Here is a 71,188-nt window from a genome sequence, read left to right on the forward strand (position 1 = left end):
CGACAACCCTCCTACAATCAACCTAGGCAACACGGCGGCGGAGATAGACAAAAGGAGCACGCCAGAGACGGCGGTCCGGGCAAGTCGTCCAGACCGTTTTCCCGGGTCGGAAAGTTCACCAATTATACCCCCCTCTCCGTCCCCATCATAGAGGTTTATCAACAGATAGCCGAGAAGAGAATTTTGTCGAAGCCCCGACCTCTAAAGGACCAAACCGAAGGAAACAAGAGCCTCTAAAGGACCGAATTCTCCCATCTCATCAGGGAGTCGAGAAGATGAGATCGCGACCGCGAGGGAGAGGACAAGACCCGTGCGGTAAAGCGACGTCATGACCAGGACGACAACGAACAAGGCCTTACCATAGTGAACGTGGTAACAGTAAGAGATGCGCCCCCAAGGTCGAAGTCGGCACACAAGAAAGACGCCAAAGTCCTGGCGGTTTCCTCATCTTCCGCGCAAAGCCCCAAGAGGTCGAAGATGCCACCCATCTCATTCGGTCCGGACGACCAGTGGTTTGACGAGGTCGCGGAAAGCCCCCCATAGTCATCACGGCCAGAGTGGGAACCAGCCTCGTCAAGCGCATCCTCGTAGACACCGGGGCTGACTCGAATATCATGTTCCGCAATGTGTTCGATGCCTTGGGTCTGCGGGATGCCGATTTAAAGACCCACCAGCACGGTGTTGTAGGATTAGGTGACCACTTCATCAAGCCAGATGGGATAATCTCCCTTCCGATATCAGTAGGACTGGGACGGGGGCGAAGATCGGTAATGGCTGAGTTCGTGGTTCTGCGAGACTCCACAGCCTACAACGTCATCCTAGGAAGGAAGACCATCAATGATCTCGGGGCAGTAATCAGTACAAAGATGTTGGTAATGAAGTTCGTCGCTGATGACGGATCCGTGGGATCCATAAAACGAGATTTGGAAATGGCAGTCGCTTGCGATAATGCCAGTCTCTCCTTAAGGAAGAAGTCCAAGGAAGCATCGGGAGTATTCTTTGCCGACCTAGACGCTAGAATCGAAGACAAACCCAGACCCGAGCCAGAAGGGAACCTAGAGAAATTCAAAGTCGGTGACACAGAGGAGAAGTTCACCTTCGTGAATAGAAACCTCCCACACGACCTGAAGGAACCTCTAATGGAAATGATCAGGGCTAACGGTAACCTGTTTGCTTGGACGCCAGCCGACAAGCCAGGGATAGACCCCCAACTCATGTCACACCACTTGGCCGTCAAGGCGGAAGCCAAACCGGTGGCTCAGAGAAGAAGGAAAATGTCACAAGAAAGAGCAGAGGAGGTGGCCAGGTAGACGGCCAGCCTCCTCGAAGCGGGATTTATTCGAGAACTCGACTACTCGACATGGCTGTCGAATGTAGTTCTAGTGAAAAAGCACAATGAAAAATGGAGGATGTGTGTAGATTACTCCGATCTCAACAAAGCATACCCCAAGGACTGCCACCCCCTACCCAACATTGATGCACTCGTCGACGCAGCGGCAGGATATCGGTACCTCAGCTTTATGGATGCTTATTCTGGCTATAATCAGATACCGATGCACCGGCCTGACGAAGAGAAAACAGCGTTCATAACGCCGGGAGGGACATATTGCTACAAGGTAATGCCGTTCGGCCTAAAGAACGCTGGGGCCACGTACCAAAGGTTAATGAACAAGATATTTAGTGACCTCATAGGCAAAACGGTGGAGGTGTATGTGGATGATATCCTTGCAAAGACCACCCGGCCTGAGGACCTCATAAGCGACCTGGAAAATGTGTTCGCTTCCCTCCGACAACACGGCATGAGGCTCAACCCACTCAAGTGTGCCTTTGCCATGGAAGCAGGAAAGTTCCTAGGGTTTATGATAACCCAAAGAGGGGTGGAGGCCAACCCTAAAAAGTGTCAAGCAATACTCCAAATGAAGAGCCCGGGCTGTGTCAAGGATGTTCAGAGGTTATCAGGAAGGCTCACCGCCCTATCCCGTTTCCTCGAAGCGTCGGCTGTTAGGGCTCTACCATTTTTCAACCTTATGAAAAAGGGGATAACGTTTGAATGGACCCCGGCGTGTGAGGAAGCATTCAAGCATTTCAAAGAGATCCTCGCAACACCATCCGTTCTCGGGAAGCCCAAGGTCGGAGAACCGCTCTACCTCTACTTAGCCATAACGGATGAAGCGATGGCAGCGGTTTTGGTGCGAGAGGAAGGAAAGGTTCAGCAACCAATTTACTTCATGAGCAAAGCACTGCAAGGAGCAGAATTGAGATACATCAAACTAGAAAAGTTGGCACTTGCACTCCTAACCTCTTCCTGTAGATTACGACAATACTTCCAAGGTCACCAGGTAGTCGTGAGGACAGACCAAAGAATCCGCCAGATACTCCAAAAACCCGACCTATCGGGAAGAATGATGACTTGGACCATTGAGCTGTCCCAGTATGACTTGCAATATGAGCCCAGGCATGTGATTAAGGCACAGGCCATGGCCGACTTCTTGGTAGAAGTAACAGAGGACCCCGCCGAGACAACGAGCATACGGTGGAGGCTCCATGTAGATGGGGCCTCCAACCAGACGTTCGGAGGTGCCTGGATCATCTTGGAGGGTCCCGCTGGAGTCATATATGAACAGTCGATCAAGTTCGAGTTCCCGGTATCAAACAATCAAGCAGAGTATGAGGCCCTTCTGGGCGGCTTAATTTTAGCGCGGGAAGTTGGCGTTACCAGGCTAGAAGTATGCAGCGATTCACAGGTCGTCACTTCACAAGTCAACGGGACCTACCAGGCTAGAGACTCCTTGTTACAGAAGTATCTGGAGAAGGTCAAAGAGTTGAGCAAACAATTCGAGGAGGTCGTGATCCAACACGTTCCGAGAGAAAGGAACATACGGGCGAACCTCCTGTCCAAGTTAGCGAGCACAAAACCGGGGGCGGGCAACCGGTCTCTGATCCAGAGCTTGGTAAAGGAACCAGCAGTCACCCTCCACTTGATGAAGATAAACCCCTCCTGGATGGACCCGATAACCGATTTCTTAGAAAGCGGCAAGCTCCCTGACGACGAGAAGGCGGCCAAAGCGTTGAGAAGGGAGGCGGCCAAATACGTGACCATACAAGGGCAGTTGTTTTGAAAGGGACTCAGTCAACCTTTGTTGAAGTGCCTACACCCCGACCAAACGGACTATGTGCTTAGAGACGTCCATGAGGGGTGCTGCGGGCATCACATCGGGGGCAAAGCCGTAGCAAGAAAGCTCATCAGAGCCGGTTAGTACTGGCCATCAATGATGAGGGACTCCAAAGAATTCGTAAGGAAATGCATCAAGTGCCAGGAGAACGCTAATTTTCATAAAGCGCCGGCTTCCGAGCTAAATCTGCTGACGTCTTCCCGACCTTTCTCACAGTGGGGAGTCGACCTCTTGGGCCCCTTCCCGGTTGGTCCAGGGCAAGTCAAGTACCTCATAGTTGCTATTGACTACTACACCAAGTGGATAGAGGCTGAACCACTAGCCAGTATATCCTCATCCAATTGTCGAAAGTTTATGTGGAGACAGGTGATAACTCGATTCGGCATCCCACAAGTCGTTATCTCTGATAACGGGATGCAGTTCACTGACAAGAAGTTCGTAGAGTTCCTTGCCGGTTTGGGCGTAAAGCAAAAGTTCTCATCTGTAGAGCATCCCCAGACAAACGGCCAAGTTGAGGCCGCAAACAAGGTCATCCTGATAGGTCTCAAGAAGCGGCTTGATAATAAAAAGGGAGCATGGGCTGACGAACTCGCCTCAGTTCTCTGGTCGTACTGAACAACCGAGCAATCGTCCACAGGAGAAACCCCTTTCCGCCTGACATATCGTGAGTAAGGGTCGATCCCACGAGGATTGATGGATTAAGCAACAGTAGTGTTTGATAGGCTTAGTTAGATAAACAAAAAATAGTGTTTGAATATTCAAAGAGCATTAATTAATAAATTTAGATGTTTGAAGACAAGCAGGTGAATAAGTTAGGTGTAAAATATTGAGAAAGCAGTTAAGGTTTCAGAGTTATCTATTTTTCCGGATTAACTTTTCTTACTAACTATTTTAATTATGTAGGATTTAATTTATGGAAAACTATATGTGACTAGACCCTAATTCCTTAGACCTTTCTAGTCTCCTCTAAAATTTATCAACTGCCAATTCCTTGGTCAGTTAATTCCAATTAGAAGCTGCATGATCAAATTCCAGTTTATATGCCACAAAAACTCTAATTACCCAAAAATAAAAGGATTATATGTCACGTATTCTGTTAAATCCAGATAATTAAAATTTATGAGAATATGTTTTCAAGCTGTTGTTCAAGTAAAGAGCTTTTCCAAGTTTTACAAGAACTCAAATAGAAAGAGGGTCATACTTCCGTTCCACCCAAATTCCTAAGATGAAGAGCGAAAATAATTCTTAAATTGTAAATCCATACATTAATTAAAATAGAAAAAGCAATAAAATCAATCCATACAAATAGACAGGGCTCCTAACCTTAACAATGGAGGATTAGTTGCTCATGGTTCAGAGTAGAAAACTATGATTACGGAATGTAAATTTGTATAGAATTGAAAGTCTGGAATCGAATAATGTTGAGGTGGTATCCCCCTATTTATACTAATCCTAATTAATTTAAAATCTATCTTTAAAACTAAAATAATATATTTTCCTATTTTTAAAATTTGAATTTAAATTAGAATTAATTATAGCAATCAGCAAATCTTTAATTGATGAATGGGGACCACTTGGCTTCACTAGGATCCACGCCTAACTTGGGCTTGGAAGCATGAATTGGAGTTTAGTTGAGTAAAGCTGCACCTAAATTAGGCTTTAGTATGCCTAACTTGGGCTTTAGTGCGCCTAACTTGAAGTGGGCAGGACCAATCTCGCGTATTGTTGTTGTGTCTTGCACCTAACTTGAGAAATCTCAAGTTAGGCGCAGCCTTGGCAGCAAGTTCGAAGAAGAAGTATGGACTATTATATATTGTTAGAAAGTTCTGAAAGTTAGCTTTCCAACGCCACTAGAATCACGTCCATTGGACCTCTGTAGCTCGAGTTATTTAGGTTTGAGTGCAGAGAGGTCAAGGTTGACAGCATCATTCGCCTTCATCTCTTCTTCTGCAGAAACTCCATCAAATCCAGCTGAATGCTACCTAAAATAAACAGAATTGCACAAGATTCAAAGTAGCATCCATATTGGCTAAAAGATAATTAATTCTTTATTAAACTCAACAATTTAGATGCAAATTCACTAGGAAAAGATAGGAAAGATGCTCACGCATCACAACACCAAACTTGAACTGTTGCTTGACCTCAAGCAACCAGAACTAATATAAGCTTATGATGTGAATTTGCATGAGAATGAGAGTTAGATTAAGCTCATGTCTCTTCTTATAGTGGGGTTTACAACTGCAATCCTGAATAGTTTTGGCATCTCACTTTATCCTTTGAAGTTCAGAATGATTGGCATCCATAGGAACTCAGAATTCAGATAGTGTTATTGATTCTCCTAGTTCAGTATGTTGATTCTTGAACACAGCTACTTTATGAGTCTTGACCGTGACCCTAAGCATTTTATTTTTCAGTATTACCACCGGATACATAAATGCCACAGACACATAACTGGGTGAACCTTTTCAGATTGTGACTCAGCTTTGCTAGAGTCCCCAGTTAGAGGTGCCCAGAGTTCTTAAGCACACTCGTTTTGCTTTGGACTACGAATTTAACCGCTCAGTCTCAAGCTTTTTACTTGACATCTTCACGCCACAAGCACATGGTTAAGGACGGCTTGATTTAGCCGCTTAGGCCAGGATTTTATTCCTTTGGGCTCTCCTATCCATTAATGCTCAAAGCCTTGGATCCTTTTTACCCTTTGCCTTTTAGTTTAAAGGGTTATTGGCTTTTTCTGCTTGCTTTTTTTCTTTTTTTCTTTCTTTTTCTTTATTTTATATATTATTTTTATATATTTTTTTTCGCAAGCTTCGTATTTTTCACTGCTTTTTCTTGCTTCAAAAATCAATTTTATGATTTTTCAGATTATCAATAATATTTCTCTTTTTTCATCATTCTTTCAAGAGCCAACAATTTTAACATTCATAAACTTCACTATAAAAAATATGCACTGTTCAAGCATTCATTTAGAAAACAAAAAGTATTGCCACCACATCTAAGTAAATAAGACTACTCTTAAAATTAACTCAATTTCTCATGCAATATATCACTTCTGTATTTTTTATTTGAATTCAAGCTCAGTGAGTAATACGTGAGACATCTTTTAAGGCAATTAAGAGAAAACTAAACTAGACCTAGGATTCTAACTAATAAAGGATCATGCAACAAACAAAGCAAAATAGCAGAAAACCGGAACATAATATAGAAAAAGAGGGGAGGAATAAAAAATGAAAAGAACTCAACCACCTTAGTTATCCTAGCGGTCGTTTTATTCTTCAGGTTGTGCTCCTCAGTAAAGATGATTCGCCTCCCTTTTGGTGCCATAGAAATAAACAGAAAACCCGTGAGCGAAGCGTCAACACCAAACTTAAAGATTTGCTTGTCCTAAAGCAAGGAAGAACTGAAAATAGAAAGAGATAAATATTACGATGAAAGCAAAAGAAAAGGATAAAAGAACAAGAGAGAATTAGGATTGGGAGAGGGAGAAAGAAAGTTAAAACTAGGCAGCGAACTAGCGTAGTTGTGCGGCGCAGGCGACGCGTACGCGTACGGCACGCGTATGCGTGGGTCGCGAAATTTACTTAATGACGCGTAAGCGTCAGGCACGCGTCCGCGTGCCCTGGATTTTGTGCGATTCGCGCGAAGCCAACCGCGCGCATGCACAACCCTCTGTTCATTTTTATTTTTCACGCACACCCATCTGACGCGTACGCGTCATCGACGCTTGCGCGTCGGGTGCTCTCCCTCTTTTTTATTTTGTTATTTTATTTTTTTATTTTTTTCTGAAGTGTTTGGTTCCTATGATAAAATAGCTGCATGATCAGAGAAACAGTAAAAACTTAGTGAAAATCAAATAAGGAAGAAAATCACTACTACGAAAACTAACTAAGGATACGAAATTATCGGGCTGCCTCCCGACAAGCGCTTCTTTAACATCACTAGCTTGACACTTGATTATTGAAGTTTCTTCCTCTTCTTCCAGTTGGTTAAAAGAAATGTCTTTAAGGGGGAAGAGGTGAAGATTAGTGCCCCCTGATATGAAGTCCTCCTAACAAGCTTTCTTTTTGTTGTGATTAGCTTGATTCACCTTGCTTGTTGGGGGTAGAGGTTGGATTGCTTTTTGTTGACCTTTTCTTCTTCATGGATATTTTCTTCTATTTCTTGGTCACAATCCCTTTTTCAGTGCTTTCCTTGGTTATCTTCACTTCTTTGATTTCAACATGTGGGTGTTGTGTGATGGCTAGAGTGTACCCTTCATCAAGAACTTCTTGAATTGGTGGTTCAATAAACTCACCCTCTATGTCACTCTCTGCTTCATTGGGGTGTAGATTCCCATAATTATTTTCATCTCTTACAACCTCCTTTGTTTGTGCATCTTCCTCCTTTGTTGGTGCATCTTCCTCCTTTATTTTTGTATTTTCCTCTTCTTCCATGTGTGAGGAAGAAAAGTTCTCTAATTCACTGGAGTATGAACTCCTTTGATTGATTTCCTCACTTTCTCTATAGGATCTTGTATTATATCTCTTGGAAAGGAATTTGCTTGCTCCTCTTCTTGTGACTTGATAATCGACTACACATGTTTCTCTACATTTTTTGACACTCGTCTTTATATCATGTAAGAATTCTTTCATGAGAAGCTCAAGATATGATGGTATTTGAGATGAATAAGGAGGAGGTGATGGTTCTTGATAACAATAAGAAGGAGGTGATGATTCTTGATAAGAGTAAAAAGAGGATGGTTCTTGGTAAGAATAGGTAGATGGTGGCTCTTGATATGGGTAGAAAAATAATGGTTCTTGGTATGTATATGGAGATAGTGGTTCTTGATATGAATAGGGAGGTGGTGACTCTTGATAGTTGGAACATGGAGCACTGAAGTTTCTTTGGTTTTGACCTTGCCAACCAAAATTTGGGTAGTTTCCCCATTCATAATGATATGAATCACTACTCGGGTGTGAGTAGTAACCCATATGATCTCTCTCCATTATTTTTCTTTAGCACAAAACACCAAAAAGGATTAAATGCACCATATGGTAAACAGGAAATCAAAGAAGAAAGAACAGAATTCTAAAAATTAAAATAAGAAAAATTAAAATAAAACTAACTAGGAAACACCAAACTTAATTTCAGAAATTAAGAAAAATATTAATGCTATTTATTTGTTTATATATTTTTTTTCTTAAATTTTTTTTTTTGAAATTAAAAACAGAAATAAAATAAAACTAATAAAATATAAAAAAAATTTAATAATGAACAGAAACAAAATGAAATAAAAAAAATAAAAATAAAAATAGAAAGGAAAAAAAAGAAACGACGTAAAGTTTTGAAAAGAAAAAAAAAATTAAAAGGAAGTGAAACCAAACTCAGGGACAAGGGAAACAAAATGAAAAGTAAGAGAAAAAAAATAAAGAAAAAAAATTTGAAAATAGAAATTAATAATATTAAAATAAAACTAATTAAAAGAAAAATTATCTAATCTAAGCAATCAAACAATGAGTAGTTGTCAATCACAATCAATCCCCGGCAACGGCGCCAAAAACTTGGTGCGGAATTTATAACCCACAAACTAACCGACAAGTGCACCGGGTCGTACCAAGTAATACCTTACGTGAGTAAGGGTCGATCCCACGAGGATTGATGGATTAAGCAACAGTAGTGTTTGATAGGCTTAGTGTAAACCCCGCTAAAATCGGTAAATTATTAGTTAATATATTGAATTTTAATTAGGAAAGTTAAAAATACAAAACTAATATTAAAATAGGATAGAGCTCGTCGAAACGAAAATTTTGATACCAATTTCGATAATTTGGCCCAAAATCAGACCGGAAGGGCCGAACCGGTTGAACCGGGGCCCAAACCGGAACCATGGGTTCAACCGGGCCCCTAACATAAATGAAGCAGCAGCTTCATCTTCTCCATTTCACCACAGCAACGAAAAACACAGCAAGGGGGAGAAGAGAAGAAACCTAACCCTCACCATTCCTTCCAACTACCATAACTTCCTCATCCGGGCTCCGATTGCCGCACCGTTCGCGGCCACGCGCTCAGCGCGTCGAGCTCTACCTTTCTATCCAAACAATTTCTCTGGTAAGCCTTCTATTGAGTTCAGAATCTCTATCCCTCTTTCTTTGGTAAACTTGAAAACCTATAGTGAATCTTGTCCAATTTTTGTGTTCTAGGTTCAAGTTAGATTCCGGAACTTGTGGGCTCAAGCTATTGAGCATATGGGTATGGTAAGAACACCCTAACCCTAGCTCAATCTTGTTTTTGGTAATAGAGAACTGAATTGGAACATATATATGTGTATTAGGTGTAGTTTAAGAGGGTGTTTATGCATTGAACTTGAATTTGGATTACTTGGAGCTTTGTTGGTGACAAGGCTTGCTTTGGGGCTGTTTGATTGAGCTTGGAGGGGCTGTGATTTTATGTTGAGAAGCTGCCTTGGGTGAATTAAGTGATCGGCCAAGGTATGGTTTAAGTTTCGCACGTTTAATATTTACGGTGTTGTGAAAACTTAGGTTAGAGGAACCATAGAATAAGTTGGATTGTTTGTTGTATTTAATGATTAGCCTTGTAATGTTGTTAGAATAGATTTGTTAGTGAATTTATATATTAGAATTATGAGGTGTGAAAGCTATTAATGGTGTGCTCTTATATTTATTTATGATGGATTAGAATTGGTGTTTGTTAATAAGGATGTAGAGTTGTGTTGTGGTGGTATTGTATATGCTGTAACTAATTATGTAATGATCGGAATTGCATGAGACCAAGTTTGGGCTAAACTTGGGAATATAAGGAACTAAACTGGAAATTTTGGGACTTTTTTGTTAAATATACAATTTATGGCAAATTTTTAAAGTTAGGTTGTTAAATCTGTCCAGCAGCAGAAAAGATCAAATAGGCAGCAACTTGTTTGTCTTGCTGCGACTTTTACGAGTTGAGTTTTGGAGCGAAACCAATTTTGTTATAAAATTTGATTAACTTTCTTTAGTTCTCTAAAATTTCAGAATTTTAAGAGTTGAGGATTGGGAGCTGTGAATTTTTGAATATTGGTGGTCAAAACTAAAAAGAAACAGATTTCAGCAAGCTATGCATCAACTTCCAATGCTTGTAACTCTTAGAATTAAATAGAAATTGGGTTGCAACCAAGACACACTTGTTTTTAGATGAGCAAGGGGTTCTCAAATCAAAATTTAGCTTAATTGGAGTTTTGTAATAAAAGTTATTCCAATTGAAAGGTACTAAGCTTGTTGGTTTTTAAAACAGATTTTGTCTCATTTTTACTTAACTTCCAGGTAATGTAACTTTTTCATTAAAAATGGTATTGACTCAGAACCAATTGAGAAAGAAACCTAGATGAGTAAATTTTAACTACATTAATTTTCAAAGTCATTGGATTTAACTTGGATTTTATATTGAATTTTGAATATCACATGCTGCTGCTATTTTTCTGGTTTTATGCACTGCAGAGCAGTCACGGTTTTTCCTTTATTCCTGAGGCTAGAAAAATCAGAAAATTATGATATTTAGTTTGTTAGAAAGCTTATTTCAATATGAACGCCTGGACATAAAGTTTGTGCAATTCCGAGTTCATTTGCTATATTAAAAACAGAAAAGAAAATAGAGTGTCGAGGATGTCTTAGTGATAGTCATGAGTTCGAGAAGTTAAAGTTCAATCCTCGTGTGATGTGATTGATTTAATGTTAGAGTTGGGTTGATTTTAAGATTATTCGATATTAAGAAGGATGAGAAGAGTTTGATAAAAAGTTTGGTCAGGACCCGGAAAGGGTAATCAAGTTGAATTATAAGGGAATGACGATGAAAAATGTGAAAGGGAGGTTGTTAATAAAAGGAGTTAATATGCCATGGCTTGATGAATGATTAAATAATGATTATGACTATGAAATGGCTTATGAATAATGCTATCTGAGATACGAGTTCCCTGGGTAAGAGCCGTGGCTCGCCACCACGTGTTCCAGGTTGAATCTCGATACTCTGTTGACCCTACGTCGTAAGGGTGACCGGGCACGTATAAATTCCCGGGTATGGATAGCCCCCATTGAGTGATTATATGATGATTGAATGTGAACTCTATGCATAGACTCTTGGGGATGCGCGACGGGGGACAGTCTAAGGTTTTCGGACTTGTCGGGTTGGCTGGATAACCGACAGATGGGCCCCATCAGCCATAGGACAGGCATGCATCATATGCATTTGTTTGTATTGATTGCTATGCATTTTTTTGGGTATGCCTAATTGATATATATTATCTGCTATTTGTTATACTTGTTATTTGTACTATTTGATCATTACTTGTGCGTGAACTTGTTTGGTTGCTTGTTTCTGTTACATTCTGAATGATGAAAGGATGGAGAAAACGGAGGAAATGGTTTGATGTTAGGTTAAGCTTGAACTTGAGTAAGTTAGGCAGATTTAGAATACCTACCCCTGTTTATGGCTTCTGTTTAGTACTTAAGTTGGATAATTGAATAACGGAGTTCTAGGATTGCCTATGGCATTCTCAGGACCGTATTTCTTATACGCGTGGCACTTTTACCATGCTGAGAACCTCCGGTTCTCATTCCATATTGTATTGTTGTTTTTCAGATGCAGGTCGAGAGGCTCCTCGCTAGGCGTCTGGATTCTGGAAAGCGAAGTAGTCCTTGGGTATATTTTGGTTTCTATTTGTATATATGTATGTATATGTGTAGCTTACTCTCCAAGTAACTTATGTATGATGCTCCTCTTAGAGGTTGAGGGAGAGATAGGAGTTTACTTTGGTATTTTGGTATATTTTGGGGACACTTATGTATGTTTATATGTATATATGTATCCTCCGGCCAGCCTTAGCTTCGCAGGCTGAGTCAGAGGCTAGTTATGCTGTTCCTTGGCTTTTCTTTATCCCTTCGTTTATTGTTTTATCATGTTCCTATTAGGTTTCTTAGCACGCAAGTAATCCTATTCCTTGAGCGTTGCGCTTTTTATTTTGCGATTTTTGTTTACCCGCTCTGTTTCAAGGCTCCTAGTATATTATTTCTTTCAGTATTATATGTATATCCTTACTATTAAAGGTCTGTAATACCACACTACCTCTGTTCTATGACTTAAGCATAAAACACTGTGTAGTAGGGTGTTACACTTAGCTAGACAAATAGAAAAGAGTGTTTGAATATTCAAAGAGTATTAATTAATAAATTTAGATGTTTGAAGACAGGCAGGTGAATAAGTTGGGAGTAAAATATTGAGAAAGCAGTTAAGGTTTCAGAGTTATCTATTTTTCCGGATTAACTTTTCTTACTAACTATTTTAATTATGTAGGATTTAATTTATGGCAAACTATATGTGACTAGACCCTAATTCCTTAGATCTTTCTAGTCTCCTCTAAAATTTATCAACTGCCAATTCCTTGGTCAGTTAATTCCAATTAGAAGCTGCATGATCAAATTCCAATTTATATGCCACAAAAACTCTAATTACCCAAAAATAAAAGGATTATATGTCACATATCCTGTTAAATCCAGATAATTAAAATTTAGGAGAATATGTTTTCAAGCTGTTGTTCAAGTAAAGAACTTTTCCAAGTTTTACAAGAACTCAAATAGAAAGAGGGTCATACTTTCGTTCCATCCAAATTCATAAGATGAAGAGCGAAAATAATTCTTAAATTGTAAATCCATACATGAATTAAAATAGAAAAAGCAATAAAATCAATCCATACAAATAGACAGAGCTCCTAACCTTAACAATGGAGGATTAGTTGCTCATGGTTCAGAGTAGAAAACTATGATTACGGAATGTAAATTTGTATAGAATTGAAAGTCTGGAATCGAATAATGTTGAGGTGGTATCCCCCTATTTATATCTAATCCTAATTAATTTAAAATCTATCTTTAAAACTAAAATAATATATTTTCCTATTTTTAAAATTTGAATTTAAATTAGAATTAATTATAGCAATCAGCAAATCTTCAATTGATGGATGGGGACCACTTGGCTTCACTAGGATCCACGCCTAACTTGGGCTTGGCAGCATGAATTAGAGTTTAGTTGAGTGAAGCTGTGCCTAACTTGGGCTTTAGTGCGCCTAACTTGAAGTGGGCAGGACCAATCTCGCATATTGTTGTTGTGTCTTGCGCCTAACTTGAGAAATCTCAACTTAGGCGCAGCCTTGGCAGCGAGTTCGGAGAAGAAGTATAGACTATTATATATCGTTAGAAAGATCTAGAAGTTATCTTTTCAACGCCACTAGAATCACATCCATTGGACCTCTGTAGCTCGAGTTATTCAGGTTTGAGTGCAGAGAGGTCAGGGTTGACAGCATCATTCGCCTTCATCTCTTCTTTTGCAGAAACTCCATCAAATCCAGCTGAATGCTACCTAAAATAAACAGAATTATACAAGATTCAAAGTAGCATCTATATTGGCTAAAAGATCATTAATTCTTTATTAAACTCAACAATTTAGATGCAAATTCACTAGGAAAAGATGGGAAAGATGCTCACGCATCAACATACGGGGTGGATGCTATGATACCCGTGGAGGTCGGTGAGCCGAGCCCACGATTACTTCTGCAGGGAGTGGAAGAAGTAGTAGAGAAGGACCTAGTAGATGAGGCTAGGGAGATTGCCCATTTGTCAGAGGTAGCACTAAAGCAAAGAATGGCCCTGCGCTACAACGCCAAAGTACTCAGGAGAGAATTTGAACAAAACGACCTAGTTCTGTGGCGCAACGACATCGGGCTACCGACTCAAGAGGAAGGCAAGCTAGCAACAAACTGGGAAGGCCCTACAGGGTCAAAGAAGTGATCAGCAAGGGCGCCTACAAATTGGAGGGGCTCGACGGCAAGGAAGTCCCGAGAACCTGGAACGCAGGTAACTTAAGAAGATTTTACTCTTAGTTCAAACACGCCGAGTAGGCAATTTGACGAACTCAAATAATTTACTATCAAATAAGTTACCTTTGTTAAGAACTTATCATTGCAATAGACTTGTTCAACTGTCGATTAATGTTCACTTGTCAAATTTGCTTTTCCCCTTTTATACGTCCCACGACAACAAATTTCTTATAATACATGTTAAACGGGACAACGACACGGTACCCCGAGACTGATCACCCTGGAAACCGACCAAGTTAACGCCATAACAAACGGCTACAGCGATAGTGAAGCCACGACTTAGCTTCGTCAAAATTACCAACATGACGGTAAACAAACGCAAGCGACAAGCCAATACCAACAAAACGATAATAAAATGGAACGAAAATACACTGCCAAATAAACAAAAAAGGCAGTAATTATAAGCCGACCTGGCAGCTATCAAAGCAGTTTAGATACAAGTCCTACAAAGTTCATCAAACTCCGCGACAAGTTCTACAACAAAACCACAAATCTACAAAGTTCATCATTTCTTCGGCATATCAACAATCTTGCCATCTTTGATCGTTTTGAAAACCCCGATTGCCGACGTGTCGAAGTCAGGAGCCACAATTTTCACTTGAGTCTTAAGGGCCTCTTCAGTCATCAGGATCGCACTCTTTCCCTACTTCACGGTCTCTTTATGCTTCTTCTTAAACTCTTCAGCTTCAGCTTGAGTGGTCTTAGCCGACGAGACAGCCACATCACGTTCCTTCTCCAAAGAGACCACCCGACCTTGCGCGGCATTGAGCTGGCTCTCCAAAGTCATCTCCCGCTCGGTTAGACGGCAGACGGTAGCATCAGAAGTCTTCAATTTTTCCTCGGCAGCTTTAAGCTTCTCCTCTGCCTTGGACAGCTGCTTCCGAAGTGTTTCAACTTGAGTCTTGAATTGATTATTGGCCTTAGCAGCAGATTCGAGCTTCCTATGCAGCGACTGCATCCCTGACAGCTCAAACTCGACCTTCCGAGCTATGGAAGCACCGCGGAGAAAGGTACGGTACATCCACCTCGCCTGCCCCGCAAGATCGGAGCCATGGAAGTGTTCTTCCATGCCGGGAAGCAGTTGGGAGTCTATGAAGGTCCCGGCATCGAAGTTCCTCTCCATCACGGTAAGGACTCCTTCAGGGCTGGAGGATGACTGTTGAGTTAAGAAATTAATTAATAAAATTGATGATGACAAACATTTGATTAGTAGGCTAATCACCCAATTAGTTTTGATTATTTTTGATAAGTGATGCAGGCTAAAAACAAGTGTTGTAGCAGCCCAACATCAAACAAAAGATATATGCTAATGGGCTGAATGGTAAGTGAAAATAAAGACAAGCCCAAGTCATTCATCTCAAGCAAAAAAAAATCTTCAAAGAAGCAAAGCAAGGCACCAACGGGTTGTTTAATGGAAAACCAATCCAAGCCCGTATCCATCCCACAAAGCTTCTCTTGTAAGATTGAAGTCTTCTCTCTTTCAAAGTGCAACGTTCATCTCTCTATGACCAAGTCAAATCAGCTTCAGAAAAGTAAGAAAGAGAAAGAGAGAAAGAGCTTCTTCACCAAGATAGTCACCAAAGAAGCAAGAAAGAGAAACTAAGCTTGAAAGGCAGAAGTCATCTCAACAAATCCAAACCAAATCAAGCTTAGGTTATAGGTAAATCTTTTCCTCATACATGCAACTTGGTTACATCTCTTCTTCCCAACTCTCTGCTCTATCCGAAATGGGACACAAGGGAAAGAGGATTTCTGTTCTTCCCTGTTGTGTATCTACGGTCTTAAACAAGACTTGGGGACCAAGTTAGTTTTCAAGGGCTCAGATCAAGTTGACCTTTGGAAGATTTCTATGGTTGCTGTTTCATGTATTTCGGTCAAGATGAGGAAGTCAAAAGGAAAGTTTCCTCTCTAAGGATTAAGGTGAAAAAGTGATTCTGTGGGTTAGTGAAGCTCAAGGCTCAAGGTGTTGACCTTGGAAGAAGAACCAAGCAACATGCAAGGAGATAAAAGAAGCTTGCTGCTCATTCAGAAGGCAAGGAGAGAAAACCAGAGTGTGTAAATAGTGTTATGTTTAGAAGTTCCTCTACTTGGATAATGCTTTCTTTCAAAGAAGCATTCGGCCAATACTGAAGAACTGCATCTGAGGTTTGCGAATCTGGTTTTGCACATAGCAAAGAGGTTGCTGATGAAGTCAATCTCCTTCATGTTTTACTGATTGTAATGTACTTTTCTAAGTTTATCTTTCTGTAATTTCTTGAGAGAAAAGGCATTGTGAGAAAGCTTAAGAAAAAGCCATGAGTGGAAAAAGGTTGAGAGATACACTTAAGAGAAAAGCCTAGAGTTATTTTCTGATTTCTTTAGGTTGGTTACGTGTCTTGTATCTTGTACCTGTAAGGTATCCCTTTCTTAGTTGGGTTAGCACTAAGAGGAATAGTTAGGTATTAGCATAGCCAATGTCAAGTTAGGTTAGAACTTGAGTGTGAAAGGATTGGGTCAATCCTGTGAAATTGGTGTATGTAATACTGTTAACTATAGTGAAATTCTTCCATAGTTGTGGAGGAGACTGGATGTAGGTTGCATAGCACAAGGCAACCGAACCAGGATACATGCTGGTGTTAGCTTTTCTCTTATCTACTGAGTTTTGTTTTCTGATATTCATGAGACAAAAATAAATTGTCTCATAAATTTCTGCTGCTGAGTTCAAACAGAACCTGAATTGAAAGTTCATTTTAAAAGGGTAACAACAGAAACTTAAAAGGAAGGCATAGATTCAACCCCCCTTCTCTAAGCCTACCACAACCTTCAATTGGTATCAGGAGCTAAGGTCTCAAGAATCAAGCTTAACCGCTTGGAGCAAAGATCCAATGGCGAACAACTTGGGCACAACCACAGTTGCCTACACCCTCACTGAAGGCCAGTCAAACAACCGGCCACCTTTCTTCAACGGGAAGAAATACTCCTACTGGAAAGAAAGGATAAGAATTTTCATCAAATCCATTGACTACATATGGAAGATTGTTGTGAGCGGAACCAAGATCCCAACAAAAACAAGTGCTGATGGAGTGATGACTCCAAAAGAAGAAACTGAATAGAATGAAGATGATAAGAAGAAGATAGAGCTGAATGCCAAAGCAATCAACCTTCTTCACTGTGCTATCAGCTTTGAAGAGTACCAGAAGGTATCTAGATGCAAGACAGCCAAAGAAATCTGGGAAAAACTCTAGGTTACACACGAAGGCACTAAACAAGTCAAAGAAACGAGGATTGATATGCTGCGAAAAGAGTATGAGATGTTTAGCATGAAGGATGGAGAAAGCATTGATGAAGCGTTTGAGAGATTCTCAATCATAATCAACAACCTTGATGCTATGGGTACAAACTATGCAGAACAAACCTTGGTGAGAAAACTCCTTAGAAGCCTCACAAAAGAATGGGAAACCACTGCCACTGTCCTAACCGAAAGTAACAACCTAAGTCCCATAACCTATGATGAGCTGAGAGGAAAACTCCTTGCCTATGAAGTCACACACACAAACACAGACTAAAAAAAAAGGGAATAGCCCTCAAGTCACAAATAGAACTGAAAGAGAGTGAGTCTAGTGATGGTATTTCAGATGACAAGCTTTTGTTTTTTACTAGGATATTTAGAAGGATGATGAAGAACAAGGGCAAATACAAAGGTTCAAGTTCAAAGGAGCACAAGATTGACTTGAGCAAAGTGACGTGCCATCACTGCAAGGAGGCTGGACACTTCAAGCTAAACTGTCCAAAGCTCAAAAAGGAGGACAAAGGAAAGAAGGAAAGGAAGAGAGTACTTATGGCAGCTTGGAAGGATCTTGAGAATGACTCAAATGAAGAAGAAGAATCTGAAGGAGATGACAAATACTGCTTCATGGCTGGAAACAACAATCTTGATGAGGTAAACTATTATGATCTGACCATTGAGGACTTGCATGCTATTATTGATGATCTCACTTTAAACACATCAAAACTGCTTGATAAATACAATGAATGCAGATCTGAAAGAGATGTGTTAAGAGCTGAAAATGAATTTTTAAAAGAAAAGGTGAAGGAAACTGAATATGCTTTGGACATCATTGAAGAAAACAGATTTCTAAAATCTGAACTTGAAAAATTAAAAGGAAAGCACATTGTGGATCCTTCTCATGAGTTAATTGCTGAAAATAAAAGATTAAATGATATGATTAAAAGGCTTAATGGTGACTTAGCAAAGTTTGCTCAAGGTTCTAGTAACTTGGACAAATTACTTGCAAGCCAAAAACCATTGTTTGAAAAATCTGGTTTAGGCTACATAGCCAAGGAAGATGCAGTTTCTAATATTTCCTCTATAAAGTTTGTGGCTTCTTCATCAAATACCAAAACCATACCAAACAAATCTGGTATTGAAAATGCTCAAACATTTGAAGAAAAATTTGATGAAGTATACACAAGTGAAACTGAACCTTCACCAAGAACTGAACCAAGTTCAAACCGGCCAGGTTTGGGTTACATTTCAAAAAATGAGGCTGTTTTCAAGAAACCACCATTTTACAACAAAACCTCATATTCGAAAGGTAAAAATGTTCAAAGAAATTCTGGTGAAAATGCTTTTGCAAAGAGGAACAACTTTAATAAAAATCAGTTTGTCAAAAGAAATGCATCTCCTCCAAAAACCAGAAAATTTCAACACTTTAATCATTTCAAGCAATATAACTCACCTCAATTTCAGCGACACACATCTGAAATCATTGTGTCAATTGCAAGAAATTTGGTCACTCATATGAACAATGTTTCATTAAAAAAAGAGTTGTTGGAAACAAAGTTTACAATGTTGTTTGTGATTTCAATGCACTTGGGCAACCAAGATGGATTAACTTCAAAGGATCCAAATCAATTTGGATACCTAAGGCTACTTGAAGCTCTTCATGCAGATTTGCCTAGCATCCAAGAACAAAAAGGACATGTGGTACATGGATAGTGGATGTTCAAGGCACATGACTGGAAGGTCAACCTACTTTATCAAACTAAATAAGTACGATGGAGGTTTTGTGACCTTTGGAGATGATGGTAAAGGTAAAATCATTGCTGTTGGAAAAGTAGGTAATGAGCAATCTACTTTCATTGATGATGTACTTTTGGTATGTGGTTTAAAGCACAATCTTTTGAGTATAAGTCAGCTGTGTGATTTAGGATATTTAGTTGTTTTCAAAAGGCTTGAATGCTGTGTTGTTAATGAAAAGACAAATGAAGTGATGTTTGTTGCCAAGCGTTTCAATAATATGTATGGACTTACTCTTCATGAACTAAAGGATCAAAATGTAGCTTGTCTTCACTCTAAAGAATCTGAAAAGTGGTTATGGCACAAGAGATTGGGCCATGCAAGTATGTTTCAAATAAACAAACTTGTAAAGAAAGAATTAGTAAGAGGTCTTCCTTTGATAAAGTTTGACAAAGACATCACTTGTGATGCTTGCCAAATGGGAAAACAAACAAAAAGTTCTTTTAAACCAAAGGAAGACATCTCTACTAAAAGACCACTTGAGTTGCTACACATTGATTTATTTGGTCCAACAAGAACTCAAAGCCTAGGTGGTAAACATTATGGTTTAGTAATTGTGGATGACTACACTAGGTTTGGTTGGGTTTTATTTCTTGCACACAAAAATGAAGCATTTTCGGTCTTTGAACCTTTTTTCAAGAAAATTCAAAATGAAAAGGATTTGAAAATCTCTTCTATAAGAAGCGATCATGGAACTGAATTTGAAAATAATTTGTTTGAATCCTTTTGTGAGGAATTTGGAATATCTCACAGCTTCTCTTGTCCAAGAACACCACAACAAAATGGTGTTGTGGAAAGAAGAAATAGAAGCATACAAGAGATGACAAGAACTATGCTTTGTGAGAGTAATGTTCCAAAATTCCTTTGGGCTGAAGCGGTTAACACAACCTGCCACATTTTGAATAGAACAATCATAAGAAAATTTTTGAAGAAAACCCCTTATGAACTTTGGAAAGGCTACCCACCAAACTTAGATTACTTACACATCTTTGGATGCAAATGTTTTGTCTTAAATAACAAAGAAAATTTGGGTAAATTTGATCCAAAGGCTTATGAGTGTTTGTTTGTAGGATATTCCACAACTAGTAAAGCATATAGGGTTTATCATCAAGATGCTAGGATTATTGAGGAGTCCATACATGTTACATTTTGTGATACTAACTTGGTACAAAGCATTTTGGAAGATTGTGATGTAGAAAATCAATCTCAAAAGGAAGATGAAGCTTCTCAAAATCATAAAAAAGAAAATTCTGGACAAGCTGAACCAAAAACTGCTAATGCTGAAAATTCAAGAGACAATTCCATTTTGTCTCATGAATCTGAAGGAAATCCTGCAGCCAGCAGCGTTCAGAATCCCTTAATGACTGAATCTGCCTCCAAGTCCACCAGACCTCGTGAATGGAGATTCTTGAAGAATTATCCTGAGGAATTTGTCATTGGGGACGTATCTCATGGAGTGCAAACAAGGTATTCCACTAGAAAGGCAAATGAAGGATCAAACATTGTCCTTCTTTCACAAATAGAGCCTCAAAACATCAAGGAAGCACTTAATGACCCTTCTTGGGTTAAAGCTATGGAGGATGAGCTTCTTGAGTTTGAAAAGAACCAAGTATGGACTTTGGTTCCAAGGCCAAGTGGAAAGAAAGTGACCGGCACCAAGTGGATTTTTCAGAACAAGTTGGGAGAAGATGGTAGCATTGCAAGAAACAAGGCAAGGCTAATGGCACAAGGATATGACCAAGAAGAAGGAATAGACTTTGATGAATCCTTTGTCCCTGTTGCCCGAATGGAAGCCATAAGACTTCTCTTAGCTTATGCTGCATTTTGTGGTTTTAAATTATATCAAATGGATGTGAAATGTGCATTTTTGAATGGAGTAATAGATAGAGAAGTGTATGTGGATCAGCCTCCTAGTTTTAAAAATAAAGAGCATTTTAATCATGTTTTCAAATTATCTAAAGCTCTCTATGGTTTAAGACAAGCTCCTAGAGCTTGGTATGAGAGACTTAGCTATTTTCTGTTGAAAAATGGTTTTCAAAGAGGCACCACTGACACAACTCTATTTATTAAGAACTCTAATGATTCTTTTATTCTAGTCCAAATATATGTTGATGGCATTATTTTTGGATCAGCCAATGAATCCCTTTGTTCTAAATTTGGAAAACTCATGACAAGTAAATTTGACATGAGTATGATGGGTGAACTTAATTTCTTCCTTGGGCTGCAAATTAAACAAACTGAAAAAGGTATTTTCATTCATCAAGAAAAGTATGCCAAGGAATTAGTTAAGAAATTTGGTATGGATAATGCCAAACCCATGGGAACTCCCATGCATCCTAGTTCTAAATTAGATAAGGGAGAAACTGAGAAAGATGTTGATGAGACTAGGTATAGAGGAATGATTGGTTCTCTTATGTACTTAACTTCCTCTAGACCCGACATTGTGCAAAGTGTTGGATTGTGTTCTAGGTTCCAATCCAAACATAAAGAGTCACATCTTTCTGCAGTTAAAAGGATCATTAGATATGTTCATGGCACATCCAATTTTAGTCTATGGTATCCTAAGATTGATGATTTTTCTGTAGTTGGTTATTGTGATGCAGATTTTGCTGGTGATAGAGTTGATAGAAGGAGCACTTCAGGCCTATGTTGCTTCCTTGGAAAGTCCTTAAATGTCTGGTCAAGTAAGAAGCAACCAACAGTGGCCTTATCCACTGCAGAGGCTGAGTATATAGCTGCTTCTTCTTGTTGTTCTCAGCTTTTATGGTTAAAAACACAGCTTGCTGATTACAAATTAAATGCTAAAAATATTCTCTTGATGTGTGATAATATGAGTGCCATTAATATTTCTAAAAATCCAGTTTTGCACTCTAGAACTAAGCATATTGAAGTAAAATTTCACTCAATAAGAGAACATGTCTAAAAAGGGGATATTTGCATTCAATTTGTTAAATCAGAGGAGCAATTAGCAGATACTTTTACAAAACCATTAGCTGAGGATAGATTCTGCATGCTTAGGGATAGTCTAGGAATTCTGAGTTATGATTCTTTGTTTGAAAAATGATGATGTATTTGCTGGAGCTTTTTGTCTCATAAACAGGCATGAGACAATTCTGGGCAGGTGATGAACGTTTCCCTCAAGTCAGCGTGTTCTGGGCTTGTTTCAAGTGAAACTCAATCGGGGCCAACTTCAAAATTCAGATCAAGAATGGTCCAAATGTGTTTCATTAAATCCATATCACCTCAAGGCCCAAATATGACTGTTACAATTCTTTGCTAAAATTTTTTTTGGTTGGCCTGTGTGTTTAATTTTGTTTAAGGGTTCTTTTAATATTTTTGTCCAAAAAAATTTTCAGTTTGATTTATTTTTAATTTTAAGGATTTCGAAAATTTAAAATTAAAAATTTCCTTGTTTTTAAAATCAAATCAAATCTTTCTTTTATGAGATCATGTCTTTTCAAGTCTTTTCAAATGGTGATGCATTTGCATGGTTTTGGAAATCCACTTTTAGGTACGGTTACCAACACTCCCTCTCTTCCCTCCATAACTTCTCCTCACACTCTTCGGTTTCTTCCCACTCACTTTACTGCTTCTCTTCCTTCAAAAGACTGAACCTAACCAAATGAGGAAGAAAACCATTGCTAAAAGGCCTCCTCGTGAAAAAGTTTACAAACTTCCCTCAAAACCTTCCACTCGCTCCCAAGACCGGACCTTTACTCCATCTCTTTCTCCTCCTACCTCTCCTCCTCGCTCTGTTCCCATGGCGCGAACCAAAACCACTCCAAGGTACCCTGCTCCTGCCAAGCCGACGCCACCACCTAAGACGACGCCCTCCAAACCAAGCTCTTCAAAATCTGGCTCATCCAAGGGGAAGCGTCCTGCTGTTGAAGAACCTGATCCTAAGACAGCAAAACCTAAGTCAAGGTCTGTCCCTGTTCGATCACAAAGAGGTAACCCTCATCGCCCTCTCAAATCTGTTAGAGAACCAGACATTGATCCTTTTGCTCATAAATCACACTACATGACTTCTCACTCAGACTATAACCCCCATCGTTTCAAATCTGCTATGAACCACGATTTTTATGAGGGAGTTATTCAGTATCGTACTTTATGTCCCTCTTTTCTTGCGGATTTACCTGAATTGAAAAAGAAAGGTTTTCCTTTTGTTGAAAATTTAGAATTTTTAGACTGGAATCACCTTTTCAAAATCAAAAAACCTATATATCCTCAGTTGGTCAAAGAATTTTATGCAAACATGACTAACCATGAAGGAAGTGTGCATTCTTATGTTAAGGGCAGAGGCATTATCTTGAAAAATGAAACTATCAGTGATTCCTTGAAGTACACTGATGTTGGGCCGTGTGCTTATACATCTGTGAAGTAGGATGAAGGTGTTGGTATCTCTTACCATGATGCTCTGGCTCACATTTCTGAACATGTTTCCTTAATTGATGGCATCACACCCACTCACAAAGCCCTAGGATATGAACGTGCTCAGTTGCACCGAATTGTTAATCACATCTTGATTCCTCAAAGTGGTTCATATCAAAGGGGCTCTTACACAGACACACTTGTTTTGTATGCCCTAATCACTAAAACAGAAATCTCTTTTGCCTATTTGATGGCTAGATACATGTTTGATTCTGTTAGAAGTGTGAAAGATAAAGCACTACCTTATGGCATGTTTTTTAACTTGCATATTTGAGAATTTTGGTGTTGATCTGTCAAATGAGGCTTATGAAAATAGACATTCATGCCTAAAAGGGGGTGGTTCAGTGAAACAGCAAAAAGGACCAACTAGATCTGAGAGAGTGGTTCTAGATGATGATGATGAAGAGTTCATTCCAGATGACTCTCCTCCTCCTTCCACCGAGGGTACTTCCATCTCCACTGGAAAGAAATATGCTCTGCTGAATGTGGTCAAGGATGTCGCTCAAGAGTTTGTTTCCCAATCAAATCACATGATTGCCATGAGCAAGGAACAAAGGAAGCTAGCTAGCAAGCATGAGAACTTTCTGAGAAAATCAAGGGACAGGGTGGCTGTGCTCATGACCTTCACTGATAACCTTCACAATGATGAAGACATTGCCACTGATGTTGAAGAGGAAGCTGCTTTGGAGGGGAATGGTTCTGATGCCTAGGATTTGTCTCATAAAAACTGCTGCTGCTACTCTTTTTTTGTCTCATGAATTCTGTTTCTTTAGCTACTTTTGAACTGTTTCATTTTGGATGACTGTAATAACTCTAGATATTGCTGCACCTTTGGTAGTTTAGTCAGTACTTTGCAGTATGGACTAACTCTTTTCTGCAGGATGCAAGACTTTGTTTTTGTTGATCTTACTTATTATCCACCCTTGATGACAAAAGGGGGAGTAATAGCAATAGGATAATAGATCCTAGTACTTCTTTTGGGATTTTTGCTGCATTAATACTTGAAGTTTGCATGCTGAATCAGATTGCTGATGGTATTAGCTTGATGTTGGGTTGATTATGTGATGTTGTTTGTTTGATATCCCTTAGACAAGATAATTGTGAATAGCTCTCTATTGTGTTATCTTTTAGTACAATGTAAAACAGGAATAAAGCAGAAAGCATAATTTCAGGGGGAGCTAATCTTGAAAAGGAAAGGGGGAGCAACACTAAAGCAAGAAACATCAAAGGGAAGTTTTCTAACCTTACTAAAAATTTTAATTCCTTTGATCATTGATTGATTGTGTTTGTCATCAAGGGGGAGATTGTTGAGTTAAGAAATTAATTAATAGAATTGATGATGACAAACATTTGATTAGTAGGCTAATCACCCAATTAGTTTTGATTATTTTTGATAAGTGATGCAGGCTAAAAACAAGTGTTGCAGCAGCCCAACATCAAACAAAAGATATATGCTAATGGGCTGAATGGTAAGTGAAAATAAAGACAAGCCCAAGTCATTCATCTCAAGCAAAAAAAAATCTTCAAAGAAGCAAAGCAAGGCACCAACGGGTTGTTTAATGGAAAACCAATCCAAGCCCGTATCCATCCCACAAAGCTTCTCTTGTAAGATTGAAGTCTTCTCTCTTTCAAAGTGCAACGTTCATCTCTCTATGACCAAGTCAAATCAGCTTCAGAAAAGTAAGAAAGAGAAAGAGAGAAAGAGCTTCTTCACCAAGATAGTCACCAAAGAAGCAAGAAAGAGAAACTAAGCTTGAAAGGCAGAAGTCATCTCAACAAATCCAAACCAAATCAAGCTTAGGTTATAGGTAAATCTTTTCCTCATACATGCAACTTAGTTACATCTCTTCTTCCCAACTCTCTGCTCTATCCGAAATGGGATACAAGGGAAAGAGAATTTCTGTTCTTCCCTGCTGCGTATCTACGGTCTTAAACAAGACTTGGGGACCAAGTTAGTTTTCAAGGGCTCAGATCAAGTTGACCTTTGGAAGATTTCTATGGTTGCTGTTTCATGGATTTCGGTCAAGATGAGGAAGTCAAAAGGAAAGTTTCCTCTCTAAGGATTAAGGTGAAAAAGTGATTCTGTGGGTTAGTGAAGCTCAAGGCTCAAGGTGTTGACCTTGGAAGAAGAACCAAGCAACATGCAAGGAGATAAAAGAATCTTGCTGCTCATTCAGAAGGCAAGGAGAGAAAACCAGAGTGTGTGAATAGTGTTATGTTTAGAAGTTCCTCTACTTGGATAATGCTTTCTTTCAAAGAAGCATTCGGCCAATACTGAAGAACTGCATCTGAGGTTTGCGAATCTGGTTTTGCACATAGCAAAGAGGTTGCTGATGAAGTCAATCTCCTTCATGTTTTACTGATTGTAATGTACTTTTCTAAGTTTATCTTTCTGTAATTTCTTGAGAGAAAAGGCATTGTGAGAAAGCTTAAGAAAAAGCCATGAGTGGAAAAAGGCTGAGAGATACACTTAAGAGAAAAGTCTAGAGTTATTTTCTGATTTCTTTAGGTTGGTTAAGTGTATTGTATCTTGTACCTGTAAGGTATCCCTTTCTTAGTTGGGTTAGCACTAAGAGGAATAGTTAGGTATTAGCATAGCCAACGTCAAGTTAGGTTAGAACTTGAGTGTGAAAGGATTTGGTCAATCCTGTGAAATTGGTGTATGTAATACTGTTAACTATAGTGAAATTCTTCCATAGTTGTGGAGGAGACTGGATGTAGGTTGCATAGCACAAGGCAACCGAACCAGGATACATACTGGTGTTAGCTTTTCTCTTCTCTGCTGAGTTTTGTTTTCTGATATTCATGAGACAAAAATAAATTGTCTCATAAATTTCCGCTGCTGAGTTCAAACAGAACCTGAATTGAAAGTTCATTTTAAAAGGGTAACAACAGCAACTTAAAAGGAAGGCATAGATTCAACCCCTCTTCTCTAAGCCTACCACAACCTTCAATGACTTCTGCCTCTTGGGATTGAGGATAACCTTCAAATCATCCTCCTCGACTTGTCGAGTGGAGGTTGAATCCCCAGTACCGGCCGCCTCCTCATGAATAGGAGAGATGCGTGCCCCATCAGAATTTTTGTCCGACATCTCGGTGTCACGAGGTGAAGGCACTGCCTGATCATCCTTATTCTCGGGATGGGTCTCCGGCTTCCCGTCAGCCTTCTCTTCATTGGTTTCCTCCAAAAAAGTCTTGTACAGACTCTCAAGGCCTGTCACCTCGGCAGACATTCCCACTTCAACAAATAAATAAATAAGTTAGCCGTGAAATCGGCATAGCCAATCAAAACAACAGTAATGCAAGGAATACAAGTTAGAGCTACTCACAAATATAATTTCTAACGACCTCCCGGTCACCCATCAGAAGGTGGGGATTCACATGATTTCTCCCAAAAGCGGCCAACAACACGTCGGCAATCTTTTTGTCCACAGCGAACATCCCTTGTAAGTCACCTTAATAAAGGTATTGGACCCCGCCCCGAAACTCCAATACGTCGGGATGAGGCGTTCCCCCTCTAACGACAGCCAGAAGGGATGGCGACCTTTGACTGGACGCACCTTAAAATACTTGTCCTTAAACCCATGGTAAGAGTCCTCGAACAAGCCAAAAATCCTCGGACCCTGGGCAGATCGGAAGGACATGAACCCTTTCCTCGCTTTCCCTTCTTTGGAAGGATTCGTGAGGTTGAAGAAATAAAGAAAAACATCGACGGACACCGGCAGCTCTAAGTATTCACACACCATCTCGAAACAGCGGATGGAAGCCCAACTGTTCGGATGCAGCTGCGACGGCGCCACGAAAATTCGGTTAAGGAGCGCCATTTGGAAAGAAGAAAAAGGAATGCGAACCCCCCACTTGGGTGAACATTGACTTATAGAACCAAATCCAATCGACAACCCGGGGAGAGTTAAAGTTGAGTTTGTATAGCCGCTCGCTGGGGGCGGGAACGAAAACGTCGTAGTTGGCCTCCTCATCAGTCCCGCCGCACAAGTACTCGGCTTGGCGGAACTCGGTAAGCTCCTCCTCGCCCATCTGGTTTGGGGAGTCTTTCACGTCGGAGGTCACCCAAGCGTACGGGTCGTAACCCATGCTTGAGGTGGAAGCTCGTGAGACGATGCGAGGCATACCTACAGTGGGGCACCACTCGGTTAGCCTACGAGGTCGGGAGTTCGAAAAAGGCCCAGAAACTACATTTAGCCTATTTCAACAACTAAAATTAAGCATGGCTGAAGTAGATTCCAAGTAAAGCCTAAAAAGCTAAATTCCCTGGGATGGTAACCCCCTAACGCACCTACTTAACACTAAGGTCATCTAGCGTACAAATCAAACTAGAAAAGCAGCATGCACACAGAAACAATAGTAATAAAGGAAAAATGAACATAAAGCAGAGAGCGAGGAGATGAGCGCTTACCTTATTGATTGTGATGGCGGGGAGGAAAGCAAGAAGGGGCGAATGCTCAAGGACCCAGAGATTACTGAAGGAAATTCGAGAGGAAGGAAGGAGAAAGCAAACAAATGGAATGAAAATGAAGCGTAAAACTAACTGGGGATTAAGAAACTGACTTGAAGCGCGAAAGGCAAGGGTAAAAGAGTCTTTACCCGCAGGATTTGAAATAACCCATTATGAGCATTAAATGTCCAGCGCGAAGAACGAGGCGACAAACGGTTATCCCCAGCAACGAACAAACACGCGCGCGAGAGGCACGTCCTCTCCACGAACGGCCGACCTAGCGACAACACACGAGAAAGGACATAACACGCCACCAATGGCCCTCACGATCATTGCTGGCGCGTTGGGGGCACTGTTATGGCCTGGCCCAAACAGCTTGCGGGCCGACCCGACCCATAGACCACCCGACCAGAACGGTCGGGTGCGAGCAACCCAACCACCGACCCGGACACGCGTCCTTGACAGCTCTCCACTACAGCTGTATGAGGAAGCTTCGAGGAAGGTCTGCTCTTGTGGGACCCACTTCTGACACAGTATATATAGGGAGGGTCCTACCCCTCCCCCAAGGTACGACACACATCACTTTACACCTTTTTCGCCTGTACACCTGACTGACTAGAGCGTCGGAGTGTCTTTGCAGGTGACACCCCTCTTCTCCGTACGAAGAGCTCGGAACGTCGGCTACTCCACCTCCAGTCCAGTAACTCGGAACTAGGCGACCCCGTCTCACCAACTGAAGCTTCACTCCGATCCGTCCGATATCCAAACTACCGAACAGTATATATTACGTACTGTTCAAACCTTTTACTGTTGAACTTTATAGACTAATTATAGTGGTTTTTTAGCTTTAATAAAAATGAGAATCAAATAATCTTAAATTAAAATATTAAATTTGACGGTGGAAAGAGATGTCAACAAACAAAGATAACAAATGGATGCAATGGTAATAATATTTTCAAATTAAATTCACATTCATTATTAAAATAGAATAGAATTAAAAAAAATTATAGTACTGGTTAATTTTTAATAGTTTTGAACATTTTGATTATTCTATAACAAAAAGTTAACACTAATTTTATTATGAAAAAATTATTTAAAACATATGTAAATATAGGTAGATGTATGATGACTAGTTTTTTCTACAGGTCATTATAAATTTATTATTAGTAAAAAAATTTAAATTTTTTTATTTAATATATATAAAATAAAGGGTGAATACCCACATCTCGATCCCTGATAATTTTTTTGAAGGATTATGAAGTTTTTAAGGAAAAAAAATCCATTTCGATCTCTGATAATTAACTTTGTAAGATTGATAATTTTTTCTGTCAATGATCTCTTTCCAGAACATGCTTATGTGACTCATTAATCATTAATATATCCTCCATTTAAATTTTATAAGTAAAAATAATTTAAAATTACTAATATTTCTTAGTTTTACAACAATAAATTTAATCTATGTATTTAAAAAAGATAACAAAAAAAAAAACTAACAATTATCCCTAAAAGATAACAAGATTTTCAACAAAAAAAATTATCAATCCTAGTTGACTCTTAACAGATAAATCAACAGTTTAACATGCTATATATGGACTTATTCTATTAATACACAGAGAAAATATTGACAGAAAGACTAATAAATCTCACACAAATAAAGTTTAAGGGTCGAAATGTTTAGGATCTTGTTGAGATAATTGTCATGGATCATTTAAAATTTTTTCTCTAAAATAAATGCATTTAAAATTTAAATTTTTTGTATTTTTAATAAAAAAAATTTTAATTTGTAGTATTAACGTATGGTATATGTTTTTAAGGTACAAAATAGATAAATTTTTCTTCTATTTATAAAACATTTTTATTTAACATTTAATAATGAGAAAAATAATAATTTCTTAAAGAGAAAGTATGAATAGTTAATGTATGTTTTATATAATGTGTACAATAGGTTAAATTAAAAATAAAATTAAATTATAGGCAACTAATTAATTTTAAATAATTTTCAATTTAAAATTTGAATCAAATTAGGATTACCGTCATTTATAGAAATAAAGAAACTACCTCCCTCTCTCAATACGGTGTGACCTTTTTCTCTCCCTTTCTCCTTGAATCTCGCCGGTACAGTGTCGCCACAGTTACCAACCGCCGTCGGACATCGCGCCGACATAATAACTGGATGTTCGATTCAACATGTATTTGGATGGTTAATTTATAAAAACAAAATGGATGGTCATTCTGAGTATATGATCCCACTTATTGATTATACGATTATCTCTAACCACAAATAATGGATGTTCGTGTCTACAATTAACCGGATGTTCAGTTGCGAACGGTGCGTCGGGATTATTTCCAGCGACTGGGTATTCGCACGGAGCAGCTCGCGTCGGAGGTGACGGCTGTGCCAGGTCGCGCGACAACGCACCTGGTCGGATGTTCAACGCCGACGGTGCAAATCCGGTGCTGCCAGCGACGGTGGACATTCGCAAAGACGGAAGGGCAAAGCAATTCTCGTCGAAACTAATGCACATTGCAGGACAGGCGGCGGCACAGCGAGGGGTTCTTGAGCAGCGACAGTGGCGTGTTTTGGGGTTAGGGTAACCGACGGTCAATAAAAGTGAATGGGGATAATTTGAATTAGAGGTTGAAATTAAGGTAAATGAAGGTTTATTGTCATTTTTAATTTAATATAGGCCAAATAAACCGTCTATTTTATATATTGTATAGATATCTCATTGTCTCGCTAACAGAATTCTTTTTTAAATATCAAATAAAAAGATCTTCGCAGAAACCAAGAACTAATATGGGCCGCAACCCACTTTATTACATTGAGTGATACAGGGAAGGTCTCCAAAGACCAAATCCCTTCTAGAAGCCTTCCCTACAATCGCGTTTGCATAGCGCCACGTCACCATGGTCAGTTTATTGTCACTCTCTTTTTCACCCCACGCAGCTACCTATCTCATCCTCCGTGGCATACAAAATGACACTTTTACCCCTACTCCTTTGACTACTATATAAACATAAACCCCTATACTTTTTCTTCGCTCATCCTTCATTTGCAAATAGCCAACACACTCTCATACAGTCCCAATATTTTCATTTTTCCCATTTTACCCCTCGCCGGAAAATCACAAACCTCAACATTTCTCCGATCTAACCCTCCGATGCCGGCAATACTCAGCCTATCCACCGTTCCCGCTGTCAACTTCTCCTTCGCTAGCAACAACCGAGCTTCCAACGAAAGATTCCGCCGCCGTAGTCCGATCCGCGCCGTCGCTTCTCCGGTGCCGGCCACATCGGCTAGCCTCTACAAGGTTTTGCGAGTCGAGCAGGATGCGTCGCTGACGGAGATCAAGTCTGCCTTCCGGAGTCTGGCGAAGCTCTACCACCCCGACGTTGCGGCCGTGAGGCGGTTGCCGGATTCTGACGGCAGTTCCGGCACGGACGACGGCGACTTCATCGTGATACGGAACGCATACGAGACGCTATCGGATTCTTCAGCGAGAGCTATGTACGATCTGTCTCTGGCCTCCCGGCGGCGGAGGTTTCCGGAGCCATTGAGCGTGAAACGGAATTCCGATCATTACTCGACCCGAAGATGGGAAACGGACCAATGCTGGTAGATAGAGTTAAAAAAATAAAAAAAGGAAAAAAAGATATTAGGTAACAGTTCAGCCGTTCAGGGGAAGGAGGGGGAATTGTCTTGTTATGGAATCCAAACTTGTCTTTTTTTTTGTTTTTCTTTTGGAGGGGAAAAACTTGGCTTTACTTCTGCTATGAACGAAAGAGAAGTAGTGGATTTCTTAAGGACAAAGAGAAGGTGTTCGTTGCTTTGAGAGAGTGATGGTGGTGGTAATGGATGTAACTAACGTTGTAAAAAGTTAAAAAGAAAAAATGGAATATAAATATTGTTTTGCCAATTTTGGCTTGCTTCTTTTTTCTTCCCCTGTGCGTGATATCTGCTGCTGTTTTGCATAAACCAACAAAATGGTAGAACGAATCTGAAGCACAAAAAGAAATTTTACAGTCACCCAAAAAAAGAAAAGGAAATTTTACACGAGATTAAAAAATTAAAATAATGAATTATTTATTGGGCTTTTTTCACTCCCCACTATATGATTCTAATTCATAATTTTTTTTGGATGGAGTTGAGTGAGCCTCCACTGCTCCCGCTACTCCATTGATACCTTTGTTGATGGATTTTATGTTTATTTAATTTAATCAGCTGCTGAAAACTTCTCAAGAAACATGAGATTTAGTTATATGATGGCTAAAATAGTTCTGATAACTTAAAAACAAAAAACTATACCCAATGAAACCAGAGATAAATCATAATAATAAGTTAAAAGTCTAGAAACTAATTCTTTATGCAATCAACCAGCCAATTTTTTAAAGACCGAATATCATATCCGACCCGTGACAATTATCTCGAAAGGATAATGAGGTCTCCAAAAAAAAAACACCTAATTTGGCTCCTGATGTTTTGTTTTGGGACTAATTAACCCGTGTGCAAAAAAAAATAACATTGACTTTTTTTTGGCACAAAAGTTTCGTTGTCCTTTCGAGGTAATTGTCAGAAGCCGGGTTGAAATTTTTTTTTTGTCAAAGACTTCGTTGTCTTTCGAAATAATTGTCAGGGGTTGTTTTGGATTTTTCTCTTTTTTAAAAGATCTAATTTTAAAATTTTGAAAGCTAGTTTTATATTAAAAAACATGAGAGGATGCTCAATTTTAAGATGCGGGTTTTTTTAGCATAAAACTAATGTTTCAAATTTTTATATTTTTTGAACGTAAAACTGGTTTTTAAAATTTTAATATCATAATTTTTTAAAAAGTTGACTGTTTAGTTAGATATAGAGTTGATTTTCTAAATTTTTTTTTTTTTTTATCTTCGTCTTGATTTTAATAGGTCCCTCTAAAGTGTATATCGTTAATTCTCATTTAATCATTCATAATAGATGCAAGAGTTTAAGGCCTACATTTGAACTTTTAAACACTTGTATTGACAAAAATTGGTGGCTGTATAGTTACAGTTAGTATAAACAATACACCTTGATTGTTTTCCTAAATAAATTTAGGGCTTGAATGGTGTATGTTTTATGTTTAGATAAAAATTCAAACCAAATATGGCCTCTTTTTTTTTTCCGTTACAAATAAGAGCTGTTAGAAGCTTAGGATATGTCCCTAAACCTTGATAGAACATTTCAGTCTTTGCGTGAACTACAAGGTAAAACGTACAATTGTAAAAAATAACATTTTAATCTACTGTTTAGAATCCTATATCTCCGTGGGCTCTCCAAAATCTAAAGGATACATAAATTACTCTTCATGTAAAATTCGTGACACGATCATGTTCCGAACATTTTTACATTAGAAAAGGCACTTACAATGTGACTAATGAACCCCCTAATTGGGAAATATCACTACTTTCTACATGGAGGGTTAACCTTTTAATGATAACGAATACACAACATCACAGGTGCTGGTTCATACCAGATTTTGGCCTGATAAAAGGAGTAAATCTTCTTTTGAAATACAATATATAAGACGGAAGATGCATTGCCATTTTTTTTTACCTGTATGCATAATGAAGATTGAATTTTGTAACCATCATTTTGCTTTTGTTTTCTTTGTTTATTTTTATATAACTATGACTATTTTGTAGATTTATCATTTATACATATATCTACTACACTAATAATTTCGAAATGGCTATTATGGATAATGAACTTGGTGCTTTCGAACTGTAGAACTTACACAACTCTTATGTCGTTAACCATTAGATTATAGTTAATTTTTTTAATTTTTGTATCATAAAATATATATCTATATCTAAATATGCAACTTGATGGAGACACTGCTCAACAAGGTGCTTGTATTATATATATAATAATGATGCTTCTCTCTAATAGCAAAAGATATCAGAATTCTTTTATAAAGGAAGAAACTCGCGTCTTTAATGTAATTAATTATTCATGGATGCATTCAAAACAAATCCTAAAAGGAGGATTAAAACTACCCTTGTCTGTCAGATCATTATGAAGTTAATAACAAAAGGTACAGTACTGAGTACACATATAGTATATACACTCCTCTATATTTAACTAATGTTGGGAGGACAAAAAATAACCAGAATATTTTGAGCCCAAAAACAATTTCGTTGCTGCAGAAATTTTGATAGAAGAATCACCTCTTCAACACTACCTTGATTCACAGTCAACTACCTACCAATATGGATCCTTTAATGAAACTCACTGAGCTTTGTACAAAATTGCTGTAATATCTGAAAGTTCAAAAAGGCTAATTGCACACTTCCAGAAATGAGGAAAATCATTTACATGTCATGAGCATAGAGTTGATGACATGCAATAAAAGACGGATGCTTGAAAGATCAGGTCCAGTCATTGTAGGCAAGCTACGTTGATGATTCAGTATCTGATAAACTTGCTCAAATATGGGTCGCACATGCATCGCAATCATGGCGTCTGCGGGATTAATGGCGGCAGCCACATCCGTCATCCATGCAATCTTTCGTGAGGTATCATTGTTAATATCACATGCCAGTTGCTGCAGAAGTGAAAGCACTACTCCTTGGGTCAAAGGAAGAGGAACCATTGACAAAAGTCCATGTAAATCAACCTGCTTTGCAGAAATGGTGTGGTGCTGTTAATGCTCAATATTTTAATCCCCGACATCAACAGAAAGGAACTTTAGTTGAAGGCTAAAAATTTAGAATCTGGAAATAAGGTCCAATGAAACAACTTCATGACAAGATATTCTTGACATGTATCAAACGACCAATTCCAATGTTAGATTGAGCATCAGTGTAGAATTAAAGGTTTAAGGTGACTCTAATGATTCTGATGACAACTAGTCAACTAAGATAATATGCCCCTTTCTAATTCATACCATGGTATCAGTCACAAAGATCAATAGTCGGGTTCATAAAGTAAGCATAGTCTCTGGCATACCATATAGGAAATCCATTTCAACATTGCACCAGCTGAAGTACCACTTTTTTAGTTATACTTTTGAAGATATTTATAGAAATGTTTTTGGCATACCTGAGAACATAACCAAGATACAATCGACACATCACTTCTTTGTAGAGCCCCGGTGAAAGCTTCCTCAAACTTCCGTTCAGCTATCAACCTTGCTAGCTCTTGTTTGGGATCGAGAGGCACTTCAACCTTATATGCGACACAAATTGTAAGAAATGATTACGATGCAAACTCAAATATGAAAGTCAATCATCCTGCAAGTTAATAGGACTTTTACCCCACCTTTTCACGAAGCAGAGGTCCATTGTTCAGCTGAATGGGCAAAGGATTTAGTGTGCCAGAGTTAGCTCCTGCAGTTGCATATGCCATTAGCTTTCTCTGTCCCTCTAGCACTTCTCTACTCAAAGTTTGAGTAACTGATGAAGCTGAATTAATGGATTCCTGCAAATTGCATAACAGGGAACATCAACACTGGGAAACAAAGAGAGTGGGCAAAGCTAAACTAAGAGTAAAATATGGCATATCTGTAAATTTTCTTTTGAACTCACTACCAGTATGAATTAAGCAACAAAGATTTTTATCTCTGGTAAATATATTATCTACATTGACATAACATAAAAGCATACAGAATTACAATCGAGAAAAATACAAAAGTTTACAAGCTTCCTGCAGTAGGTTTGATGGTATGACCAAACTAGCGCACAGCAAGTGCGAGGTCCACACAGAGAACTTTAACTAGTATGTTAGGATCCAATTGCAAGGTAGATATTAATTGCTACAGGAAAACTCATCTACCCGAACCGTACACAATTTCAGTTTGGAACAGGTACGAGTGGTCTATTTGGGTTGAAGACTTTTAACCCTCTTACTCATCGGGTTGGGTATTGGGTATAAAAATGATAATCATTAACCAAATATATCACACAAACCCATTTTCTTTGAATACCCCGTGTTTTGCACCATTCAATCTCACGACTTACCAGTGAAATCCCCATCACTGCCTATATTTGCACTCACTTCCCTATTGCTACTGGCTAGCACCACCTCTTCCAACCTCCCTCTATTTCCTGCACCAAAAGCCACCAACCGTCGCCTCTCACTCCTACAGATGGTGTTCACCTCGAAGTGATTCATTCCACATTCACAGCAGCTGTATCATCAGATTACGATTCAGAGGTCTCCATTACTCCATCAGCCACAATCTTGCAGCTACACTCCTGAAAAACCTTGCTGCAGAACTTCCCCTTTCCCACTATGTTATAACCTACTAAGAGCAAATACTAACATGTACACTTGACACGACACGACACAACATGTAGACACAACTTTTAAAATAGCAGGTCACTGACACAAATATGAGGTTGCTCAGCTGTATCAGTTTCAAACACCTTGCAATGAGAGAGTCCCTCTGTTCAATATTCGACACAATTTTTACATCCATCCCTCATTACCTTACCAATGCTGATGTTTTTCTTTCACTAAATAATGTCAGTGATTCCTTTTCATGGCTACTTTGGATCTCCAGTGTAGGTTAATAGGGCTTTCGTATGCTGTTTTGTGGTTCATTATTGCATGCACAGGAAACTTTCATTGCCTTCATTGCATCACTTCCGGCCTTTACTGTTGGATCATTTAAGTTTAGTTTAAATGTTGTTTGGAGACTCTGTTGATATATGAGTGCCTCTTCTTCCAAATCATACGATTATCCAAGAACTGTTCAAGCTGAGGGTCACTCCAACTGGCTTGTAGTGCTGTCTTTTCCAGGCATATCCCTGATCCTAAGTTGACTTGATAATCTTAATGGAGGTCATTTTATATTTGTAACAGTTTACTTATAATAAGCTTAGGCTTAAAGCTATAGCTTGAGAGGAATTGTTACAATTATCATATATGGTATCTAAAAATATGAATGAATATATCTTAGGATCAGTTTGTTATAACCTTTATTTCCATAAATGTTTACTTATTTAATTAGGATTTGGACTTTGTTCAGCATGTTTTGCTTCAGTATCTAAAACATGAAATATAAAAATACGAGGTAACCCAAAAAAAAAAAAAAAAAAAGTACACGGCCAAACCCAACCTGTACAAAATTGATTGGGTTGGTTCTTATTTTACTCCATACCTAATCCAAACCAAAGGGCGAACACCACTCACATCAGATGTATGGGATTCCAATGTGGGTTTATATGCAAGGTGAACAATGGCTAGCTTTTGTTGTAGGGTTGTCCTAAGGTTTGTATCATACTATACTATCATAATACAACCATTGAAATCGTCCACAGGCAAAATTTTAGAATAAATAGCCATTTAAAAACTTAAGCTCATAAAATTAGAAAGCATTTTAGTAAGTGGATTCAGATCCTCTCCTAAGCATGACACATCCAAACAGGAGCCGATACAATTCCACTTAAAAGTAATTTAACTTTTTCGGGAATTCACAGGTACAGACAGAATGCATTTATGCAAAGGTCAACCCTAGATCTCTTTGAACAAACAAGCCCTTTATTTTAAAAATGTCGAAATGTTTGGTGATCCAAGTTAACTCTGTTTTCTCATACCATTATTCTCACTGATCCTAGATTCTTCAACTCTATATCAATAACTTTCTTGAATACTGCTGACCCTGAACTTTTTCCTTTAAAGAGAGTAGCAACACAATTTCGTCCAAATGCAAACGAGAATGTTGCTACAGAAGACCAAAGGAACAAGAGAATATCAATAAGTACACTTACCCTTAGAGTCATTGCCAGTGAAGTATGCCCAGATTCAAGGCGTTGTTGCACTGCAGTTGAATGTTCAACCATGCCCTTTTGAAATGTAGAATCAACTTGGTCAAACATTGCTTTGCATGATTTCTCAAATGCGGGAACCACTGATATTTCAAAACTGGATTTGAGTGCATCCTACAGAAGAAATTATTTTACAATGGTGAACATGATGAAAATTTTTTTTACAAAGAAAAATGCCAGATTGCCAGATTGAATGAATATACAACATAGTTCAAGTGAAAGCAAGTGAGACACCTGAAGCACTTGTTTTCCAGTCGTCTGAAACTGTGCTTGAATTTGCCTGGCAACAGTGGCTTCAAGTTTTGCATTGACTGATTTATCAAGTTGATTTACTGCCTTATCACCTACTCCTCTCTGGTAAAAAGTGTCTATTAGATCCACAATACAACTTCATTGAGTTCAATCTAACACCCAAGATATATATATAAACAATTCACTAACCTGGAAAGACTCTACAATGGCTGAAGATATTATTTTCTCAATAGTGGGGGTCATTGCACGGACTGCAGCTGGACCCACTGAAGCTATTTCCTTCTTTAGTATTTTCTCCAATATTGCTGGTAGATCCTTATTCATGAAGTTACTAATCAAACCTGTAACATGCTGAATACGATCTCGTAACAACTTTTCATTTTTTGCATTCTCCTCTTGAATTCGAGCCCACAAAGCATCCATGTTGGCCTTGACAGCTTTTTCCATAGTTCTCCCCAGGGCTGCCTCAAGCCTTCTACCTTCTTTTGTAACTGGAACTGTAACCATCATTGTCATTTGCTTCTGCATCTCTTTCTGCATAGTCAATAACTGCCAAGCAAGGAGAAAAAAATCTTCAGCAAGTAAAACTACCAAAATATACTAAGTACAATCCTGTAAAATACAATTTCTTGGCTTATCCTATATTGACTTGGTTAAAATTCAATAGGTGTACAAACATATACATCCTACATGCCCTTAAGCTCCTAATATATGAAAATATAAGCTTTAATTTAGACGGTCACTTTTCGATGAACATGTACTACAAAATCTTGGCATCGTGAGGCTTTTTCCTAAAAATATACAAAATGCATTACAACCTCCACATATTAATACATTGAATATAATACAGTATTAGTTATTCATGTGACCAGCACAAAACTCCTGAACGATACCTGATTAATTGATTCTTGCATTGCTAGAATTTGATGAAATGCATTTTCAGCAGATGGGAGGTTTGAACTTCCACCTAGTTCATTTGACAAATCAACTGAATTGCATGCACTTGGAGATGGGGAAGATGGACCAGATGCTTGAGAATTTTTTCCCTTCTGTCTCTTCCCTTTTGTGTTAGGTGCAGGTGAAGGTGGTACTGTCATGGATGCAGATGAGTCAGAAATCTTTTCGTGCACATCTTTTGTTGAGTCTTGCAGTCCATCCTCACCAGCATTAGAAGTTTGGGAAAGTGATTCCCCTAAACTAAGATCAACTTGCCCTGGTTCCCCTGTAATATAAGTTCCCCCTGATATTGCACAGCATTCTCGCGTCATCTCAATACCGAGATCTGAAGCCTGAGAGCAAAAGTATTTTTCTTTAGCATCAGAAACTAGGTTTTGTTGTGATCCCTGATGATTATACTCATCGCTTTGATCAGGTGGAGCCTCACCGACCACTTTCACTTCTACTTCAGCATTACCCAAATCAACCACATCTGGGATCTTTGTATCTCCTTCACTATTTCTATCAATTATATTTGTCTCAGGGGGAGAACCGGCCTTAATGATTTCAGAAGGAGTAACCAGGTGAGTTGGTTGCTTAAACATAACAGAGGGATTAAGTACGCTCGAAATATCATCCTGTTTGACTTTCTCATCATTCTTCAAATCATTATTCATAAGTGGTGCATCAGACAAGTTCCTATGAATAGTAGGCATTTGTCTGTCAACTGAATAATCATTAATGGATTGGTCCCCAACATGGTCACCCAAATTAGATTGTGAACTCCTGAAATCAGACAGTTTCCTAGACAACCTTGGGCTCAAAGGAAGAGGCGGAGATGGAACACAAACAATATCAGCATCACTACTGGATGGAGCCGAAGTAGGTCCCCCAATATAGCCAGAGCTTAAAGGGTATCTTCCAGCAAGTGCACTCTCAGTGCCACCAGCTTGTGACATTGTTTTGGGAGCAGAACTGGCTGACGACATTTCAGATGCTCTAACACCAGATGAGTCCACAGTACTGAATCCATCAGCATCACGGGAAACAGAGGAATCTGGCTTCTCTAGTCCCACATTTTCAAATGGTGGTGGCAGGCATTGGGCTAAATCCAAAGCATACTGCTGAATGGCCTGTGTTTGAACACAATAAACCTGAACAATATGTTCACCATGAGGTAATATATCACTTGTCCCAGTAAAACTCAGAATGGGCATGGTCACAGTAAACTCAGCTATATAATCCATGCGTGTTGATTCAGGATTAGAACCATATTCTAAGTGTACAGCATATATAGCATTCCTCTGAGCATTTGCAAGTAAAAGCAGACCTGCATGAGACAATGCTGCAACCTGGTTAAAGAATGAGTCCTTAACAGATGGTTGAGCTGAACTCCTCAACTCCAATGTCTGCGTGCATTTCCACGATTCAGCATCACTTGGAAGTAGCCAGCCTTCTTCACTTGCTGAGACCCAAAGCTTAACTTCCCGATTTTGAGGTCCCTACAAACAGTTCAAATAAAACCACATAATATAAATATAAGTAGATTAGAAATGTATAATAAAAATCACAACCACAATGTAAGTAAACTTTATATGCTTTTAGACAAAATAATATGAAGGTTCCCCTGAATGAAACTATATATTTTTCAAATAAATTGCATATCGCATACTTCTGGACATAGCAAAATCAGCAATACCTAATCAACATGTTAAAAAACTTGATGAAAGAACTTACACCAGTTATAAGAACAATATGATCAGGTCGGTGGGGAGCAGTGAAAAATGTAGCAGAAAAAACAGGATGCCCATCATGTGGTCTCATCACCGCAAGTGGCTGTGTCTTGCGATCTTCCCAGATCTTTATCTGTAGTATTTGACAATTGCAAAAAAATAAAACTAAGACATACTACAAACTAAACAAAAATATAAACTGAGTACGACATAGGAATAATGAGGATGGTGCACTCAATTGTTTTGTCATCTATGCAAAAGTATCTCGTTATGTATAAATGTTCCTCAACACAAACATAAAAAATTAGTAAATCACAAAGAGAAAGAAATAGAACTGAAAGAAACAACACATAGTAGTTAATTAAGGCAAGAAAATACAAACCGTGCCATCATGTGATGCAGATACCAGACGATTTCTCATCCATTGGCACATTGACAAATCAGTCACCTCTCCATCATGAGTCCCCACCAGCTGAACACCATCTATGAGCTTGTCAAGAGGACACCTCAGAGTGTCCTCTGTCACAAAGGCCTCACCATTTCCAACTTTTGTGGTGTCAATTCTTAGAACATGTCTTCCCATACCAATTATCAAAATTTCCTATAAGAAAAGGCATGAATTAATATGACAGGAATGGAAGGAATAAGGGTTCAATCATCACTTCTTCAAGCTTCATGGAAGAGAACTATGAAGCAGGATATGGAGCATTTACTTGTTTGTGGCAGTGCCAGCAGATTCGAGGATTTTCAACTTTCTCCTCTCCCACCATTTGGATAGCGATAACAATATTGGCAGTAATTTGAGGCTTATCTTCATCATCAGGACCTTCAGAGATCTTCCACACAAAGACACGGCCATCTGTTCCAACACTGTAGGAAAAGCATGTTAACATAAACCACTGACAAGAAAACTAGGTCATTTAATTATTTCAGGTAACAGAAACTACCTAGCCAGGAGATGAACATCTTCAGCAAAGAAAGCCAAGTCTGTGACCCTCTGATTAGAAAAAGAAGAAACAAATAAGGGAAAGATGGACTATCATCATTTTAAGGGGATCAACCTAATACACATGTATAGCACTACAATACAAGTTGCAAGTCAAGAGGCAGCAAACCAGCAACAACCAATAAATAACTACTAGAACTTTGCTGCAATGAACAAAAGGCAATGCTACCTTTGACTCTTTGATCTAAAAGCAGATCAGCTCTTGAAAGTAAATCTCCCTAATAAGCAAATCAATGCTAAAATGGAAGTCCAACAAAGAATTGGGTCCTGCGCCTATCGATTTATTATTCAGCAAGATAACATGGTTGTACCATGACTGTTATTCAAACTCCAGATTCATCCATTTAAAATACAAGTACATCACTAAGGCACAAATCCTCAACCTTTTTTTTTGGGATATTAAGTCTTTCATTTCATTTCAATCTTTAACCATGTCTCTTCCCCTCTCATTACAAGCGCAAGAGTAACCAAAAGAGGAAACGAACCTGATTGTGGCCTTTGAGAAGGGACCTAACAGCTGTGTGAATATTAAGCACTCTAATGTTCCCTTGCTTCAACCCATAGCAAATGTAAGACTTGTTAACAGCTATTTGCCTTCCAAGAACCAAGTTAGGATCCGAACCATATTTCGTTATTGGCGCCACCTCAAGCTGCGGCTGCACCTCCCCGGGAAGCCTCACGTCCACGTCATACACCACATGGTCCCCCGCCAGGCGCCTCCCTCTCGGCACCTTACTGCTCGCCACGCGATTCAGCGCAGCTGCCGCAGCGTTCGCGGCAGATAACATCCCCATCGAGGAGATAGGGGCGGAAGCCGCAGCGGAAAGCGGTTGAGAAGATTGTTGAGGCAGTTGCGGTGGCGGTTGCAGTTGTTGTTGGTCGTGGTTGGTGAGGAGGGCCATGAGGCGGGCGCCGGCATTGGGGGAGGAGACGAGGGCGGAGGAGGAGGAGGTGGGAGGTGGTTGGAGGGGAGGGGTGGGGAAGGAAATGGAGCGGTGGTGGTGTTGGAGTTGGTGATGGTCGAAAGGGAAGGGAGGGTGAGGAGGGTGGAGGGGGAGGGGGTGATGGTGGTGGAAGGGGGTTGTGGCGGCGGAGAAGGGTGGAGGGTAGGAGGCGGAGGAGGAGGGAGGGGCGGTTAAATTGTTAGGGTTAGGGATTGGGTTTGGAGGGTTGAAGAATGAGTGCATATCGAAGGGTGGTTGTTGTTGTTGTTGTTGCTGCTGCTGCTGGTGTTGGTGTTGTTGAGGGTGATTTGGGGAAGACATCATTTCTCAGATTGAAATTTTTAGGAATTTGAATCTGATTGGAATGGAATTTGGGGGGAGGGAAAAGAGAGCAAAATTGATTGTTGCTGTTGGTGTTGGAGAGTGTAGTGTGTGATGCGAGATCTGCTATGGTGGGCAAGAGGAGGAGAAGAAGTGAGATCTGAAACTGAGATGTTTCGGTATATTGGGAATTACAAAGAAAAAAAAAAAAGAAGAAAATGAGAAAGGAGCTAGGGATTTTTGTTCTTAATTCTTACTTCTGACTGTTCATTTGTTTTTGCCATTTTTCTTTTATGTTCTTTCATAAAATCGGAAAATAATTTTTACATGTTTGTTTCTCATGGGTATAAAAAATTAGTACAAAACAGATTTATACAAATATTTAATTATATATTACTACTCAATAAATATAAATAATTTATATTTGTTAAAAATATTTATATTAGTGTATAATTAATATTTCAATTATCTTATAAAATGTTTACTTAAATTCTCGGATAATAATTTATATTTTGCGTTAATAAAGTCATGGAGAGGAGATTACTATGACGATATTATTTAGTGTCTAATAATTTATATTCTTTTGAGTATTCTATTTTAAATATATGGTTTGGAACATAAAATATTTTTGAGAAAAAAGTGAAAAGGATGATCTAGTGCCGCAGAGCATAAAAAAAGCGAAGCCGAATGAAAATGAGGTTATTATAGAGGCAAAGAAGAACGATGCGAGGTAATGGTTGACGACGAAGCGCATGATAAAAACAGTTTTGATGAGGCGATGATTGAGCAATAAGAAAAATTCCACTCTCCCTTAAAAATGGGTATGAAAAACATTCAAAAAAAAGAACAAGGAGAGCCTAATGTAATATGATGCAGGTATGATTCTCTCACTGGATGAGACCGTACAAATGATAGTAGAGAATTGAGTTAGAGGAAGTAACTGTGATATACAATGACGCCAACTCTATTAAATCTAAAACTAGTAGTAAATGTCTCGCTGGAGTACAACATGTGGTGTATGTAGACTTTAGAAATGTTCACTAATTGTCAAATTGCTTGGAAAGAATATTGGTTTTAGACCAATTGAATCATAGATGAGAAGAGTGTGGGTGCGGAGAAGATATGAAAATAATGGATTTAACTCGAGATTTTTTCCTAGTTTGCTTCATGTATGAAGCCAATTATCAACATGCACTCTTTGAGGGGTCATGGCAGGTGGCAGATCACTATCTTCCTATACAAAAATGAAGGCTGTTCTTTCACCCTTCAGGTCAATAAGTTCAAAAGCTTGTTGTGTGAATCCGAATCCTAGAGTTTTCGGGGGAGTTATACACGGAGCAGTTTCTATGGAGGATAGGAAAAAAGCTTGGTACAATGCTCAAAATTGCTCAAACCACATCCATCCATTCTAGGAGAAATTTGCGTGTAATGATGTGTGAAGGTTGATCTGAGTAAGCAACTGGTCCTAGAAATTCAAGTTAGAGGAAGAAATTTTAAGATAGAATATGAGGGATAAATGGAGACAATGAGTCGTTCCTCCACAAAAGCTGAGTATCGTTGCTTGGATGACACGGCAATAGAGTTTGTGGATGTTTGGGCGCTATTATTTTGTTAAAAAAAGATCTTTTTTCAATGAAAAAATATCTTTTTTATTTTTTAACGTGTTTGGCAAATTTCTAATAGTAAAAGTAAAAGCACTAGTAAAATTAAAAAAAAATCTTTTTTGAGAAGCTGTAATTTACATCTTTTTTTAAAAGATCTTTTTTTCTTAAAAAAAAGATGTTTTTTATGTAATAAATAAACAAAAAAGTACTTTTATATTGTTATACCCAAACATAATTAATTGATAAAAAAACTTTTTTACATGAAATATCCAAACATAAAATTACTTTTACTTTTCTATAAGATCTTTTAAAAAAAAATAACTCGAAAAAAGATCTTTTTTAAAAAGCTCAACCAAACAAGCCCTTTATCTAAATTCAAAAGGTTCTTCAGAAACTTCGCATTCAATCTTCAATTGCCCCTATCATATATTGCAACAATCTTGGGGCTGTCTTGTTATCAGAGAATCTAGTCCTTTGTAGTAAAAATAAATATTTTAAAGTTGATCTTCATTTTGTTCGAGATTGTATATGCAAGGGCCAATTGCATATTGTTCATATTCCCTCACATGCTTAGGTTGCTGATATCTTGATTAAGGCTCTACCATTTGCATTGTTTATAGAATTTATCACCAAACTGTAGAAAATGTAAAAGTTTCGAGTGTTATTTAGTGTGTAGTTTCGGATGTTACTTAGTGTATAAATAGATATGTGTGTATGAGCCCAATAATAATATATAATAATAATTAAGTGTTTATTTTCTCTATATATTCTCTTTTTCTCTTTGTATACCTTATATAGTAGGGTTCTCTTGTTCATCGTCTCCTCAGAAGAGCGTTGAACTCTTCTTCCAATGCCTAAAAGACCATATTTTACATTTTGGATATCACTTATATATAATATTACCTCCTTGTCTTTTTCCTTATTTTGTGGCCAATATTATTGGCACATCCTTTCCTAAAATAGTTTTTATTTAGTTTTTTTAGACTTGTTACTTATAATATTTTTAAAAATAAAATAAAATGAGAACAACCATGCGAAAGAATAAATAGAATTTTGAGATGGAGGAGAAAATGATACCAATGTTGTTGTAAACTTATAGGAGTGTCATATTCTATTTGCATATACAATATTATGCGAATGATTTTAAATTATTGATGCAATATTTTAATTTTGTATTTTATTAATACTTAAAAATTAAATAAGATTTGAATGGTATCTCACATAATATAGTTAAGTTCCACTTTAATTTATGAGATTGTCGAGTTACATCGATTTAATCCTTAGTTTTTTAATTGTTATAATTTAATTTTTTAGATTTAATAAAGTGCATCGATATAGTCTTTTATATATTTTTCGTCACCGAAACTCAACGCCGTAATATGACTCAACACTCTTTATCATTAATCACCGTAGACAAACGCAGAATTCTTAAATCCCTTTTCAATCTCTACAATGTCAATACACACTTTGTAAAAATTGAAAGGTGACCACAAACATTTTTTTCTCGAACAACCTTTAATTCTTTTCATCCCATAGAAGAGTTAATTTTTGTTTGTTTGAAGTTCAATAGAAAAGGAGAAGATGAAGAGATAAAAAAGAAGAGGTGTAAAGTTTTAGTTTTGTTGAAACTATCAAACGACGTCGTTTAGTACATTTTTAGCCCCAAAACGTGTATAATTTTGTTTTAGTATGTTCACTCTGACAAGAGTTGAGCCACGTTACGACATTGAGTTTCGGTGATGGAAAATATACAAGAGATTATATTGGTGCACTTTTTTAAATTTAAACGACTAAATTATGACAATTAAAAAATTAGAGACTAAATCGATATAACTCACCAATCTCACAAACTAAAATGGGACTTAACTCCACATAATAAATTAGTAACTACTCAAAAGTTAAAAATAGTATTTATATATATGATTATTTAAGTGTTTTTAATATTTAATCTTTTCACTTTCTCGTGAAATATAAAGATAAAAATCATTTAATTAACTAAACTTTTTATAACAATAAATTTTTGTTTGCACTATTTTAGTTTAATATATGAACTACTATTTATTTTAAAAAATTTGAGTTGAATCAAACATCTTATTACGACAATTATAATAACTGATTTGGATGTATTAAGTTATTAAAATATAATTTTTATTTTTTAACGTATTTAATAAATTTAAAAAAATAAAAAATAATCAGGAAAAAAAAAACTCTTTCTAAAAGTTAAAATTTACATATTTTCTTATTAAAAAATATTTTAACATAACAAATAAAAATATAAAAATACTTGTTATTTTTTAAATATAATTAATGAATAAAAAATATTTTTTACATAGAATATTTAAATATAAAATTATTTTAAAAATATCTTTTAACAAAAATCACTTAAAATTTTTTTTAAAGATCATCCATAGACAGCAATTAATATTTTCGATAAATCTTTTTAGGTAACAGAAAAATGCAAAAAAAAAAAAAATCTCTTTTAAAAATATAATTCTCATCTTTTTAAATATTTTTATATCATCATATCCAAATATAATATATAAAAAAATAATTTTATATGAAATGTTTAAATATTAAAAAATAAATTACTTAAAAAAATTATTTTTTAGAAGCTCGCCACTTGATGGGTTGATCCTGAAAGCACACTTTCCGTCTCTTCTAAGTTTTAAAGGCATTCGACCAAAGCCTAGTCATTGAATAGTCTTCTCTCTCTTTGCACCTTCAACCCCGGTTTAAAATTAAAAATTCAAATTAAATATTAAATACATAAATATAAATATACTAACCTTGATTTTTTTTTAAATAATCTTCTCGTGCGCAACAACAGCAATATCGTAATTCGTAACACAAATCTAGTGATAGAAAGAGAAACAGGCGACTTGTGAGTTGTGAAAGATGAAGATCACTGTCATGACTGCTGATGAACAAATTCTCACTTTGGATGTCGATCCTCACGAATCTGTAACCATCAAAGATCTCATCTTTGCCTTTAATCTTCTCCTTTCATATCACTTGCTTTTTCATTCTTTCATTCATTATTGTTATTATTTTTCTTTTAAATTCTTGGTTTCTTTTTTCGTATGTTAATTGGTAGGTGGAAAACGTCAAGGCATTGCTGGAGGTTGAGGTGAGTTTCATTATTTCCCAGCCTTTTGTTTTTCCCAAAATTTGATTCTGCTTAGGTGGGAGCAAATTTTTAATTTAGGAATTCTGCGTCTCTCTCAGAGTTTTATTTTATTATTTGATAAACAAAATCTCGTGTGAGAGTTTGCTGTTATTGATTTTTGGCATGGTGTTGTTGGTTGATTCATGTGTGCAATGAGATGATGGATCTTATATGAGTTTAGTTTTTGAGTGTTGTTTTTAACTCTTCTTGGCACATTGTTTTTCTGGTTGGATTTCTTATTGTTGTTGTGTTGGTTTTGGTGCTAAAACTTGTCCTCATGAGAAGACAAGTGTCCCTATTCAGCAACAGCAACTACTCTTCAATGGGAAGGAGATTAGGAATTCTGACAAGTTAAGTGCCATAGGCGTGAAGGATGACGATTTGCTTATGATGGTCTCCGGTGGTGGCAGTGGCGGCGGCGGTGGCGGCGGTGCTGCTAGGTATGACTCTTCATTTATATGACATGTCACTATTAGGAGATAATACTGAGAAGTGAGAACCTCAGTAGGGGACTTTCCCTCCCAGACATGTTGTGAGATAGGAAAGCTTTGCTTTGTTGATTTTCTTTTTTTATTTTGCTTTTGTATAGGGGATCCCTTATGCCGCAATCGTTATCCTTCTCCTCATCTTAATGAGATTCTTTTTTATCAAAAAAGAGAAAGAAAAAATGTACTGAGAACTTCAAACTTTACCTTTTGTTTTACGTGGAAGCTGTCCTATGCGTTTTCACTGGCTTTCGAAGTTGTCACACAGTAGGAATGCCTTCTGCATACGGTATAGTTGTTCTTGGGGTTTAAGTGTGAAGTGAGGCTGTGGTTGGAGACTGTCTTGGGATAGAAATATAGAGAAGTTACATTGTTTAGGCACTTGAAGATAGAGAAATAACGAAAATTTGAGATTCATCTGGAAATAAGGATGGAAGATGTTTAGGCACTTGAAAATAGGCAGTTGCCTGCTGGAGAACTATTTAAATACTATCCTATGAAGCTTGCCTTTGTCCTTTGACTTTTGTATTCTTTATTTGTGGATATATATACTTTATTTGAAATGTAAACTATGAATAACATGGTATACTTAACATGATAAATTTAAATTATTTCAGTGGAACTGCCAATGAATTGAGTTTAAATGCCGATGGATCCGCTGTAAACCCCAGTGCTTTCCAGCAGCACATAAGACGTGATTCTAATTTGATAGGTCAGCTCTTTCAGGTAATTCAATGTTTCTTTGATTATAAAGTTTGGTCATTTTTCTTTATCAATATTTGAAGCATATACATCATATGTTACTCTTATGATTACTAAATATAGTGAAGCACATTCCTTTGTTTCTGTTTAGTGGTGTAGAATTTCAGATTTAAGTGCAATTATATTTTAATTTTCAAATCACTTGATTTATTTTGGACAGTTTGAATCACTTGATGGCTTGCTTGTTCTTTGGTTTTATGTTGATCCTATTTCTAATGGAACATACAGAGTGATCCGGAGTTGGCGCAAGCTATTCTTGGGAATGATCTTAACAGATTGCAGGAAGTTTTGCGAATGCGTCATCGCCAAAGGGAAGAACTACAGCGTCAGAAAGAAGAAGAGCTTGTAAGTTTCCTGTATGGTGACCATATTTTCTTCCATTTGCCGAATTTTCTGTTTTTGCTCGACATACTTCTATTGGTATACTCTGTTCCTAAATTTGTTTGACTTCCTTTCACTAGGCTCTTCTCTATGCGGATCCTTTTGATGTTGAAGCCCAAAGAAAGATTGAAGCTGCCATTCGCCAAGTTAGTTCCTTTTTTAACACATGAAGTGCATTATATAATGCTCGTCTTATGATGATTAATGTTGACCTTTTAACAAATTTCACAGAAAGGAATTGATGAAAACTGGGCAGCTGCACTGGAACATAATCCTGAAGCCTTTGCTAGAGTGGTATGTACAGAATTTTAACTTCTGTTTTACATGCTATTAGCCAAGATTATCGAACTTTTGTGTTAACTTGTAAACTTGTAGTTTTAGGTCCCCAAATCAAGTTTACAAGTAAACTCTTATGAGTTCATGAGTTGAGTTTAGGTGAACCATTTTGATTACCATGTTAATAGCTTCATTGTTATGCATACTAAAGTGCTTTTTCATGTAATTTTTCAGGTTATGCTTTATGTTGATATGGAGGTTAATGGTGTCCCATTGAAGGTAAGTGGCTCATCACAACAAATGCATTCTTCATAATGTTCAGTGTTTTATATCTACACTGATCAAGATTCTATTTCTGTTAGCCTCGATGCTTCAATTATTATTTTCTGATTGTACATTGATTTTCACTTTGTTTTCAGGCATTTGTCGATAGTGGAGCCCAATCTACCATTATATCAAAAAGTTGTGCCGAGCGCTGTGGGTATGTTAATCTGTTCAACTAGATTGTGCATCCAAGACTTGTATAATACTGTGGTATGATGATTTAACTAATTAGGTAGCACATTTGAATGGCTATAAATTTACTCTACTTCAACACTGATATATAGATGGATAGATAGATGATTAACGAGGGAAATAAAATTCTTAATTCCTTATTGTATTATGTTCTAGATTATATTGTTTTATAAGTTGCCAGATATTAAAATATTATGTTTTAGATAAGTTTTTTAATAGTCACGTTATCTTCCAGATTGTTGAGACTCTTAGATCAGCGATACAAAGGTATTGCTCATGGAGTTGGTCAATCAGAAATATTAGGTCGAATACATGTAGCTCCAATCAAGGTAATCTTTTAACAGGACCAATATTGAAGTCATGTCTATTTGTTCCTGATGGTGTTTTCAGATAATGATATTTTGTTTAAATTCGATGCCTTGGTTTTTGTCATGGACATGGAGACAAATTATATTTGGTTATGTATTTTGCCTTTGAAAGCAGAACTGCAGATTTTTCTCTTTTGGTTATGCGCGCGACTTTTTTTTGTGTAAATATTAATGTTGGTAATTATCTTCCTGTATTGCTGTTATCCATTATATATGACTGTTTTATGCTATTGACTTTAGTGTGTTCATCGTAAGGGTGAAACAATATTTACATGATTGAGTTTAAGCATGCAGATGCGTTAATGTCTCATGGTTTTCTTGTGAATATCTGTTTAGCAAGTGATTTTTCTCCACCTGACCTCTCTGTGATTGTGTTAGTGATAGAGAAATCCTGATTTTTTATGAAGGACTTTGTTTCGTCGGTTGAGATTGATATCTTAATACACATTGAAATTACTGATCATTGGCAGGTAAAGTTCCAATATGTTTAATTCTAATATTCATTTTGTGCATTTGTTGTTGTTGTAGATTGGGAGTATATTTTACCCTTGCTCATTCTTAGTTCTGGATTCTCCCAATATGGAGTTCCTTTTTGGGCTTGATATGCTCCGAAAGCACCAGGTATCATCCTTGGTTGTAACCTTCGATGTAGACGTAGCTGCTATTCTTACAATTTTGGCTCATAAATGCAGTGTATAATCGATTTAAAAGATAATGTTTTACGAGTTGGTGGTGGAGAAGTTTCAGTGCCATTTTTGCATGGTTGGTTTTCTAATCTCTGGATTTTGTAGCCATCCCATTTTTTCTCCCTATATTTTGCATGGCTCTTCTTTAAACTCAATCGAGTGGATGATTTGACAAGTAGTTAACCTTGTTTGTTCTGTTCAGAGAAAGACATACCGTCACGGTTTCTTGATGAGGAAAAGTTTAAGGAGGCTTCAAGCTCTGGCGCACAAGTAAGCACCCTTGAAGTTATAAGATTCTCCTTTTAAGCCATGTGTTTATTTATTTGCAAATGATATTGTAGAAAACAAGGTTTCTAATGAAATTTTAATAGTCCCTTAGTTTTTTCTTTTTCTCCATAACGCATTTGATATTCATTTAAAATAAGCATACTCTTAATCTGCTTCAAGACATGGATTGCAGTCATTGTTTGAATAAATTTTTTGATTACTTTTTTTACCTTCAGGTTACATCAGGGGGCAATAATCCATCACCAAGGGGCCAGTCTTCTGGTTAGTACTGGGGATATTTTTGTAATTTTATAAAAGGGAAAGTCCCTTTTTTTAGTTTATTTTTTATCTTCTAGCTTTAGATTTGAACAAACTGAATTTATAATTTTTATGTCTTATTTTGTACTTTTCAATTGACTAGTATCTCATTTAAATACAACCCGAAACAAGTCTTTTAAAAGCTTGCAATTTATTTCGACAACAATTATTTTAAGTATTGGAAAGCCTTTTACTCTTATACGTTGATAATGAGGTAGATGTCTAGATAAGTGATCTTATTTTATTTCCCATCTCAAATTTCACTCTTCTAGACTTTGTCAAAAGGCTTAGAAACTTACCTATTTTATGATCTTCCAAAAACAATTTCAGGGGGAGCTTCTGGCGACAAGTCTAAGGTATGTTATGAAGCTTCAACCAGCTGATTCAGCTTTGTACTCTTCGTCCCTATCCTTTACAAATCTTGTACTTCATTGTTTTCTAGTATAAATGTTTTCAGTTGGATTTTTGTTGCAACGGTTGCGTGCTCTCCATTGAGGTGCTTGCATAAGGAAGTATCAAGTTAGCTTGCCTATGTTGCACCCAAAACCCGTTGGGTGCGGCTCTTCTTGGATCTTGCATAATGCAGGATGTTTTGAACCAAGTTGCCTTTTTTCCCCTTTATGGAAGAAATTTGGAATATGGACAAGTTTTTTAACTATTGTCATGTTAGTCCATAATGCAAAATGTAGTACCTAGAGCTTGTTTGGATGAGCTTATCTAAAATGATCCGTTTACCAAGTTTTTTCCAATGGAATAATGGCGTCCACACAAGCTCTTAGGATGTTTGATGAAATGATAAACAAGCAAACAAAGAAATCCCTTATAGTCTCAATTATTAGATAAACTTTATTCTACTCTCCCAAAGACCAGTTTCTGTTCTTTATATTCTACCTAGGACTTAATGGCGTCGTTTGATTCATGTAACCGACCCACCTAGTGGGATAAGGCTTGGTGGTGGTGGTTGTTGGTGGTAGTGGTGTCTAACTTTGTGGTTATAAATGTTTGTTTCTTAGACTATTCAAAGATATTTAAATAAAAACTTGGTATATAGCACTTCTGTTCTATTCATAGACTGGATTTCATGTAGTGAGATGGGGCTTAATTAATGTTGTTGGTGTATATTCTCTAAAATAATCTTTGTTGTTGCAGGATTCTGAATTTGAAGCCAAAGTTGCAAAGCTTGTTGAGTTAGGATTTGGAAGAGCTGCAGTAATAGAAGCTCTTCAATTATTTAATGGCAATGAGGAACAAGCAGCAGGATTTCTTTTTGGGGGCTGAAAGGAACAGTTATTATTAGAAACGATTGATTTCAAATTTTAACTCATTCCATTTACAGGATTTATAAAATTGGAATTTTAGACCTGATGACATTTACTGTGAAATTGTTCATACTGTAATGGAAGTTTCTTTTTATTTGATAAACCAATTTGTGGATAACTATGTATCCTTCGTTTATAGGTTGAATGGGTCTAACCTTACAATGCTAAATGCGAATAAGGAAATAAGAATGCACCATTAAACCATTGCTTAGTTTCATATTCAAAGAGTGTACTCGAGACAATCCTTGAGTAAATTGAAAGAGTAGTTATATCAAAAAGGAAAATATGCTGCTATGATGCCGGATTTGCATGGGTTTTTAATTTATTTTATCCTTTTTTTGTTGGATATAATGCAAATGATTTAAAACAGCATTTGAATGGTTAAAAAGGACTGGGATTTAATGGTAAAGACTAAAGAGCCATAAGTATGAAATAGCTAGTCCCAATAGAAGATTTGAGTTCGTTTGACTAAAATACTTCAACAAAACATGACAAAAATACCCAGAACATTCAACGAAGTTACCCAATAAATTATCGATGTAGAGTAATTTTTTGAACTAGCGCTCAATTCCTTTATATTTGAGTTTGAATTACGTTAGCAACACAAATTCCGACTTAAGATCTAATAGCTTTTATGTGCAGAGTCCAGATTCCGGAGAGGATATAAAGAGGAGTATGTTTACATCCTTTTCTAGACCTGTAGAACATAAAATTTTTCTAGACCTGTAGAACATAAAATTATTAACTTTTCAATTTCTACCCGAAAGCTATGACATGCCTAATTCGAAAACAAAAACCATTTCAACTTTCTGCTACCAAGAACACAAAAAAAATGGAAAAAGATTGAAGAACCTTGGAAATAACTACTTTATAATCGAACAAAACTTTACAGCTATTCCATTACACTTACAATTCTGATTTCAACTTGGACAAATAGCTGAATTAAACAAAAAGGATTGAAGAACTAACCACTTACCAAATAACTCATCCTCATCACACTTCATCTCATAATATAGCTATAGAATTAGACCCAAAAAAAATCCAGTATCATGACTAGGAAGATCAAAACCTCTCTGCCAGTCTAGCAGTAACTGCTCTTAGTTTGGAATATACCTTTCCTGCTGGTGATCCCAGGATAAGGCTACAAAGAGAATCCCTTGCAATTTTGATGTTGGAAAATGACCCTAAAATGTGTATTTTGGTGTCAGCAATCACAATCCTTGTCTTAGTTGCATTTTCGATTGCAAACTTAGTTTTACCGCCTTTACCAGATAATCTTCCAATAGCGCGAGACAAGTGATCACCTCTAAGTGTCTTAACATCCTTGATCTCAAAGGACTCGACATAGAGTTCATCCATACGGAGTAGAGCGATGGCATCTATGACGTCGAAGCCCATCATGAAAGCATGGACAAAATCAGCACATTTTTGCAGGTTACTAATATCGGGTGTATCTGGCCTTGTCTTCAGTTCAACCTTCCGAGCCTTCAAATTCATGCGGATGTCAATTTTCATCTGTTCATATATGGGAGTATAGATGTCCATCCATGCTTTCTTGAGAGGGTTGTAGCGATGCTGTGGAACAGACACCTTCCTGAACTGAACCTGACCATCCGACATCTCATGAGGCTTCAAAGGCTCGAACTTTGGCTTTGGAGGTAATGGTTTTGCCTCAGAAGGGAGAGCTTCTACTTCCATCGAAGATAAAGCCATTTTTGACTGCATTATGTAACTGTTCAAAAGACCCAAAAAAAAAGTAAGTTGAATCTAAAGGTTCACGAGTAAGAAGACATAAGCAAAATCTACTCCAAGGTTTCCACCCTAGATACCAACAGTTTGTAAACATTTAAGGGTATATTAAACAAATTTCTATCAGCATACTGATCTTTGCTAATTACAAAATACACAAATTTGGACAAATATCAGCACAACCTTCTACTAACTCAATCTGCTAACATGCTAACACAGTTATCGACATACACACAACACAAAAATCTGCCAAGACCTGAAGTGCCCTATAATGTTTTTATTAAAACAAAAAGGCAAAAAATCCCAAACTCAGAAATTCCCTATAATCATTTCAAGTTTAAGGTTGAGATCAAAGAAGTCAATTCGCAGTTTTTACTTGAACTCAGAAGATAGTGCAAAATCGTAATTTGTAAAACGAATTTTAAACATGACTCATAATTTATAAAATATATTCTACCAAAAAATAAAATAAAATAAATATATACTTTTTTACAAGAATAAACAAAACTAAGCCACAAACAAATAAAATGAACATAGGCAAATTTGAAATAAACTAAATCTTACATTCTAACTAGGGATAAGAAAAAAATAAAAAGGAACAAAAATCCAGTGAACAATGACATCTCAATAAACTCAGTATTATAATCCAATGTTCCAATTTTTCAGTTAAAAATCCAAACCCTAAATTTAGTTTCACAGCAACAAAATCTAACTCTACACCCAAATTTATCGATTGACAGAATCCAAACCCTAAACCTAAACCCAATTTCACGTTAAGAGAATCCAAATCCAAAACCTAAACCCAATTTCACATTAATAGAATTCAAAACTTAATCTCAATTTCATAGCAATTTCATCAAATAAAAATCAAAACACATATATTCTCAATTAATAGAAAGTCAGAGACATCTAACTTATTGCAAGGCGGCCGGCTACAGAGCAGAGGCGTTGCTGAAGTAGAGTTGCCGTCGAGTGAGCGGCGGCTGCGACGGAGGAAGGCCAGGGACGACACCGTGAGGGACTCAGAGAGAGGAGGTGGCGACGCAGTGAGAAGGAAGATTGGAAAAAGGAAGGAGGAGGTGGCGAGGTGCTGGAGAGATTGAGTGGAGAGGAGGCTCGTGCTCGTGTGATAGAGAGGGAAGTGATAGAGAGGCGCAGAGACTGTGATCTGGGTTGGGGTAGGGTTTCAACTTTCAACATATCATATATATATTTATATATTTAAGTTACTAAAAAAAGGTAGATAAATGATATTTAATAAATTTTAAATAATATATTTTTTATTTTAAATATTTTATTTTTTATTTTTAAAGATAAATTAGACAATTTAAATACTACAACAAAATAAGGTTATAAACACCGAACCAATCATCGAACCATTCTAGTTATTAATTTATTGGTTCATAAGTTTAATCAGTTCGATTGTAGTTGAACCGAAAAAACTGTTTTATAATAAAATAATAAATAAAATATAAATAAACACATTAAAATATAATTATAATTTAATATAAACTTTAAAATATCATCTAAATTAAAAGTATTATATAAACTAGAATGTTATGATCTCATTCAAATACAAACACAAAAGTCAAATAACAAAAACAACCAACTAAACATAAAATACCAACATCCAAATTTGTCATCAATCATATTTATTCATATTCACAATTTTATCACATTCATTCATATTCAAAATTCCTTGCCTTATTCAACAGCACAAAAATTGAATGAACATCAGCAACACCATCCTCTGCTGATTTTGCATACTTTTAATAGCCACTACATGTTACGATTTAATATTAGGAAGGGTACTAGTTATGCCCATTAGAATTACTTAGTCTTTTAAGAGTATAGACAAGAGACTTTTATCAATGTATTAAAGAAATTAATGAATTGATATTAAACTTGGGTTCAATTTGGAGTTTCTCTCCCTAACTCAAAGAGGGAGTTCTAACATTGGTGCTCTCGTTGGGAGGTTTCTTCCATTTTTCATGGAAAAACAAATAACTCAACAATTTGAAGATACATTTCCAATATTCGATGAAAAAGATGGTTTTGGATGGACAATATGCTCTGAGCAATACTGGAATGCTAGAGAAACACCCGAGAAGTAGAGATTCATAGAGGTGGAAAGAGGTTTGAAAGGTAAAGTTCTAAGATGGTTTTAGTTAAGAAAGGCGCTCAATCCATTTGCCAATTTGAAAACATTCGAAATTGCATTCTATCATTGCTACCAACCGAATATGCGTCCAAGCTTGCCAGAAATTTGCTGGAATGAAGTTGCAGAATGGAGAATTGAGTGGAAAGACATTAAAGTTAGACTAAGCAACAGCATCAACAGAAATTCAAGAAAAAAGAGAGGCCGAAATCGATGCAAATTCAGATTCAACAAACAATTTAGCAACAAATTTAACAACAAAAAAACAACAACAAAGCCTTGTCCCACTAAGTTGGGTCGGCTACATGAATCAAACGACGCCATTGTGCTCTGTCATGTATCATGTCTACAGAGAGACCGTTTACATGTAGATCTCGTTTGACCACCTCATGGATGGTCTTCTTAGGTCTTCCTCTGCCTTTCGCCCTTTGTCCATCTTCCATCTCATCCACCCTCATAACTGGATGTTCTATCGGTCTTCTTCTCACATGTCCAAACCACCTGAGACGCGATTCAACTATCTTTTCCACAATGGGTGCTACTCCAACTCTCTCCCTTATATCTTCATTCCTTATTTTATCCAATCGCGTATGACCACTCATCCATCTCAACATCTTCATCTCTGCCACACTCAGCTTATGTTCGTGCTCCCCTTTAGCCGCCCAACACTCCGTACCATACAGCATAGCCGGTCTTATAGCGGTGCGATAGAATTTACCTTTAAGTTTTAAAGGCACTTTTTTGTCGCATATAAAACCATATGCACTCCGCCATTTTGACCAACCTGCTTGGATCCTATGATTTACATCCTGTTCAATCTCTCCATTATCCTGTATGATGCACCCAAGATACTTAAAACTTTTAACATTTCGTAAGATGTTTTCTCCAATCTTCACCTCTATATTGGGGTTTTCCCTTCTCAGACTGAACTTACATTCCATATATTCCGTCTTGCTACGGCTTATGCGCAGACCATACACTTCTAGAGCTTCTCTCCATAACTCCAACTTCTTATTTAGGTCTTCCCTTGACTCTCCCATAAGGACGATATCATCGGCAAAAAGCATGCACCATGGCACAGGCTCTTGGATGTGCTCTGTGAGTACTTCCAAGACTAATGTGAAAATGTATGGACTTAAGGATGATCCCTGGTGTAATCCTATACCAATAGAAAATTCCTCTGTCACACCACCTTGAGTCTTCACACTAGTTGTGGCCCCATCATACATGTCTTTAATTGTCCGAATATATGCGATCCTTACTCTCCTCTTTTCTAAAACCTTCCATAAGACCTCCCTTGGTACCCTATCATACGCTTTTTCCAAATCAATAAACACCATATGTAGATCCCTTTTATTATTACGATACCTCTCCATCATCCTTCTTAATAGGTATATCGCTTCAGTGGTAGATCTGCCTGGCATAAATCCAAATTGGTTCTCTGTTACTTGTGTCTCTTTTCTCAACCTCCGTTCTATCACCCTTTCCCATAACTTCATAGTATGACTCATAAGCTTAATCCCTCTATAGTTTCCGCAACTTTGTATATTCCCTTTATTATTGTAGATAGGTACCAAGGTGCTCTTTCTCCACTAATCAGGCATCTTCTTTGACATTAAAATCTCATTAAAAAGCATGGTTAACCAGTTGATGCCTTTTTCTCCAAGACCATTCCAAACCTCAATCGGGATATTATCAGGTCCTACTGCCCTGCCATTTTTCATCTGCTTTAGAGCCTCTTTTACCTCGAAGTCTCGAATCCTTCGATAGTAGTCAAAGTTTTGATCTTCCTCCCTTGTGCATAATCGACTAAGGCTCGGAAGAGTCTTCTATCCCTCATTAAATAACTCGTAGAAGTAGCTCTTCCACCTTTCATTAATCTTCTCCTCTTGAGCCAACACCTCTCCATCCTTATCCTTTATGCACTTAACCTGATCCAAATCTCTCGTTCTTCTTTCCCGGCTCTTTGTGATTCTATATATACATTTTTCTCCTTCTTTCGTGCCCAAAGACTGGTAGAGACCCTCATATGCTCTTGTTCTTGCTTCACTTACAGCCACTTTTGTCTCTTTCTTAGCCGCCTTATATTTTTTCCAGTTATCTGCATTGCGGCATAAAGACCACTCTTTAAAGCATTCCCTTTTTATCTTTATCTTTTATTGTATACTCGCATTCCACCACCAGGACTCCTTATCTCTTGGTCCTATTCCTTTAGATTCACCAAAACTTTCTTTTGCTGTTCTTCTAATAACTTCTGCCATCTCCCTCCACATCTCTTCCGCGCTTCCATTCCCATCCCACTTTGCCTCTTCTCCTACCCGTCTTAGGAAGCTTCTTTGTTCCTCACCTTTCATCCGCCACCACCTCGTCCTTGGGTTCTTCGTATGATGTCTTTTCCTCAACTTTTTCTCAACGCGAAAATTCATGACGAGCACCCTATGTTGTGTTGTCAAACTCTCTCCCGGGATAATTTTGCAGTTAATGCAAAATTTCTGGTCGACTCTCCTCAACAAGAAGAAGTCGATTTGAGAGCTTGTCATGCCACTCTTATAGGTTATAAGATGTTCGTCTCTCTTTTTAAAACATGTATTTGCGATGAGAAGATCAAAGGTTGAGGAAAAGTCCAAAATAGTTTTACCCTCGGAATTGATCACCCCGAAACCATGGCCTCCGTGAATACTCCCATATCCAGTCACTTCTCTCCCAACATGGCCATTTAAATCTCCTCCTAAGAAAATCTTATCTCCCAAAGGTATGCCTTGAACCAAACTCTCTAAATCCTCCCAAAACCTTATCTTGTGTTGTTCGTCCGAACCCACTTGCGGTGCATAGGCGCTAATCACATGGAAAGCACCTCCCTCCACCACAAGTTTGATAGAGATGATCCGATCTCCCACCCTTTTGACATCCACTACGTCCTTCTTCCACTGCTTATCCACAATTATTCCAACCCCATTCCTATTCTTCAACTTTCCTGTATACCAAAGTTTGAAACCAGAAGTATCCAACTCACGAGCCTTTGCACCAACCCATTTCGTTTCTTGTAGGCACATAATGTTAATCTTCCTCCTTGTCATGGTGTCCACCACCTCCATGGACTTTACTGTTAGAGTGCCTATGTTTCATGTCCCAAATCTCAACCTTTTGTCGCTTCGACCTTTGCCTTTTACTTTGTGAACTAGCTTATTTACCCTCGTCCGTTCACGAAAACGCGAGAACCCTTGCTCATTTAACACTACATCCGGGCACCGATGCAGCAGCTCTTGCTTTGACACCGTACTCGAGCCATATGGCGCGTTGCTTCCGGGCAACGACCTAGCTTTAGCGCAATAATGTCTTTGATTCATGTCATGGGGGGTTCAGCTATATTTTTATGTTGGTTGCCGAAGACCTAACACAACCCTCCTCCTTTATCCGGGCTTGGGACCGGCTATGTACCGCAAGTGTAACATAGGCGGAGTTAGCAACAAATCACAAATTCAATTTCACAAGATCAGTTCACAAATCAACAAGTTCAGAATATGAAATTGTCGAAGAAGAGGAATCAGATTTCAATTTTGAATTTCAACCACAACAACAACAAGAAGAATCAAGCAGAAATTGCAAATTAAGCATGAATTCAAAATTCAAATATAGAAATTCAATAAAAAATAACTCTAAATCCAGAAAATCAAGTACGCTTAGAGACAATTGCAAAGAAAGTAGAATTATAAATGAAGTACGCTTAGAAATTATGATACTACTAAATTGTACCTTCTGATTTGGCAACTAAAAAAAAAATAGAATAAAAAATTTAAAGTAAAAAAAAATAGAATTAACAACCCAACCAAAGAATCAAGAACAACCCAACCAAAGAACAAATTAGAATCAACAATAGGAAGGACCACGGAAGAATAAAAGTAACTCAGAATCAAATCAACAATAAGAATAAAAAAGTTCAGAATAAAAACAAATCCGAATCAAAATCGAACATAGGCTCCGTTACAGATTCAAATGCAGAAGGATGACGACGCTGGAAACGGAGAGCTGGCGATGGAGGCAGGAACAGAGATAGCGCCGGCGACGGTAGAACAGAGCTTCGCGACGGTGGCAGGAAGCAGGAGGCGAACCCAGCGACTATGCTTCCACTGTTGAGAGTCTGAGACGTTAGCTGAGTGAGGGACCGAGTGAGCTTCGAAGCTCCAACCAGCGACGACGTCAGGAGGTCCGGCGGCTGAACGAAAGGGAGGGACTGAGCTCGTCGGCGTTGAGAGGAACGGCTAGCTCGAGGGTGATGGGAGGGACGAGGGAGGGTGTGCGTTGGAGAGTTGGAGTGAGTTAGGGTTGGTAACTGATAAGGGTTGGGGGCTTACTGAATGCTAAACGGCGCGTTTTGAGCACTTTTGGGCAAAAGAAAAAAATCGGCCGAATTTCGGTTCGATTCGACTGACCGGTTTAACAATTCAACAACAGTTTTCATTTTTTTCGATTTTAGCATATAATCGAATTATGATTCTCATCGGTTTGCGATTTCGACTGGTTCAATCAGTCAATTCGAACTGATTTTCAAAACATTGCAACAAACACACCATAAAATTTACCTAGATATATAAAAATATTTTTATAATTTTAAAAATAAATAGATAGCCACAAAACGAGTATCTATCTCCCCACCCGTCCCGTTTATTACATGGTTATCCATATTCACCCCCAAAATCTATACGGATAAAAAAAATAGAGAAAAGGACAAATAGCCCCCTAACCTTTTGTCCCGCGGACATTTTTGTCATTAACCATTGAAAAATACTTTTAAGTCCCTGACCTTCACAAAATTTGGACGGATCAGTCCCTCCGTCCAAATGCCTCCGTCAGGGACTGATCCGTCCAAGTTTTGTAAAGGTCAGAGACTTAAAAGTTTTTTTCAATGGTCAGGGACAAAAATATTCACGGGACAAAAGATCAGGGACCTATTTGTCATTTTCTCAAAAAAATATCATTCCTATTTCTAACTCACCAAAGTACCAAAAAATTAGAGTTCCCAAAATTCTATTTTATAGAATATCAGATACACACTAACCCCATTTTCTCAACAAAACTACACACCCAAATTACTTTCATCAAAAGCGCATCAACTTACACCCAACGGTAACAGACACATTAGGACCTCCAACAATCAAAGTCACAAACATGGAAGTACCCAAATCCCCCACCCCCTCCCGGAAAATACATAACACTAATGACAGAAAAAAAATACCTATGATACGAAATTAATAGGGGTAGCAGGCGGGCCAGTCCGGCCAGAAGCCTGATTGTTGGCAGGCACCCCGCCCCGCCTCACCCCACCTAGGGTGAAGGTCTTGTACCTCTATAATGCCCTGCCGTTTGTGGGCTGCTTTGTTAGTTTAGTTTAGTGTTTTTTGTATGTATACTAAATTCAGTCACTAATGTATTTATATATATTGTATTTATATATATATATATATATATATATATATATATGGCTTAGTTTGTTAACTAATTTTAGAGTATACTTAATTAGATTAGCTGTGAAGGAACATCCACAGATATTCAGATTCATAACCTGTTGGTTTTGATTCTGAAACTAAATTACAATTATTATCCAATTGCATACCCAGTAGATTGATAAGCTGCTCAGGAGGTGTTGTCGGCTTGCTGCTTTCGGAGCTTTGTTCTGAGCAGATAAGTTGATCACACCTCGACAACATGCCGTATTATGTTCATAGACTTTATAGGTTATGCAATACATCCCTTTCATCTGATGGACCTGTGTCTGACGAAGCTATTGAAAAAGTTCGCGAGAAGTTAGGTATATTGCCCTTTCCCTTTTTTTTCTTATTATTTTCTTCTCTGTAATTTAGTTTCTGATCTTTTTTAGGACACTTTATTTTGTTGTTCATGCAAATAATTTGCATATAATCATCATATTCACAATGAATTCAATGAGTTAACATCACTTATGAGTTGTGAAAAACTTGTGAAAATGTGAAATACATTTGCTTGATTAGTTGTGATACATATTGATGAATAATTAGGATATGAGTTAAGTGTAATATAATTCATTGTTCTCAGTTAAATTTCTAGGGCTAGTAAAGACAGTAACAGTTTGTCAGTAATTTTCTACTTGAGAGTTGAATATGAGTCTCCCTTGAAACTTTGAATGATCTAGTCTTCTTTTCGAGTGTGAAAGAAGGATCCCGATTTTCTGTTTAAATTTAAGAAAGTTAAGACGGAAATAAATATAAGTTTGTAGTGAAGCTATTTTTGTAAACTTCATTTCCATTTGTCATTCTTGAATTAATTTACTGGACAATTTGTACTTTAGCATAAAAAAGGTTGAAATTTGGAGTGAGTTTGAAATTGATCAGCTGGTTACATCCTAAGTTTGCATCATACGTTTTCATTTCCTTCAAGTTCCTCGTCACTTTGGAATATAGGTCCAAGTTCTTAAACCATGCAACTTATGGTATCATATGATTTATGTTAGATTATCTTTATCTTACCACATAATATTTTTCCTTTCCAACTGACATTTTCTTAATGCCTTTTAACAAAACCTTTCAGAAAAAATCAAGCCATCAGATGTTGGTCTTGAACAGGAGGCACAAGCGGTTAGGAACTGGTCTGGAGCAATGCTTGAGCGTAATGGGGGCATTCAACCATTACCTCCAATCAAATACTTGCATTTACATGAGTCCAACAGCTTCTCTGTAAGTATTAAGTCCCATAGCTCCACATCAACTTTATGTCATAATCAGCAATTTTATAATATAACTACATGAAGTTTGATCAATAATTTTATCCCTTGTAGATAGGAATTTTCTGCATGCCCCCTTCATCTATTATTCCTCTGCATAATCATCCCGGAATGACAGTGTTCAGCAAGCTCTTATATGGATCAATGCATGTTAAATGGTATGACTGGATCGATCCCTCTACCCCAAATGATCCAGCTGAAGGTTTGTTCTCTATGGTTTTCCCCGCTTTCATGTTAACTCATCCAATTTTTAGTTGGCCATACCTTGAAAAAAAAGTGTCAAGTGTTGAATGTGGTGACTATACAACACTTGTTATTGAGGTAAGACAAGATGAAAATATGTTATCATTTTTCAATATTGTTCGTGGCTGCCAACTACTAGAAAAACACCAAAACTTTGTGCAAAATAGTCCGAGGTCTCACTTATTAGTGAAAAATATTAAAATCATGCACAACAATATATAATTGTCTAGGAACTGTAAACTGGCATATAGTGTTATGATCACTCGTATGAATCTTGCTGTTCCTTTTTGGTATAAACACTGGTTCATTGGCTTGAGCTACTAGATATTTGCAATAGGGCTTGTCCTGTGAATTTATAGGCTTAGTAATATCAATATGCTTTGTCACATCGAATAATTTTGACTGAATTCTAATATATGTTCTAACTATTGATTTAATTGCCTTAGAATTCCTTTGTTCTTGTCAATTTAGCCGCAACTTGCCTTGACTTGAATCTAGATTTTTAAATTCTTATCAGATATCAGTTTTCTGAACTAGAAAAACTCACTCCTGTGATTGTTTCCTTAATTTGTGGTTGGGTAGCACAACAACAACATTAATCCTTTTCTGCTTAGGAGATATGAAACTAAACTTGTGACTGTGATACTGCGATAGAGATAATTTGTTGTTAGCATGCCAAGTAATGGACTAAGTTTATAATATCTTCAACTTTAAACTTTAACTACTAAAATAGCCTAAAGTTGTATTTGCATTTCTTGGGAATGGTTTTTCCGTTTTCTAAAGCTTTGTCAATTCAAAGAAATACTGTCTCAGTTATGTATGTTATTTTGTTTTAATATTTGTATAAATCCCTGGAGTAAGAGGTATATGAAGTTCTGCACTTATCACTTTAAAAGGATTGGAAATGCTTGGTTTTTCATGTGAATCATCATCATGCCCATCAGAGTAAAAATATACCAACTTAATATGAATCAACCTTTCTAATTTATCTCTCACAATGGACCGTATGTAGTTGTTTTGCTTAAATTAGAATCTTATTTAGGATTAGAGTTCTGATTTTGGAAGATACCGTTCATTGGGTAGAATTCTCCCACACAAATCTTTTGTTTCCACGGACTTATCCATACCCATACCCAACACAACACCTAGTTTAATATAAAATTTCTTGAGTGGGTCACATATTTATTCTTCAATGTTTAACTTGCAGGAAAACATCTACAAACCAATTTGACTTAATTGACATGAAAAAATTTGTACCAATTTAAACTTCATTCCGTTTTTTTTTTTTGGTAATTTTGTAACTACCGTAATCTTTGTAGTAATTTTTATTTTAATATTTACTCAGATTTAACAAAAACAAAATAAAATATAATATAAATAAAAATTGGAATTTGATGTTAAAGTTGAAGATCTTCATTTGGGTCTCTATCATCGTTACTATTTTCACCTCTTTCTCTTTTTAGGTCTTCTCTTTCTCTTCCTTTTTAACTATCGGATCCTTTTTCTCTCTTTTAAATCTTCCATTATTGCTGTACCACACTCTCAAGAACTTTTCCTTCTTTCCTTCACTCATGGGTTCCCCTGTTACCTTCTTTCACTTGTGGGTTTCTTTGATACCTTCTTTCACTTATTTATTCATTCTCATTTGTATTTGTATATATTAACAACGGGGCACTCTACTATACAGATCGAGTGATATAGTGAGAGAAAATAAATTTCTTTTATAGTTATTTTTTATTATTTTATTATTATTCAAAGTGTAGATTCTACATTTTTCAATCTCTCTTTCATCCCATAAAAAGAAAAATCTGTAAACTTACATCTTTACCATATAATTCACCATTAATAACACAAGATATAGCTGCTTCTAATAATAATATTAAATATTAACAATGGCCAGGACAAGTATCAATTAAATAACAGAACAAAAATTCAGCTATGAGTGATGATGTTCTTGCACTTGGAAATAAGACTGCCATCAGCGGCACAAGAGGAAGTCTCCAAGTAACTCCGAGGACAAAAATGAAAGAGATGACAGAGGATTTCAAGTGGAATCACGTGAGAAGGATTGAGGCCATTTGCTATTCGTTCAGATACCACATAGCATTGATCTCCAACAAGGCCGACGAGATTCCGGAGAGCAGTCACAAACAGCGTCCACCTTCAAAGGAGTAGCGCCCAACCTCAAACAAACAGAAAAAGAGGAGAATCGAAATAATTGATAAAATTGTAATCGAATTTATGTATTCTGTTGGATTGAATTTGTGGGTCACGAGACTTCTTTATTCTTGTCATGGGCTAAGGTGGAAGAGTAATTTAATACGCCTCCGATGGAAGATGCCAATGAAATTATTGAGAAAAGCGGGTCTGACGTGGTGACACGGAGGAAGATGCGTGCGGCGGAGCTTGACCTGCTGGCGGTAAAAATATAAAAGGAGATGCTATGCTTGAGCAGCGATCTTCAAAAAATGCGTATGGCGGAGCTTGAGCTGCCGGCGACAAAAATATAAAAGGAGAGCGCAATAAGATTGGTCTTCAGAGGGGGTGCATATGGCGCAATAAGATTGGTAAGGGCGCGTAGAGCGCAATAAAAGAGGGCGCGTGCAATAAGAGTGCATATGAAACTGCTAAAATAGATGCAGATTGAATTTGCTAAAATAGAATGCAGACGAAACTCTCGGAAGAAGGTGCAGATGAAACTGCCGGAAGAAGGCAGGCCTATTCCATGAATGATAGTTGTTTCCTGTTAGAACAGGTGTAACCAAGACTGATGTTAGATTTTTACTTGGATGGATGTAATAGAGATTGGTTCTGAGCTGAATTGAAAGATTGATTATTCATCAGGTTGAAAAAGAAGTAGGATGATTTCTCGCCGGAAAGATGATAGCTTATGTATCCTCTTCAAGGAGCATACCAAGGCTCTGATACCATGATAAAATTGTGAAAGAATAGAAAAAGAAAAGATGAAGAAATTTTATTAATTGTTGATTGATTGAATTGTATTGAAGTGTGTTGCCGTATTTATCTTCGTAGCGAGGCATTGTTGATTCGTTATATCTCCGAGGAAGAAAAGAAAACCTAACCTTCTCAAAGTGGATCGGCTCCACCCTTATCTAACTATTTATACAAAAATCGGTGTCTATTGTTATCTTTTTTTAGGGTAAAACTAAATATATATAGAGTATTGTCCTATGAAAGATAAAAGCAAATAAAGATAAGATAAGAACAACTAAAAATAAGATAATAAAGACTAAAATTGTAATTGAATTAATGTATTCTGTTAGACTGAATTTGTGGGTCACGAGACTTCTTTATTGTTGTCATGAGCTAAGTTAGAAGAATAATTTAATAATAACTAGTGATAGGAGAGTTGAGAGAAGAATGAGAGGTCGGACGGAAAAGGAGCGTCCAAAGCCTTTGACGGAATAGAGCGCCGACCAAGAGCTCTTGGAAGAATGCGACGAGTGGTGTGTGAGACTGACGGTTGTATAGGGGAGGGATTAGTGTTCCATTCTTTGTTTAAAGAACACAGGTTGAGGCTAAAATAGTTATTGGATTTGGGCTGTTTTGAGTTGTTTCTATATAAAGAAAAAAAACTTGGCGGGTCGCTGCTGGAGCTTGTCCGGCCACACTAAAATCCACAATACTCTCACTTATTCAATTTTTTTTTTAATATTTGATTACTTTAGTTTTACAAAATTTATTATTGAATTGAAAATTTATATATTATAAATTCAGTTTATTTAACATATTTTTCACATAAATTAAATTTGGTGTAACATAAATGTTTAACTATACGTGAATAGAAATAAAAATGAGATATTTTTATTTTTTTATTGATATGACAAAATATATATGAATCCATTGGTAAAGCTATAAATACTTCAGAGAAAAATATAGTTTTTTTTGTTAATGTTTGGGTGATTTCCATTTATTTTTATGAGGTTTTTGAAAAAAAAAAAATGGTATCCTCTGAAAAATAAAATTTAAATAAAAAACACTACAGTTAATTTCTGATATTAATGATCTTTTTACACAACACCAATAGATATTATTTGTCTGCAATTATTTAAGAAAGAAAGAAACTAGTTCGAAAATAAAATTCTTGAGAAATAGAGCCAGTAACATGAAGCAGAGGCAGAGCCTAAGAAGTGTGAAGTAAGAGGCGATGAAGGAAGAAAATATCTGGATTCAGTAGGTATGAAAGGTATTATATGTGGACATGAGAAGGTAGTAGGGGCTTTTATGATGCGCACTAGTAACATGGCTGAAAGAGGTTTGAAAGGCAGGAATATATAAATATATGCAGGGGACTGTAGTGGACCTTATACTCAACGTGCATGCAATAGGTGTTGAACAGTTGAAGCATTCAAATGGTATGCAGGTGTGGTTGAAAATGAGTGTTGTATTATACTATTATTCCTTATTTTTATTGTGTCTCGTAACTATTTGAGAATTTTGCTTTGTATCTCTTGATTATGACCCCATTCTTGATGGTAATAATGTCGAAAAGAATGGGTTAATAATCATCGAATGTTCTCTTTTGTACTCTGTTAATAGGTCGAATGTAATGAAAAATTAAAAAAAATATATATTTAAGAAGAAAAGTTGTGTATATACTATATAGTATGCTTGAATGACAAAAAAATTAATTGAGCATTAATAAACATATATACACTAATATTATAAATTGACATTCATATTCTTTTTTTCATTTTTAATTTAAATATCACAATAACATTCATATTGGTAAAAAATGCTTTTTTTTTAATATAAAAAAATGTAAATGGCCCACCCATTTATGGCGTAGACTAACTTGTTTAACCCATTATTTTTTTTTGATTAATTAGGCTCAGTACGTTTTAATTTTGCAAAATTAAAACGGGTTAGTTCGATGGGTTTAATTTATTTTGACGGTACTAATTTTTTGTTTAAAAACCTATATGAATGATTTTTAGTAGGGGTGAATGCGGATCGGATCGGATATAACAAAAATCTCGATCTGATCTGAACTAAAATCATCATATCAGATCCAATATTCGCGATTTTTAAGTTTAGATCCGATCTGCACATTTGCAGATCAGATAGTATCGAATCTCGGATATATCCGCAAAATATAAAAATATTTTAAAAAATTTATTTTTATTAAAAAATATCAATAAAATATTATTTTTCTACTCTTTTAAATATGTTTACTCTTAAAACATTATTAAATATACTTTTTTAATAATAAAAATAAAATAATACAAGATATATGATCATTATTAGTTGAAATAGAACATAAAAAGAGTACTTATTTATTTATTTATTTATTTTTGCGGATCTATGGAATGCAGATATTTTCATAAAATTCGCAATCTGATCCTATTAGTGTGCGGATCGGATTCGATCTGATAGCCTTGCGGATCGGATCGATATTCGTAATTTTTAGATTGGATTCGAGTAAATATCGTGAATATGCAGATCAAATTCGATCCATGAACATCCTTAATTTTTTGTTTGTATTTATGTAATGTTTTAGTAGATAAAATTTTAGAAAGTTAAAAAAAAGGAGAATAATTATGAATTTCATGACACAGTAACAAATATGGAAAATTATCTGTATATTACTATATTCTATTATGCTCCTTTAGTTTAGATTATCTATCACATACTATCCTACTGATCAAACACTCGAGAAAAATATCTTACATATATATATGATACAATGAGACCAAAAAATAAATAAATAAATTAGCCTCCTTCTTTGACATTAATATTAGTGGAGAATGGAGATTATTGACTAGATAGAAGCTTAAGAGGATAAGAAGGTGACTTCACCTGTATCAATGTTAGCAATAATTGCACCCTCCCCATATTTTGCTTTCTCCCAAATTGAGTCTTTCGGAACAATTCCATTGCTACTTTCAAGCCCCAAAAACTCCCACGACCTTGTAGTCATTAATTTGTGCCCTTTGTTCTTAAAAACAGACACCACATTTGGATTTTCTTAAAAAAAAAAAAAAAAAATCCTTTTTATCTACAAAATACCCTGTTTAATTTATAAATTAAAATTTTATTTAAAAAGTTCATAACTCTAAATAAATACTATTATAATAATTTTAAAAAGATGGGAAGATGTAGAAGACAAGCTAAATTGTTTAAACAACACTTAGTTTAAGAAAGGATGATTAATGATTATAAATATGATGATTACACTTACTTGCTATCTCAGCTGCTTTTTACTCTTCAAGTAGAGCAGTAAAACCATTGATGTGTTTGTTGTATGAGTAAAATATTGCTTCTTTTGCATTCTCATGGCTGCCAAGTATAGCTAAATATATTTTACTACTTGTAACTTGTAATAAGTGGTCAACTTTAATTTATCGAATTTTATCTATATACAAGTTTAATCACCCGTGCCATGCACGTGATAAGATTGAAATTATAATTTTAAGTTGTTATGTTAAATTTTATTTTAATTATAATAATTTAATTAATAAAAGAATAACTTGTATGCGTTGTTTTTCTTTTCTTAATATAGTGTTAATTGTATTAACTATAAAATAGTTATTTAATCTATTTTTTTTAATAAATCAGGCATATATACTCAATATGATCATAAATAATCTAGTAATACTTAAATCTACCAACAAAGTTTTATATGTTGGTTTACTGTGAAGTAAGAAAATACCAAAATCAGCTCAAAATGAAGAACAATTAACCCGTGCCATGCCATGCACGTGATAAGATTAAAGTTGTTATTTAAACTTGTATTAACCCATGCATGGCACGTGATAAGATTAAAATTATAATTTTAAATTATTTTGTTAAGATTAATTTAAATTATAATAATTTGATTAATAAAAATATAATATGTTATGATTTATTTATTTTTCTTAATCTAGTGTTAAATATATTAATCCTAAAATAGTTATTAATTGGTTTTAGTAATCTACTTTCATCAATAAATCAAACATATATACTCAATGTGACCATAAATAACTTAATAATACTTAGACCCACCAACAAATTTTTATATGTTATTTTACTGTCAAGTAAGAACATATCAAAATTAACTCAAAATAAATAATAAATTATTAGAGAATTCTAATGCACAAAATTCTCTAATAAACAATAAATAATTTAAATCTACTAAAAAACAA

At 36.9% G+C, this 71,188-nt stretch overlaps 5 protein-coding genes and 1 long non-coding RNA gene across 9 annotated transcripts; 4 read left to right on the plus strand and 2 right to left on the minus strand.

Annotated features, from left to right (window-relative positions):
* Nucleotides 1-9,057: 9,057 nt before the first annotated feature.
* On the plus strand, nt 9,058-12,060 carry LOC107613689 (uncharacterized). Its single transcript, XR_015902203.1, has 4 exons — nt 9,058-9,260; nt 9,353-9,406; nt 9,484-9,640; nt 11,781-12,060. It is a non-coding gene; the product is annotated as an uncharacterized LOC107613689 (long non-coding RNA).
* Nucleotides 12,061-31,056: 18,996 nt separating this feature from the next.
* On the plus strand, nt 31,057-31,927 carry LOC107613541 (chaperone protein dnaJ 11, chloroplastic-like). Its single transcript, XM_016315627.3, has one exon. It carries the CDS (start codon nt 31,172-31,174, stop codon nt 31,628-31,630), a length of 459 nt encoding a protein of 152 aa, XP_016171113.1. The 5' UTR covers nt 31,057-31,171; the 3' UTR covers nt 31,631-31,927.
* A 2,034-nt stretch (nt 31,928-33,961) lies between these two features.
* On the minus strand, nt 33,962-43,256 carry LOC107613612 (enhancer of mRNA-decapping protein 4-like). Of its 2 annotated transcripts, XR_015902204.1 has the most exons (13): nt 42,212-43,255; nt 41,668-41,717; nt 41,434-41,590; nt 41,103-41,321; nt 40,725-40,853; nt 38,945-40,489; nt 38,241-38,600; nt 38,034-38,153; nt 37,743-37,913; nt 36,459-36,785; nt 35,290-35,448; nt 35,071-35,196; nt 33,962-34,645 (listed from the first exon to the last, which is right to left on the minus strand). XR_015902204.1 is itself a non-coding variant. In XM_016315737.3 (12 exons), exons 1-12 carry the CDS (start codon nt 42,992-42,994, stop codon nt 34,337-34,339), a joined length of 4,128 nt encoding a protein of 1,375 aa, XP_016171223.3. In that variant the 5' UTR covers nt 42,995-43,256; the 3' UTR covers nt 33,962-34,336. The 2 variants fall into 2 exon arrangements, 1 of the variants encoding a protein (XP_016171223.3); XM_016315737.3 differs by lacking the exon at nt 36,459-36,785 and having other exon boundaries at nt 42,212-43,256.
* A 3,964-nt stretch (nt 43,257-47,220) lies between these two features.
* On the plus strand, nt 47,221-53,242 carry DDI1 (ubiquitin family protein). The gene is made up of 16 exons (XM_016315905.3): nt 47,221-47,556; nt 47,690-47,722; nt 48,047-48,201; nt 48,864-48,972; nt 49,237-49,353; nt 49,470-49,535; nt 49,621-49,683; nt 49,900-49,944; nt 50,085-50,146; nt 50,417-50,510; nt 51,078-51,170; nt 51,242-51,311; nt 51,438-51,505; nt 51,739-51,784; nt 52,151-52,176; nt 52,970-53,242. Exons 1-16 carry the CDS (start codon nt 47,491-47,493, stop codon nt 53,096-53,098), a joined length of 1,242 nt encoding a protein of 413 aa, XP_016171391.1. The 5' UTR covers nt 47,221-47,490; the 3' UTR covers nt 53,099-53,242.
* A 740-nt stretch (nt 53,243-53,982) lies between these two features.
* LOC107613815 (RNA-binding KH domain-containing protein) lies at nt 53,983-56,070 on the minus strand. Of its 2 annotated transcripts, none has more exons than XM_016316079.2 (2): nt 55,803-56,070; nt 53,983-54,871 (listed from the first exon to the last, which is right to left on the minus strand). In XM_016316079.2, the coding sequence occupies exon 2, from the start codon at nt 54,862-54,864 to the stop codon at nt 54,202-54,204; it is 663 nt and encodes a 220-aa protein (XP_016171565.1). In that variant the 5' UTR covers nt 54,865-54,871; nt 55,803-56,070; the 3' UTR covers nt 53,983-54,201. The 2 variants fall into 2 exon arrangements, with proteins under 2 accessions (XP_016171565.1, XP_016171636.1); XM_016316150.3 differs by having other exon boundaries at nt 55,796-56,068.
* Nucleotides 56,071-62,541: 6,471 nt separating this feature from the next.
* On the plus strand, nt 62,542-67,046 carry LOC107614010 (plant cysteine oxidase 4-like). 2 transcript variants are annotated; one of them, XM_016316320.3, is made up of 4 exons: nt 62,548-62,852; nt 63,608-63,753; nt 63,855-64,002; nt 65,944-67,046. In XM_016316320.3, exons 1-4 carry the CDS (start codon nt 62,750-62,752, stop codon nt 65,961-65,963), a joined length of 417 nt encoding a protein of 138 aa, XP_016171806.1. In that variant the 5' UTR covers nt 62,548-62,749; the 3' UTR covers nt 65,964-67,046. The 2 variants fall into 2 exon arrangements, with proteins under 2 accessions (XP_016171737.1, XP_016171806.1); XM_016316251.3 differs by lacking the exon at nt 65,944-67,046 and having other exon boundaries at nt 62,542-62,852; nt 63,855-65,426.
* Nucleotides 67,047-71,188: the final 4,142 nt, after the last annotated feature.

The sequence above is a fragment of the Arachis ipaensis genome, chromosome B1 (assembly GCF_059453495.1).
Source record: "Arachis ipaensis isolate K30076 ecotype BB chromosome B1, ASM5945349v1, whole genome shotgun sequence".
NCBI lineage: Eukaryota > Viridiplantae > Streptophyta > Magnoliopsida > Fabales > Fabaceae > Arachis > Arachis ipaensis.

What these genes read in the sequence shown, in the direction of transcription:
- LOC107613541 (XM_016315627.3), top strand. Translation starts at nt 31,172, where the DNA reads ATGCCGGCAATACTCAGCCTATCCACCGTTCCCGCTGTCAACTTCTCC.
- LOC107614010 (XM_016316251.3), top strand. Translation starts at nt 62,750, where the DNA reads ATGCCGTATTATGTTCATAGACTTTATAGGTTATGCAATACATCCCTT. An exon ending in AAAAGTTCGCGAGAAGTTAG is followed by an intron (nt 62,853 to 63,607) that starts GTATATTGCCCT and finishes AAAACCTTTCAG; the next exon opens with AAAAAATCAAGCCATCAGAT. An exon ending in ATGAGTCCAACAGCTTCTCT is followed by an intron (nt 63,754 to 63,854) that starts GTAAGTATTAAG and finishes TATCCCTTGTAG; the next exon opens with ATAGGAATTTTCTGCATGCC.
- DDI1 (XM_016315905.3), top strand. Translation starts at nt 47,491, where the DNA reads ATGAAGATCACTGTCATGACTGCTGATGAACAAATTCTCACTTTGGAT. An exon ending in CTTCAAGCTCTGGCGCACAA is followed by an intron (nt 51,506 to 51,738) that starts GTAAGCACCCTT and finishes TTTTACCTTCAG; the next exon opens with GTTACATCAGGGGGCAATAA. An exon ending in CTTCTGGCGACAAGTCTAAG is followed by an intron (nt 52,177 to 52,969) that starts GTATGTTATGAA and finishes TTGTTGTTGCAG; the next exon opens with GATTCTGAATTTGAAGCCAA.
- LOC107613815 (XM_016316079.2), bottom strand. Translation starts at nt 54,864, where the DNA reads ATGCAGTCAAAAATGGCTTTATCTTCGATGGAAGTAGAAGCTCTCCCT.
- LOC107613612 (XM_016315737.3), bottom strand. Translation starts at nt 42,994, where the DNA reads ATGATGTCTTCCCCAAATCACCCTCAACAACACCAACACCAGCAGCAG. An exon ending in CTGCATCACATGATGGCACG is followed by an intron (nt 40,854 to 41,102) that starts GTTTGTATTTTC and finishes CAAATACTACAG; the next exon opens with ATAAAGATCTGGGAAGATCG. An exon ending in CTGGAAAACAAGTGCTTCAG is followed by an intron (nt 37,914 to 38,033) that starts GTGTCTCACTTG and finishes TTTCTTCTGTAG; the next exon opens with GATGCACTCAAATCCAGTTT.